Source organism: Zea mays, chromosome 3 (genome assembly GCF_902167145.1).
Source record: "Zea mays cultivar B73 chromosome 3, Zm-B73-REFERENCE-NAM-5.0, whole genome shotgun sequence".
NCBI classification, from domain to species: Eukaryota; Viridiplantae; Streptophyta; class Magnoliopsida; order Poales; family Poaceae; genus Zea; species Zea mays.
In genome coordinates this window covers 82,002,380-82,074,468 of record NC_050098.1, presented here as the reverse complement: position 1 = coordinate 82,074,468, position 72,089 = coordinate 82,002,380, and positions in this window count along the sequence as shown.

Sequence of the window (72,089 nt, the reverse complement as noted above, 5' to 3'; positions counted from 1 at the left end):
ATCCACCGCAATCCCCTTGGCAGATAATACATGTCCCAAAAATTGGATCTCCTCTAGCCAGAACGCGCACTTACTGAACTTAGCATATAACTGGTGTTCCCTTAAGCGCGTTAATACGATCCGCAAATATCGAGCATGCTCCTCTTCATTCTTGGAGTATATTAAGATATCGTCAATGAATATTGTCGGGGACCATAATTAGGGGTACCCTCTAGACGCCTAATTCTCAGTTGGTAACCCCCATCAGCATAAAGCTGCAAAGGCCTTATGGGTGCAATTAAGTCAGGGATCAGTCCATACGAGCGACTCGATCACGCCTCGCCCGAGCCTAGCCTCGGGCAAGGGTAGCCGACCCCGAGGGATTTCCGTCTCGCCCGAGGCCCCCCTTTAACGGTGGACACATCTCCGGCTCGCCCGAGGCCTTGCCTTCGCTAAGAAGCAACCCTGACTAAATCGCCGCGCCGACCGACCGAGTCGCAGGAGCATTTAACGCAAAGGTAGCCTGACACCTTTATCCTGACGCGCGCCCCCCGGCAGAGCCGAAGTGACCGCCGTCACTTCGCCGCTCCACTGACCGGTCTGACAGAAGGACAGCGCCGCCTGCGCCACTCCGACTGCAGTGCCACTTGACAGAGTGAGACTGACAGGCAGTCAGGCCCTGCCAAAGGCGCCATAGGAAACTCCGCTCCGCCCGACCCAGGGCTCGGACTCGGGCTAAGCCCCGGAAGACGGCGAACTCCGCTCCGCCCGACCCAGGGCTCGGACTCGGGCTAGGCCCCGGAAGACGGCGAACTCCGCTCCGCCCGACCCAGGGCTCGGACTCGGGCTAAGCCCCGGAAGACGGCGAACTCCACTCCGCCCGACCCAGGGCTCGGACTCGGGCTAAGCCCCGGAAGACGGCGAACTCCGCTCCGCCCGACCCAGGGCTCGGACTCGGGCTAAGCCCCGGAAGACGGCGAACTCCGCTCCGCCCGACCCAGGGCTCGGACTCGGGCTAAGCCCCGGAAGACGGCGAACTCCGCTCCGCCCGACCTAGGGCTCGGACTCGGGCTCAGCCCCAGAAGACGACGAACTCCACTTCGCCCGACCCCAGGGCTCGGACTCCGCCCTAGCCTCTGCCGAACGACCTCCGCCTCGCCCGACCCAGGGGTTCGGGCTCGGCCTCGACCATGGAAGACAGACTCGACCTCGGCTTCGGAGGAGCCTCCACGTCGCCCGACCTAGGGCACAGGCCCGCCACGTCAACAGGAAGCGCCATCATCACCCTACCCCGAGCCGACTCGGGCCGCAGAGAACAAGACCGGTGTCCCATCTGGCTAGCTCCGCCAGATAGGCAATGATGGCGCCCCGCAAGCCCTATGACGACGGCGGCTCTCAGCTCCCTTACGAAAGCAGGGGGACATCAGCAAGGACTCAACCGCTCCGACAGCTGTCCCTCCGCCAGGCTCCGTTGCTCCTCCGACAGCCACGACATCACACCAGCAGGGTGCCAAGATCTCTCCGGCTGCCACATTGGCATGTACTTAGGGCGCTAGCTCTCCCCCCGCTAGACACGTAGCACTCTGCTACACCCCCATTGTACACCTGGATCCTCTCCTTACGCCTATAAAAGGAAGGACCAGGGCCTTCTTAGAGAAGGTTGGCCGCGCGGGGACGAGGACGGGACAGGCGCTCTCTTGGGGCCGCTCGCTTCCCTCACCCGCGTGGACGCTTGTAACCCCCTACTGCAAGCGCACCCGACCTGGGCGCGGGACGAACACGAAGGCCGCGGGATTTCCACCTCTCTCACGCCCGTCTTCGGCCACCTCGCTTTCCCCCCTTCGCGCTCGCCCACGCGCTCGACCCATCTGGGCTGGGGCACGCGGCACACTCACTCGTCGGCTTAGGGACCCCCGGTCTCGAAACGCCGACAGTTGGCGCGCCAGGTAGGGGCCCGCTGCGTGCTGACGAACAGCTTCCCGTCAAGCTCCAGATGGGCAGTCTCCAGCAACCTCTCCGGCCCGGGACGGTGCTCCGTTTCGGGAGTCTTGAGTTCATGTCCTTGGACGGCAGCTACGACATGATACTCCTTCCACCGCCGCGCGACAACGGCAATGGCGGCCGACAACCCGCCCGCCGGCGGCGGAATCGACGACATCTTCCCCGCGTGGTGGAAGAACAACATTCGAGCTCGCCTCGTCCTCTCCCCCGCCAACGGAGGAGGAGGCGGGGCAACCAAGGCCAAGCGGGAGGCCGCGCTTCGTCGGCTGTCGAGCGAATCGACGTCCCCAGTGCCCCAACGGGGGACGCGTCAGGCGTCGACCTCGCGTTTGAGACGAAGGCGAGCGCCGTCCCCCCGCGACACACCAATCCCGAGCAAGTGGACGACGCCAGCGCGCTCGCGGAGAGCTTGCAGGACGTCGCCCTCGTACCTGGGACGACGGTGCAATCAGTCCCCGATGTGACTATGTCGCTCCTCGTCGACCAAAAGGTACCGACTGATTCCCATCCTACATCATTTCGACTCGGCCTCAACCCGCCTAGCGACCTTGCTTTGGCGGGCGCTCTCGTTGAGGCGAGTGCAACCCCTCTGGGGTTTCGTATGCGGTCGCCTTGGGACCGATTGACGGACGTCTCGACCTACGGGCCCTCTGGGTTCGAGGAAGATGACGATCCCAGCATCTGTTGGGATTTCTCTGGATTTGGCAACCCCAGTGCCATGCGGGACTTTATGACCGCATGTGACTACTGCCTCTCCGACTGTTCCGACGGTAGCCGCAGCCTTGACGACAAGGACTGCGGCCCAAGCCGCGAATGTTTCCACGTCGAGCTAGGGGATCCCTCCGAAGGCAACCATCTTGGCATGCCGGAGGACGATGATCTCCCTAGGCCGGTGCCTCGCGCTGACATCCCGCGGGAGCTAGCTGTGGTCCCCATTCCGGCGGGGGGTCACGACCCACAGCTCGAGCAAGTTCGCGGGGCGCAGGCCAGGCTCGACGAGGGAGCAGGAGCGCTTGAGTCGATCCGCCAGGATGTCGGGCAGGTATGGGCAGGCCAACCCCCAGCCGGAGAAATACGTCACCTGCCCCAGGGTCTCCAGCACCGCGTCGCCAACGACGTCAGGGTCAGGCCGCCACCCGCGTCCAGCTAGGTCGGTCAGAACCTGGCAGCCACAGCGATGCTCCTCCGCGCAATGCTAGAGCCATCAACCACCGAGGGTCGGCGAATCTAGGGAGAGCTCAAGAATCTCCTGGAAGGCGCTGCGGTCCGACGGGCCGAGAGCACTGCCTCCCGAAGGCAGGGATACCCCTCGGAACTTCATGCCGCGACTTCCCGATTCATGCGGGAAGCCTCGGTCTACACCGGGCGCACGCGCAACACCGCGCCTGCGGCCCCGGGCCACCTCGGCAACGAGCACCATCGTCGCGACCGTCGGGCCCACCTCGACGAAAGGGTGCGCCGAGGCTACCACCCCAGGCGTGGGGGACGCTACGACAGCGGGGAGGATCGGAGTCCCTCGCCCGAACCACCCGGTCCGCAGGCCTTCAGTCGGGCCATCCGACGGGCGTCGTTCCCGACCCGGTTCCGACCCCCGACTACTATCACAAAGTACTCGGGGGAAACGAGACCAGAACTGTGGCTCGCAGACTACCGCCTGGCCTGCCAACTAGGTGGAACGGACGACGACAACCTCATCATCCGCAACCTCCCCCTGTTCCTCTCCGACACTGCTCGCGCCTGGTTGGAGCACCTGCCTCCGGGGCAGATCTCCAACTGGGATGACTTGGTCCAAGCCTTCGCCGGCAATTTCCAGGGCACGTACGTGCGCCTCGGGATATCCTGGGACCTCCGAAGCTGCCGGCAACAGCCAGGAGAGTCTCTTCGGGACTACATCCGGCGATTCTCGAAGCAGCGCACCGAGCTGCCCAACATCACCGACTCGGATGTCATCGGCGCGTTCCTTGCCGGCACCACCTGCCGCGACCTGGTGAGTAAGTTGGGTCGCAAGACCCCCACCAGGGCAAGCGAGCTGATGGACATCGCCACCAAGTTCGCCTCTGGCCAGGAGGCGGTCGAGGCTATCTTCCGAAAGGACAAGCAGCCCTAGGGCCGCCCATCGGAAGTGGCTCCCGAGGCGTCTACTCCGCGCGGCGCCAAGAAGAAAGGCAAGAAGAAGTCGCAAGCGAAACGTGACGCCGCCGACGCGGACCTTGTCGCCGCCGCCGAGTACAAGAACCCTCGGAAGCCCCCCGGAGGTGCTAACCTCTTCGACAAGATGCTCAAGGAGCCGTGCCCCTATCATCAGGGGCCCGTCAAGCACACCCTCGAGGAGTGCGTCATGCTTCGGCGCCACTTCCACAGGACCGGGTCACCCGCGAAGGGTGGCAGGGCCCGCGACGACGACAAAAAGGAAGATCACCAAGCAGGAGAGTTCCCCGAGGTCCGCGACTGCTTCATGATCTACGATGGGCATGCGGCGAATGCCTCGGCTCGGCATAGCAAGTAAGAGCGCCGGGAGGTCTACTCGGTGAAGGTGGCGGCGCCAGTCTACCTAGACTGGTCCGACAAGCCCATCACCTTCGACCAAGATGACCACCCCGACCACGTGCCGAGCCCGGGGAAATACCCGCTCGTCGTCGACCCCATCGTCGGCGACGTCAGGCTCACCAAGGTCCTGATGGACGGGGGCAGCTGCCTCAACATCATCTACGCCGAGACCCTCAGGCTCCTGCGCGTCGATCTGTCCTCCGTCCGAGCAGGCGCTGCGCCCTTCCACGGGATCATTCCTGGGAAGCGCGTCCAGCCCCTCGGGCTACAACAAGACTGCGGACGAGCTGGCAAAAATAGCCTCGGGGCGAACGACGGTTCCCCCGGACGTCTTCTCCCAGGATCTGCATCAACCCTCCGTCAAGATCAACGACGCGCCCGAGCCCGAGGCAACCTCGGCCCAGCCCGAGGTACCCTCGGCTCAGCCCGAGGCGTCCTCGGTTCAGCCCGAGGTACCCTCGGCCCCCGAGGGCGAGGCACTGCACGTCGAGGAGGAGCAGAACGGGGCCACGCCTGATCGAAATTGGCAGACCCCGTACCTGCAGTATCTCCGCCAAGGAGAGCTACCCCTCGACCAAGCCGAGGCTCGGCGGGTAGCGCGACGCGCAAAGTCGTTCGTCTTGCTGGGCGATGAGGAGGAGCTCTACCACCGCAGCCCCTCGGGCATCCTCCAGCGATGCATCTCCATCGCCGAAGGTCAGGAACTCCTGCAAGAAATACACTCGGGGGCTTGCGGCCATCATGCAGCGCCTCAAGTCCTTGTCGGGAATGCTTTCCGGCAAGGCTTCTACTGGCCAACGGCGGTGGCTGACGCCACTAGAATTGTCCGCACCTGCGAAGGGTGCCAATTCTATGCAAAGCAGACCCACCTGCCCGCTCAGGCTCTGCAGACGATACCCATCACCTGGCCCTTTGCTGTGTGGGGTCTGGACCTCGTCGGTCCCTTGCAGAAGGCGCCCGGGGGCTACACGCACCTGCTGGTCGCCATCGACAAATTCTCCAAGTGGATCGAGGTCCGACCCCTAAACAGCATCAGGTCCGAGCAGGCGGTGGCGATGTTCACCAACATCATCCATCGCTTCGGGGTCCCAAACTCCATCATCACCGACAACGGTACCCAGTTCACCGGCAAAAAATTCTTGGATTTTTGCGAGGATCACCACATCCGGGTGGACTGGGCCGCCGTGGCTCATCCCATGTCGAATGGGCAAGTAGAGCGTGTCAACGGCATGATTCTACAAGGGCTCAAGCCCCGGATTTACAACGACCTCAACAAGTTCGGCAAGCGATGGATGAAGGAACTCCCCACGGTGGTCTGGAGCCTGAGGACAACGCCGAGCCGAGCCACGGGTTTCACGCCGTTCTTCCTGGTCTACGGGGCCGAGGCCATCTTGCCCACTGACCTGGAATACGGCTCCCCGAGGACGAGGGCCTACAACGATCAAAGCAACCAAGCTAGCCGAGAAGAATCGCTGGACCAGCTGGAAGAGGCTCGGGACAAGGCCTTACTACACTCGGCGCGGTACCAGCAGTCCCTGCGACGCTACCACGCCCGAGGGGTCCGGCCCCGAGACCTCCAGGTGGGCGACCTGGTGCTTCGGCTGCGGCAAGACGCCCGAGGGAGGCACAAGCTCACGCCCCCCTGGGAGGGGCCATTCGTCATCGCCAAAGTTCTGAAGCCCGGAACGTACAAGCTGGCCAACAATCAAGGCGAGATCTACGGCAACGCTTGGAACATCCAACAGCTACGTCGCTTCTACCCTTAAGATGTTTTCAAGTTGTTCATATACCTCGCACCCACGCAAAGTTTAGTCATCAAGGAAGGGTCGGCCTCGCCTCGGCAAAGCCCGACCCTCCCTCGTGGGCTAAAAGAGGGGGAACCCCCTCTGCGTCGAAATTTTCCTCGAAAAAAGATCTCTTCTAGCAGAATATCTTTCGTGCTTTTTGACTACTTCGAAAAGCGGATCCTGAAAACGACGGAGTACACGTAAGCAGCCAAGGCTGACCGAGCCGAGGGACTCCTACGCCTCCGGGATACGGATACCTCACTCATCACCTTCTGCGATAAGTAACTCGCGTTCGGATAAAGTGATTCCGCGGACCGAACAAGTCTTTACGTTCGGAAGCTCTTTTGCCGAAGCGGTCCTTCGAGCCTTCTCGACTGAATCGGTGATAGGGCCTCATGGACGGGTGAAAGTACGCGTAAGCGGCAAGGCCGACCGAGCTGAGGGACTCCCATGCCTCCGGGATACGGATACCTCACTCATCACCTTCCGCGAGAAGCAACTCTCGCTCACACAAACATCCCTGTTACCGACAAAAAAGTCCAGATGCTCGAAATAAGAGGAAAGGAGACACAGCTTTACAACGCAGCGAGGGTGTGTTTTCTGGCCTCAGCGGCCGCAGAAGGCACACGCTACAAGACAATATGATCCTGCAGGCTCGGGTCTTCACGCTGGAAGGGGGCTGTAGCACCCTCGGCATCGACGACACCTTCAGCGAGGTCCGACACAGCCTCGGACGGCGACGCGGTCCAGGGACTTCTCCGGGAATCCGGCCCGAGCAGGCGGCTCGGCCGGTTAGCCCAGGGGCCTCGACCAACCATCTTCCAAGGGCGCCAGCCCGGCCCGAGGCCTCGGTTGATCAACTCCGGCATCGGTCCCGCTGACGGACAACCCGGCTAGGCTCCGGCCAACCAGGTTTTCATTTTCGAGCCAACTCCGCCTCTGTTCGTGCTGATATCGCTACCCCTGGCCTCGGCTCATCGAAGAGCGGCCAAGGGGTCTCTTTAACTAAGCTAGAGGAGCCTCAAACAACAAGGCCGATCGAGCCGAGGGATTCCTACGCCTCCGGGATACGGATACCTCACTCGTCACCTTGACATGGGGCGACTCATGCTCGATGAAGCGGTTCAGATAATCAACAGGCGAGTCTTAGTGCTTGAAAATGAGGAAAAAACACGGCTCCGTGCCAAAATCACATACATGTTCAGGCCTCGACAGCCACAATGAACAAAGACACTGGCATTCAAAGTGCCATTAAAAACGGAACTCCGGTTCCCCCTCCGCAGGTACGAACAACCCCACTCCATGGGGGAAGGCCTGCGGAGCCACAGAAGACCGACGAACGGCGCGCCGTCACCTGCTCCAGCAGCGGCGACGGCGACGACTTCTGCTCCGGGGGGCCGAACAGCGGCAGCACTGACCTCACGGCGGGCGCTGCTGCTAGGAGGCCCCCGCCCATGCCCAAACTTGTGAGGCAAGGACGGGCAGAAGGCCGTAGAGTTGAAGGTCGGTCCGTGGCCGGCCTTGGCTATCTCGCCGGCAGAAGAACCTCTTCAAGCTGCCGTGGCGGACGCCGGCGCCGCGAGTGGCTCCGAAGCCACTCGCGTCCGAGAGCCAGGCACGGTGCAGCTGCCAGCGCCACGGACGACGACCACCCTTCCCTCCGATCACTGAGTGAAGGATCGGGCCGCCGCCCACGCGGGGGCTGACCTCGACTCGGCACACTCCCCTCCCCAGCCCTGGTGATGAAAATCCTTGAGGCTGAGGGAGGGGCAGAGGCCGCAGCCCGGCTCGCTTTCCCCCACCATCAAGCTGGAGGTCACCATCTTGGGTGACCGCCGGTGGAGGGGTGCAGCCGGGCTGCATGATGAAAATCCTTGAAGCCGAACGATGGCTGAAAGGTACCAACTCCCGCGGAGTTGCGTTCCTCCAACGATGAGGCGAAAAGATGGCGGGTTCCCCCCATTCGGGGGCTTGGAAGGTGGAAAGACGCGATGCATAAGGTGGGGAGAAGACATGGTCGCCTTCCGAAAGGGGTCGCCCTCCTTTTAAAGGCAACTCTCCCTACGTGTGCCCCCAAACGTCACGGGCTGAGTCTTCTCCAACACGCTCCAAGGCCCTCCCCTGCGGCACGGGGGCTGGGTCCCGCATGTCATGCAAGCCGGCTCGGAGCAGAAGAAGCCAAACCGCCGCGCGTGGTGCACACAACCGCCCAGTAGTTACAAGCGACCCCCCACTTTTGCCTAGACCAACGGGCGAAAGGGGCGGGCAGCCATGCAGGCGGCATGCAATCGCGCCAGGTGGACGCGCTTCTCCGACTCCCAACACGCCAGCATGGAGGCCCAGGCCCACGCGTCACGCAACCGGCGCGCCAGATGCTGCATGCAAGCAACCGCACCGCCACTTGCGCCACCACCGCGCCTCTTCGGTTGCGGAACCAATACCGCGACTCGAGGCGGCTCAGCGCACGACCCAGCAGCGCCAGCCTGGCGCGACGGTCAATGCAGCCGAAAGTGGGCCGGCAGTAATGATGGTGGCAGGCAGGCGGGAGCAATGGTCACGTCGTCGGCCAGACTCACGTCCCGTCCGGGGGCAGCAAGAGAACCCCCTCTCACGACGTGAAGACAGGGCGCCCGTGATCCGTTCCTCGAATGGCTCGCGCACGCGCAACGGCCGCCCTGCCAACAACTCACCCCGTCGCATTAACTCCGCGGCGGGACAGGCGGCGCTTCTGGCAGGAGAAGCGGGCGACGCTTCGCCTTCGCCGTAATAACCGCGCCAAAAAAGGTACGCCACGTCGTTCGATTTCGTATCCTTTTCCTTTTTTTCCTCTTTCTCTATCTCTTGCAACAGGGACCGGGAAAGGGGGATACCCCGAAAAGGATCCTTCCCTGTGAAGGAACCGGGCTCCGAGCCCCCCCTACTGATCAGAGGTTCGAAGGCTGGCCCTCCGAGGGGTTCAACAGTCGCCTCAGATCGCGTGGGCCCTACACCCACTACTGGTCAGAGGTTCGAAGGCCGGCCCCCCGAAGGGCTCCACGGCCGCCTCAGGCTACTCGGGCTCCGCACCCATTACTGATCAGGGGTTCGAAGGCTGGCCCCCGAAGGGTTCACAGTCGCCTCAGACGCCGAGCGAGGGATGACCAGGGGTACGTTCGATACATAACCAAGGCTCAGGCTGCGCTCCCGAGGTACCCTAGGACATTTCCTAGACCAGCGGGAGCGATCTTGCAACGGAATCCCATCGGAGGGAGGCATCGAGCCCTCGGACCCCGTCGCCAGGGGACCGGGTCCAGCAGATCACCCGCAGGTACTTTTGGGCGTGCCTCTGGGCCCCTAGCCGACCCCCAACGAACGGGGCACGGACGTCCACTCGGATTACCCGCTTGCAGCTCACCGGAGACACCATGTTCGGTGCCCATCGAGGGTAACATGGCGCTCTCCCCCCCTCCTCCTTGCGGAAAGGCGACGTAGGGGCGTATGTAAAAAAGCCGAGTCTGTCCCTGATCGCCCTCTCGCCCTGTGCGGAGGCTCGGGGGCTGCTCTCGCAAACCCGGCTCCGGCCGAACCGTTGACAGCATCAACATACCAGCCCGAGAACTTGGGCCCCGACCGTGCACCCGGGCTACGGCCAGTTCGCATGAGGGAACAACCAGACCAGCCGAAGCATTACGCAAGGCATTAAGACCTCGGGGGAGTGAAACCACTCCTCCGAGGCCTCGGGGGCTACACCCGGCGGGTGCGCTCGCGCACACCCACCGGAACAAAATGCAACCGAGAAAGGCTGGTCCCCTTGCAAAAAAGTGCGACGAAAGCCTCCAAGCGAGTGCTAACACTCCCTTCGAGGCTCGGGGGCTACTATCGGGGACCATAATTAGGGGTACCCTCAAGACGCCTAATTCTCAGCTGGTAACCCCCATCAGCATAAAGCTGCAAAGGCCTGATGGGTGCGATTAAGTCAGGGATCAGTCCATACGAGCGACTCGATCACGCCTCGCCCGAGCCTAGCCTCGGGCAAGGGCAGCCGACCCCGAGGGATTTCCGTCTCGCCCGAGGCCCCCCTTTAACGGTGGACACATCTCCGGCTCGCCCGAGGCCTTGCCTTCGCTAAGAAGCAACCCTGACTAAATCGCCGCGCCGACCGACCGAGTCGCAGGAGCATTTAACGCAAAGGTAGCCTGGCACCTTTATCCTGACGCGCGCCCCCCGGCAGAGCCGAAGTGACCGCCGTCACTTCGCCGCTCCACTAACCGGTCTGACAGAAGGACAGCGCCGCCTGCGCCACTCCGACTGCAGTGCCACTTGACAGAGTGAGACTGACAGGCAGTCAGGCCCTGCCAAAGGCGCCATAGGAAACTTCGCTCCGCCCGACCCAGGGCTCGGACTCAGGCTAAGCCCCGGAAGACGGTGAACTCCGCTCCGCCCGACCCAGGGCTCGGACTCGGGCTAGGCCCCGGAAGACGGCGAACTCCGCTCCGCCCGACCCAGGGCTCAGACTCGGGCTAAGCCCCGGAAGACGGCGAACTCCGCTCCGCCCGACCCAGGGCTCGGACTCGGGCTAAGCCCCGGAAGACGGCAAACTCCGCTCCGCCTGACCCAGGGCTCGGACTTGGGCTAAGCCCCGGAAGACGGCGAACTCCGCTCCGCCCGACCCAGGGCTCGGACTCGGGCTCAGCCCCAGAAGACGACGAACTCCACTTCGCCCGACCCCAGGGCTCGGACTCCGCCCTGGCCTCTGCCGAACGACCTCCGCCTCGCCCGACCCAGGGGTTCGGGCTCAGCCTCGGCCATGGAAGACAGACTCGACCTCGGCTTCGGAGGAGCCTCCACGTCGCCCGACCTAGGGCACAGGCCCGCCACATCAACAGGAAGCGCCATCATCACCCTACCCCGAGCCGACTCGGGCCGCAGAGAACAAGACCGGTGTCCCATCTGGCTAGCTCCGCCAGATAGGCAATGATGGCGCCCCGCAAGCCCTATGACGACGGCGGCTCTCAACTCCCTTATGAAAGCAAGGGGACGTCAGCAAGGACTCAATCGCTCCGACAGCTGTCCCTCCGCCAGGCTCCGTTGCTCCTCCGACAGCCACGACATCACACCAGCAGGGTGCCAAGATCTCTCTGGCTGCCGCATTGGCATGTACTTAGGGCGCTAGCTCTCCCCCCGCTAGACACGTAGCACTCTGCTACACCCCCATTGTACACCTGGATCCTCTCCTTATGCCTATAAAAGGAAGGACCAGGGCCTTCTTAGAGAAGGTTGGCCGCGCTGGGACGAGGACGGGACAGGCGCTCTCTTGGGGCCGCTCGCTTCCCTCACCCGCGTGGACGCTTGTAACCCCCTACTGCAAGCGCACCCGACCTGGGCGCGGGACGAACACGAAGGCCACGGGATTTCCACCTCTCTCACGCCCGTCTCCGGCCACCTCGCTTTCCCCCCTTCGCGCTCGCCCACGCGCTCGACCCATCTGGGCTGGGGCACGCGGCACACTCACTCGTCGGCTTAGGGACCCCCCGGTCTCGAAATGCCGACAAATACCACCACAAATTTGTCCAACTAGGGCATAAATACCGAGTTCATCAGATATGTGAAGTGGGCAAGAGCATTTGTTAGTCCGAAATGCATAACTAGATATTCAAATAATCCATACCGCATAGTCAATGCGGTCTTGGGTATATCTTCGGGTCGGATACAGATCTGATGATAACTCGACCTGAGGTCAATTTTGGAAAATACCCGGGCTCCGGTAAGTTGATCAAATAGGATGTCAATCCGGGGGAGAGGGTACTTGTTCTTGATGGTGACCTCATTAAGGGGTCTATAATCCACACACATCTGAAGCGTTTGATCCTTCTTCACAAAGATGGCTGGACAACCCCAAGGTGATGAGCTTGGTCGGATGAATCCTTTTTCTAGTAGATCTTGTAATTGGGTCTTGAGTTCTGCTAGTTCATTCAGAGGCATTCGGTACGACCTTCTAGAAATAGGAGCCGTACCGGGCTTCAACTCAATCACAAATTCTACATCTCTTTCTGGAGGCAATCTAGGCAGATCTTCCGGAAAGACGTCCGGGAATTCACATACTACCAGAATATCTTGGATCTCCGGTATAACGGCTGCGTATACGCTACCACATGGTTTAGCCGGAATAGTTACGGGGATGGACAAGAGAACCTCTTCTTGGCCATAACTCAACCTGATGGTTCTCAAATCAGTGTTGAGGATTGCTTTATGCTGGGCTAACCAATTCATGCCCAAAATTACATCTATATCTTGGCCTTTTAGAACAATCATGTTTGTAGGAACGTCCCGTTCAGCCAATGTTACGGGCACATGGTAAGCCACTTCTTTAGTAAATATTTGTCCCCCAGGCGAATGAATTATAAACCCTTCCCTTGATTTATTGTATGGAATGCAATGTTGCTCCATAAACTTTTTACTTATGAATGTATGTGAAGCGCCAGAATCAAAAAGAATAACTGCAGGGTGATTGGCCACGAGAAATGTACCCATCATAACAGGTTCGCCTTCCAGTGTCATGGCCACTTGAGTATAATAAATCTGCCCCGTCTTCCTCATATTTTTGCCCGCGGTATTGTTTGCCGCATTTCCCTTGCCTTAAGCGGAACTCCCAGAACTCTGCTGATTATTTGATCGATTTTGCTTTGGGTAGGGACAGTCCTTGATAAAATGTCCGGACTTTCCACAATTAAAGCAGCCTGTTGAAGAGCTCGGGAGAGCGGGGAAACGAGTACCAGGGGCACCTGGCTGACTTGTTGATGTGGGGGCAGCGGCAGGACGGATAAAATCAGTTGTTTGAAAGGGTAGGAGGGTGGGCGCGATGAAGAACGATTCTAATTAAAAGGCCAGATTACCAACCTTTGTCTTTTCTCAGGCACCTGATTGGGCCTGTCGCCTCCATAGCCCTTTGATTTTTCTGGGCCTGCATATTTGGCTTCAACTGCCAGCGCCGTGCTGACAGCCCTGCTATAAGTGAGGTCGAGGCACGTGGCCATTTTCCGCTGCAACCGGTCATTGAGACCTCTCATAAAGCAATTTTTCTTCTTTAAATCAGTGTTGACTTGATCGATGGCATATTGGGACAAGTGGTTGAATTTATTGAGATATTGAGTGACAGTATCCCCACCTTGCTTGAGCTTCATAAATTCCTCATGCTTCATATGGAGCACCCCTTTAGGAATATAATGCTCCCGGAAAGCCAGTTTGAACTCGTCCCATGTAATTTGATGCCGACCGACTGAACGGCTACATAATTTCCCCACCATGTGCTGGCAGGGCCTCGCAACTGTTGTGCCACAAATAAGGGCTTTTGAGTCTCCGTACATCGAAGAAACAAGAACTTCTGTTCGATAACCCGGATCCACTCATCTGCTTCCAGAGGATCTTCCGCCTTGACAAATAATGGGGGACATGTCTCTGAGAAATCCAGATATGAAGTTTCGCGGGGTCCTTGCGGATGCGCTCGCCCGCCTTGCTGTTGCATTTGTTGTCTCGCCATTTCCCGCAGAAAGCGGGTGTTGTCGGTCGTGGCATTAACTAAGGCAACGATGGCCTCAGCTAATGTTGGAGGTACTGGGGGTGGATTACGGGTTGCTTCCCTCCCACGGGAGGTTCCTGCATCATCCTGTCCATTTTACATTATTTAAAAGGGTAATGTTCAGACTCGAATTTACAACAGGATTACATTACCTATTACACATTATCACTACTTCTATACTACACTATTCTAGCTTCCTATCACTTTTGGTAGCCTCGCTGTCGGGTGTAGGAGACCATTCATCAACCAGCTTCATAGAGGGAGGAGGCCTGAAAAGGTCCAGTTCACCACCAAGTGCTTCTCCCGCTACTCCAGAAGGTCCGGCTTCCATCCCGACAGGATCCACAGGTACATTAGGGTACAGTTGTGAATACAATACATGAACTTCCTCATGTAGTGTATTACAATAAACCTGCAAGTTGTCCACGGCTGTGCTAAGCTCCTCCACGCGGGCTCGAGCTTTGGCTTCCTTGGCCCAAGCAAGTGAACGAGAGTTAACAGCCCAATCGAGCGCTAGATCTCGTTCGGCAAGTTGGTCTTGCAGGTGGCGGATGTCAGTTCTCAATTCGTTTATTCTCTCACCATCCGCGACCCATATATCGTTCCTGTGACGGAGCTCTGATCGAAGCTGTTCTACTTGAGCTTCCAGATCCCCGATTGGATCATTGCTACCACTACTACTGTCTTCATGCCTTGGAGCTAATTGATGGCGGGGTACGTCAATCGGTCCGGTAGACTTGCGCGCGGTCTTTCTTGTGCGCGGTGACATATCTCCATGAGGGGGAAAATCTTATTAGCATAGTTTTTAGCATGATGCATGTATAATTACAGAATCAACCTTAGTTGATTCACACCTTGCACTCTATTATCTGGTCTTTAAATAAGTATTTCAGAAGGTAGTTAAGTAAGAAGGAAAGAAATTTTCTAGATAAGTCTTTGAAAATTCTTTTTCAAAATGTCTCATAACATCTGCAGAGATGGGCTTCGCTCCGATACCAGCTGTGACAGAACCTCCCAAGTCATTAGGCCCACCTACAGTTGTCCTTGTCCAATGTACCTCAAACAAACCTGTAGGTGCACCTGATCACTTGACACGTTCGGTATCTCAATTCCTTACCTTTCCCAAGAGCGTTTCACCCGTCACGCAGACATTACAATACATTGGAGGTATGAAAAGGCGGAAGCAGTTACAATAACTTACTTTATTGAAAAGTAAGACAGAGTTATATAGTTACATACCAGAACAAAATATATGTGTGCGGAGTATTATTATTACATAACCTGGGAGGCAAAAACCCCTCCCGAATAAACAGTAAAAGTTTTTCTTAACGGAGGACCTTTCCTCCCGCAGCTTTAGTCTTGATTCTCTTCTTTTGGTACCACCTTGGAACAGAAGCAACAAAAGTTTGCTGCTTCTTCACCTAAAACAACATGGGACAAAGCCCTGAGTACGAAGCGTACTTTCACAAGACTTACCCGTCAAAGTAAAAGACTCTCAACGATATGCTGGCCTTTAGGAGTCAAGGTATGGCTTATCAATTATCAAAGACTCTGTTTGCATAAATGCTTACTAATAGTGGATCCTTAAAAATCCAGTTTTATTTGTCAAGTTAAGTAAAATTACCTGTAGCTAGGGTTCTTTCTACCCTAATTCATTCACTTAACCTATACTAGCCAATTTCTTAACATCCCTTCATATTCACTGGAATGCTATGTGTAAGACAGTCACCAAGTCTTCATGTCCGTAAAGTTACGACGATCCCAATCGATTATACTCAACTGAGGATCTCCAATCACCCAACATATGTAGCACTTAACCCTTGCATATGTCAACTCGCCACCGGGGTTCTTAAGACCAGATCAGGTTCACGGCAACCGAGAGCACAGATACACCACCGTCCAGCCTCTTGCCACGGAGGGCACACGCTACTCTCGCCATCTCTCCACTCCCATTGTGTATTATCTTATTCTGGTATTAGTCTGCCCGAGGCAAAGCTTACCCATGATGAGGCATGTGACCAGTTAAAGGGTCCTCGGTCAGCAGGCCTACATCAACATGGTCCTTAATCGACTTAGATAGAGACACTACACCGAGACTCTCTTCTCGTGCAATCACCCGCCCGGTCTCAGCTTAATCATTTCAAACCCAAAGTTAGGTACCTAGCAGAGGTACATCTTTTCCGATGTTGAACCCATCATGGCCATGATGGATCCACCATCAAGTTTTATTTTCAAAAACATCGCACCCACTTTGAAGCATCATCTTTTGTGAAAGCAAAACATTTTGTTTTTCTAAAGCAAAGCTAAGCATAAGAAAAACCTTTTGTAAAACAGGGATTTAAGGAGAAATAATCAAATCCAAGGAAGGAAATGCAGGAATTGGTTTAGCACACAACTCCTATCACCTAATGCATCAAGAAAGTGAGAAAGATTTTAAAAGGAACAAGGAGGTGACAAATGCACTGGGGCTTGCCTTGTGTTACTAGTGAATCAGGCTGTTCTGCAGATATCAAAATAAATACAGTTGCCTGCCTGATGTTCTTCAGGTGGTGGTGGTGAAGTCCTTGCTTCTTCGACTTCTATTTCCTCTTCGTTCTCTAGATATAACCATATATAATCATGAATGCTCATGAAAATGCTAAGATAATAAAAGTTTATTGTCTAAGGTCTTGAATATAACTTTCCTTCATGGATCTCCGAGAACTTAGGGTTTTCGGAGTCTATAGTGAAGTTCATAGGGCAGGGGGCTAGGGTTTTGGGTTCTAAGTATTAAGCATAGTCCAAATCATACCAAAATTTACCCAAGGTTTCTAAATATTATTTAAAGTTTACCTAAAGAGTTTGGTGAATTTTGGAATTACAAATTATTCTCTAAAATTCCAGAAGTATGGATTTTGGCTATTTTAAATGCCCCAAAATTCCCTATTAGAACTAAAAATCATGAAACTATTTTTATTAAATTCTATGGAAAATTAGGAGCCTAATAAAATTGTTTTGGTATTTTTAGCATTTTCTACAATTTTCTAGGAATTTTCTAAATCTAGAAGAAAAAGAAAAAGAAAAAGGCGCTACAGAATTGGTCTTAAACTGGCCTGAGTCGGCCCATAAGCTGGCGAAAACGCGCCCGCGTGCGCCCGCGTGTAGACATTGCATCGAGGACCATGTCTTTTTGAATAACTCAAAAGAGTCCAAGACACTATTTGCTGCAGTCGCTGATGTTTGCAAATAAACCCCTGTGTTTCTATCCCTTCACACTACGAGGTCAACGACGGTGGACGGCGATGCGTAGTGCTTCCGGCGAGCTTGTGCCGGCCGAGATACACAAGGACCGGACCCTAGGCTCGGCTGGCACCTAATTCTACCCCTGACAATCATTTCTCCTCACCTAATTGCAAGCTTCTAACTCATAATCACTCTGTCCATGGTGACCACGCAGTTCATGGACAAATCAAAGTGTTCCTGTCGATCTACTCTGGTTTAGAGCAATTGGTCGGGCCAATGAGCTTTAAGAACACATAGGAATGCTAGAACAAGAGCGAGGGGAACACGATCGGACCTGTGGAGAGCTGGCCACGGTGAGTTCACTTCTGCGGTGTTCTTGACCGATTTGGGGAAAATCCCAAATTGGAGTTCTCTGGTGACTAATCGGAGGCACGGGTGGGTGCGTTGAGTGCTTGACTACATGGCGTAGCCAAGGGTGCGCTCAATTTATAGGATTTGGGGTCGGTGGCTCTCAATTTGGTCACGGCATGCTGGCGGCCCGAGATAGGGAAGAACACGGGTGGCTGTGACCGTGGCGTTCACCGGTGCAACGGCTCAAGGATTATACTCCTAAGGGTGCCACAATTACGACCGCACAGTAACAAGCTACAGCGTGGCGCAACCGAGGTCACTGGAGCTTCCGCGGCGACGCTGGCGGTCTGGCCACGTCGCAATGGCTACAGGCACGGTGATAAACTTCAATCTGCGATCAAATCCCTTCCCCCGTGAGATCTTTTACCTTCCCGTGTATATCCTCTGTGTGCCAAGCACGAATCACAGCGACCAGCGCAAATCTGGACGTGCGGATCACCGGCGGCGAGCTTACTGAGCTGGCAATCCGATCGGGATACTGTACCATCACATAGTTCCTTCAGAACGACTGACAGAGCAAAATCACGGCCGATTTTCTCCAAATTCTATGTGATAACCTCATAATTCATCTGCATCAAAGTTATAGACATATAATCTATCTTCATTTTTACTATAGCATCTCTAGTCAAATTCCTACTGGATCATGGTCTTATCCCAGTTCAAGGTTTGCTCAATCACACTATCAGTATGAATTCAGACTTAGGACAACCTGACAGCCCAACTTTGAACCCAATTTTCTCAAAAATTTTCATAGTACTAGGACTTGATCTCTATAGAAAAATTGTTCCCCTTTCATAGCTCTACAAACTTGATGTGGTGACCTAGGGAAAAAACTTTATAATTTGGAAGATATAGGGCCCTAAAGTTGAGCCAATCCCACTGAATTTCAGACTTAACCTAATAGAGCTCAAATGTGGCTTTTGCAAATAGGTCCAAATCACAGGGTTTAGGATGCAAATCCACATACTTGTGAACCACATGAGTTAAGATGCCTTAATTTCATGGTTTTTGCACTTTAGTCCAAAAGTGCACTAATTTTGCACTTAGCCCCCTAGGGTTTTAGTCTAGGGTTTTTCCAGGGTTCTATTTAGGGTTTTTAGTACTTCTAGGGTTTGGATGTTACTTAAGTCCATTCCTGGTGACATTTTATGACTATTTCAATTGAGTTTTGAAGTTTTCCCTTATTAAGCCTTGTTTGATCTATTAAGCCCAATCTAGGGTTAAGCACTTTTTCCTAGGGTTTCACTTATAACATGTCACATCAATACAACTTGTTTGAACTTTTTGCCTAGTGAATGCATTCTAAGTGTAACAATCACATGACATGCCAATGCTTATGATGTTATGCTCAAGTTTTAGTGGCAGTAACACCAGGGGTGTTACAGTCACCGCCCAGTTGGCATCGTACGACGCCGATTCCGCGGATCGACTCGCTCACGTGGAGGCGGCGACTACCACTCGTGTGGCGACGTTATAATCATCGACGACGGCATTCGAATCATGGTGCCCTAGCATCGAATCTGCCATCGACGACGTTCTCCTCGACTCCGTCCAGTCCAAGATCTCCATGATGAACATCCATTGGGACCAAGCGATGTGGTCTTCGGCTTCCGCTCAGCCAGGGATTCTCGGATATCATCGGTCAGCATCCCGGCGCCCACCTGCCGGATGCTGGAATGATGGCCAAGAAGGGCAAGGCACTGCAACTCATCGTCGAGAGCCTGGTTTTGGGCATTCGATGCCCGAAACCAACTCCCGCCCAATGGTAAGCCCGAATTCGAGTTCCCAGCTTCACCACATATTATCGGTGCTGCACCTTATCACTTTGGAGGCCACACAGCCAAATCACCAACCACACCTAATCTTGGATCGCTTCCCAAGTAGCACTTTCCCACATTCAATGGGGACAACCCACGACTGTGGATCGGTAGGTCCGAAGATTACTTCGATCTTTACGGAGTTGACCCCAGCATGTGGATTCAGGTGTCTGTGCAGCATTTCTCCAGCCCAGCTGCCCATTGATGGCAGTATGTGGAGAGAAAGCTTAAGGGAGCTAGTTGGAGGGAATTCAGTACTTGGATGTTGGAACGTTTCGGGCGCGACCAACACGAACAGTTTATCCGCCAGTTATTTCACATTCATCAATCTTCGACTGTAGCACTCTATATTGAATAATTTTCTGAACTTATAGATCAGCTATCAGCTTATGAGAACAAAACTGATCCCATGTTTTATACTCTGCATTTTATTGACGTGCTGAAGAACACTATTAAATCCAATGTGCTTTTACATCGCCCTTCCACACTCGATACTACCGGTGCTCTTGCCCAATTGCAGGAAGAGGTGATGGAGCCTACTCGGTCCGATGTTCGCAAGCCAGTGTATGCATGAGGACCTTCGTCTGCTCAGCATCAACTGCCCCTGCCTCGTCCTCCAGCTCTAGCGAAGTTCACTTCTAAAGCTAGCAAGGGGACACGTTCTACTGATGACAAGTTATCCTCCATGAAGGCATACAGGCGTGCACGCGGCCTGTGTGACAAGTGCGCTGAGAAATGGTTCCATGGACATCATTGTGCTCCAACTGTTCAGCTACAAGTTTTGGAAGAGATGTGGGAGCTGATGCATGAACCGGTTGAAGCCCATGATTGTATCGAGCCAGACAACAAATCTGTTTCTCAGGAGCTGCTTTCTGTTTCAGTATCAGAAGTTTCAGGTTTGAGCTCCCCAAACACGGTTTAGCTACAGGGTACTTGTCAAGGCCATCCCATATCAATTTTGGTTGATTTAGGTAGCTCTCTTTCATTTGTCAATACCTCTCTGGCTGCTCAACTTTTGGGAGTTTCCCTCATGCCTTCTCCAATGATAGTTAAAGTGTCTGATGGTGGACATATTCAGTTCTCACATATCTTGAAAGCAGCTGAATGGACAGTCCAAGCATACACATTTTATACAGATTTCCTAGTGTTCCCATTGTCAACTTATGATGTTGTTATTGGCATGGACTGGCTGGAAAAATTTAGTCCTATGAAAATCAATTGGAAAGACAAGTGGATCTCACTACCTTACCAGGGCAACCTTATATGTTTACAAGGCAGGTTTCACCATTCTGATCCATATGACATGCTTCATGTTGTCTACCTCTTGCAAGCTAAAGGCACAACAACCATGCTAACTGATTTGGATCCTCGCATCACTTCAGTCCTGCAGCAACACTTGTCTACCTTTGAGGAACCAAAGGGGTTACCACCATCCAGATCATGTGATCACTCTATACCGCTAGTCCCTGGAGCCCAACCTATTTTCATTCGGCCGTATCGTTATGCTCCAGCGATCAAAGTTGAGATCGAAGCACAAGTCAAGGACATGCTTCAGTCTGGAATTATAAAGCACAGCACCAGCCCTTTCTCTAGTCCAGTGTTGATGGTTCATAAAAAGGACAAATCATGGTGGTTTTGTGTGGATTTTTGGCACCTCACCGCACTCACTATCAAACAGAAATATCCTGTGCCAATCATTGATGAATTCCTCGATGAACTCCAAGGTGCTAGTTGGTTCTCAAGCTTGGATCTACGAGCTGGGTTCCACCAAATTCTTCTTTAGGAAGGGGAAGAATTCAAAACTGCATTTCAAACACATAGTGACCACTATGAGTTCCGCGTGATGGCATTTGGCCTCACAGGAGCTCCTGCCACCTTCCAAAGCGCCATGAATAATACTCTGTTGCATGTTCTCAGGAAATTTGCCTTGGTGTTTTTCGATGACATTCTTGTGTACAGTTCATTCTTAGAGGCTCACATTGAACACCTGAAGGTAGTGCTGGATCTGCTGCAACAAGATAACTGGAAGGTTAAGCTCTCTAAATGCACTTTTGCTACTCGGTCCATTTCCTACCTTGGGCATGTCATCAGCGCTGCTAGAGTGCACATTGATCCCCACAAGGTGTCCACAATTGTCACATGGCCTACTCCAACCAACTCCAAGGAACTACATAGTGGCTACTACCGGAAGTTCATCAGGCATTTCGGTATTATCTCAAAACCATTGACCAATTTACTCAAAAAGAACACCATGTTCTGCTGGACAACTGAACACGACACTGCATTTGAATGCCTTAAGACAGCCCTGAGCGAAGTCCAGCTAGCTCTTCCAGACTTCTCCAAGCAGTTTATATTGGAAACAGATGCCTGTGCAGTGGGAATAGGAGCAGTCCTGATGCAAGCCAGTCATCCCCATGCTTTTGTTAGTAAGGCGTTGGGTCTAAAAACTCGTGGCCTCTCCACTTACGAGAAGGAGTACTTGGCAATCCTCCTAGCAATGGAACATTGGCGATCTTACCTCCAACATGCTGAGTTTGTGATCCATACGGACCAACACAGCTTAGTTCACTTAAATGAGCAACGACTCCAGACACACTGCAGCAAAAAGTCTTTACCAAACTTCTCGGTCTACAGTACTCCATAGTGTACTCACACACGAGTCCACCTGTTCAGCTCTATTCGTTACCACTCCTCTCTGGATATCGTCTGTAGCTCAGTCCTACTCAACTGACTCACACGCCAAGGAGTTGTTGGCCAAGTTGTCTCTGGATGGTTCCTCTATGCCACATTTTCAGCTCCAGAATGGACTTTTGAGGTATAAGCAGCGCATATGGATTGGTGACAACAATACTATCAAATGTCAGTTGGTTGAGGTTTTTCACCAAAGTCCATTGGGAGGCCATTCGGGTATTCCAGTTACTTACTAGAAACTGAAGCAGGTCTTCGCCTGGCGCGGTATGAAATCTTTTGTTCAAAACTGGATTCATTCTTGTCAAGTGTGCCAACAAGCCAAGCCGGACCGAACCCGTGCTCTAGGTCTTCTCCAGCCACTGGCCATACTAACTGTTGCTTGGAATACAATCTCTATGTATTTCATCGATGGACTGCCCAAATCCAAGCGCTTTGATTGCATTCTAGTAATAGTGGACCTCTTCACTAAGTATGCTCATTTTGTGCCGTTGACACATCCCTTCACAGTTGTCACAATTGCAGAAGTATTCTTCCAACATATCTATAAGCTTCATGGGCTTCCTGCTGCCATAGTTTCCGACCGCGACAAAATTTTAACCAGCAACTTCTGGAAGGAACTATTTAAGCAGGCAGGTTTCAACCTTCATATGAGCAGTTCTTATCACCCTCAATCAGACGACCAGATTGAAAGGGTGAATTAGTGCTTGGAAACTTACTTGCGTTGTTTTGTCCACGCTTGTCCATCGAATTGGGCACTCTGGTTAAGTGCAGCTGAGTTCTGGTACAACACCAGCCACCTCTCCTTAATTGGTCGTACTCCATTTGAAGCACTGTATGGGTATCCACCCAGGCACCTAGTTGTCCAATGCCTGGATTCAACCTCAACTGATCTCACCGCCTTTCTTCAAGACAAGGCTGTGATGAACAATCTGCTCCAGCAACATTTAGCTCAGGCCAAGCAGCGAATGAAATCGCAGGCTGATAAACGCCGCTCAAAGCGTGTCTTCCAGGTCGGAGACACGGTTTTCTTGAAGCTTTAGCCTCATGTTCAGACCAAAGTGGCACCCCGCTCTTCGCAGAAACTGTCGTTCCACTACTTTGGCCCTTATCTCATCCTGGCTCGAGTGGGTAGTGTGGCTTACAAACTGGAACTCCATCTACCCAAGTGACTACTGATCTGCCCGACCCTAATGATCATTTGTAGGTTCCCATTGAGATTCTACAGAAGCGTGTGATCCTGCGCGGCGTGCAAGCTGTTTCCCAAGGCTTGATCAAGTGGTCATCGCTGCCATCATCTCTTGCTACCTAGGAAGATCTGGAACCTCTCCATCAGCGCTTTCCTTCAGCACCAGCCTAGGGACATGGTGGTGCTAAAGAGGGGGGAGATGTCAGCACTCCAGCTCAACAGATGAAGCAAACTAACACTGGAGCCATGGAGGAGAAGGAATCTGGACACGGCAAGGAAGCAAGGCCCAAACGTGTGCCGAAGCCCAATACCAGAATCATGGGCCCTGAGTGGGTCAATATGTAATTCAGGGTTGGGTGTGTGTTGCGGGGATATAAGACTTTGTATTAAGGAAAAGCGAGACAAGAAAAGAAATACAATCAACATTCCTGTATCTCCTCCTCCAGTTCCTTGTCCTCAGCGCCTCCTTTCTCTGATCCCCTTCCCCTCATCCGGTTGGTGCCAGTGGGCGCTAACATGAGGAAGTAGGGAGGTGAGCGGCTACTACATGTGCTTGGGGAGGAGGCCGGAGGTGGCTAGTGACCTGCTGTTGTCGTGGGGGAAGGAGACAGGGAGGCCAGCCATGGCGGAGGAGGGGCTTGAGGTAGAAGAGATGAGCGTGGGGAAACAACATAGAAAGGTTGGGCGTGAGGGGATTTAAAGGAAATTGGGGGCTGGTGGCTTACTTACGGTAGAAGGAATGAGGGACCTTTTTTGATGGCTAAGGAAGCTTTATTTTATTTTTTGATAAAAAATCTCACACGTGATTGGTCGAATTTGGATGGCGACATTTTATTGGCTAGAGAGGAGTGGTCATCTGTTGGCCAGTTTTGCGCGGCGCTCTCCTGTTGGCTGAGACCGGCGCGGGGAATGAAGGGAAACTAGCGTCCGGAGAATGAGAAACTAAGAGGAAATAATTAGCCCAAGAATTTTATTCTAGCGTTGCTTGTAAAAGTTACTCGTGCATTATTAGAAAAATAAAATAACTTGAGATTTGCCCATCTTTCGGATTTACGATCGGAATCAAGCAAGTTGGTTTAATAAAAGAAAATTATTATCGACATTTGGTTTCAAATTTGGACTTGATGCGGTATATCGAGTCGGTTAGGATAAGAATTGATTAGAGGCCAACACATTAGAGATTCTTCTTGGGAGTACGGGTTCAGATTAATATTTGGACATAGACCGAATATCAAGAAATCGGATTCAGATACAGATCGAATAACGACTACCGAGATTTCAAATAAATGAGCTTTAGACGAGATTTGCAAGACCAGATTAAAGCTCGAATATGTATTCGTTTCAAGAAAAAGTTTTAACATACTCAAGATTTGGGCATTTCTCGGGATCAAATAACTTCGAATTCAGTGAAACGTTCTTGAACAACTTTGATAAATAGAGATAGATGCGGCCGAGAATTCAAGATTTCCACTGACGACATGATATTAGGACCAACCTCACGGCATAACACGTAATAAACACCTAGGGTGTCACTGTATGGACGGTGGTAACCCTGGTACGCCTTCAGCATCTTTCAAGGTCACATAAATCCGGAAATCCCACCAATTCCCCCATTTTTGTTCTTTGTGCATTGAACAAGTTCCACAACTTCATTCAAAGTCTTCCCAATCCTTGGGGTGAACATGCACGAGCCAAATTGCATAATCTTTCTGCCAGCAACCTTCTTCTACCAATGGAGGCAATAATTCTTAGCGAAGACTTCAACTGAGGGCTCTCCACCATACGTAGTCGCTGCCCACAAACTTTGCCAGCGCCACCATGGAGTTCGGCGTGATCTGGTGAATTTGAACTTTGAAACGCTACAACACTTTGATGACAAATCAATGCATAGGAAAGCGAAGGCCAACAATGAAGAACTCCTCAAAAACAACAACCAGTTCCCCCTTTGACTCTGGGACCTCCTCGGCTCCCGAAGGGCACCCCACACTATCCTCAAAATACCCCAAGCACTGCATCTAAAGCACGCGGCCCGAGTAAATCCTTGACGTCCCAGACTCCACCGTGTGCCCCCTCAACAACTCCACTACCGCCGCTGAATCGCTAACTGTCTTCTCCGACGACAACACGCTCGACGGCACAGCCGCAGCGGACGACGACGAGGAAGAAGATGTCTTTATGTACCGTCTGCAGCGGCGAGCGATCTGCTTCACGAGGGCCAATTCACTGGTGGCGAGAAGTGGAATTCACGCAGCAGTTTTCTCAGATGAAGAAGGCAAGGGTTCTTTGCACCAGTGCGTAAAAGTTTTCCCACCGCGGTCAGGACCAGTCTTTATAGGCCTAAGAAAGCGCCTCGGGAAACCATCGGTCCCACAATAAAACATCACTTCCCAACGGTCATATTTCAACCCCCTCAAGGACCACTTCAACCTAATGAGAGCACCGTTTGACCATCTCCTAGAAAAGACTTCGGGACTAGCTCACCAAGATGAAGTAGCCCCTCGGGGGGCTAGTGTTGGAGTGAAGGCTTATCACCCCCTCGGTTAGACCTTTAACATCAATCGAACAGGTTTTGTCGCAGGTACACAAAGCGATGAGTACTTCCATCGGTACTAGTATTGAGGTCTCCAACCAGAGCTGCTAGAGACGTCGGAGCGAAAGGCCACACTGTTTAAAAGGGGGCTCGTTGCAACCTCGCGAAGGTGCCCCCATAGTCTCGGACATTTCTATACGACGACAGTCCTAGAGAGGTCAAAGGCTCGGCTTCACATAGCGAAGGGCGCTGCATGGGCGAAGGCCATGCCGCTCAATGGTGGGGCCCAGGCTGCGCTTCGTCTCCATTTGGGCCCCGTTTGTATGCCCCTCCTTGGGGTAGGTTCCATAGTATGTCTAATAAGATTGTACTTCTGATCAATGTAATGACCCCGTAAGGAGGAATATTCTAGAGTTGTAGCAGGTAACTTGGGGTATAACAGTACTTAAGGGATCCACCTACCTACCCGGTTACCTATAAATATGCCTGCACTGTACATGGACGGTACACACATAACAATACGCTACAGTTCCCTACCTACTATTTTGTTGTGCACCTGAGCTCCCTCCTTCTCTGGTGATTGGGCCCACCTAACCACATGTCATTGGGTCCCAACAAAGCTAACATAGTATGATTGACCCGATAACCTCCCTATACCAGCAGCTCCTCAAACCGCGGTGCCTCATCCGAAAATTCATCACAAATTGTTAAACCTCAGAAATAAGGAGAAAAATAGGAGAACATTTCCGGTAGAGCTGACAAAATTTGGGTAAATAGTTTTCCAATATTAACACTGTTTAAAAATAATTAACACCCCAGTTGAAGAGTTTTAGTAGAGTTTATCCACTAAAGAATGAATCTGCTCATTGTTTTCGAAAATGAAAATAGAGGGTAAAAATAGGAAACTAATGAGCACTTTATTTTCCTAGATTTCTTAGAGTACCTAAGAAAAATGTATTAGTCCTAAATCCAGTGAAGTAATATAGAGCCATCATTTAAATAAGTAAAATAGAGAAAGCTTCAGAAAATCATAGAAAAAGAGTCTAGAGAAGAATCAACCCCAACTTTGAGAGTGATTGTCCTTGTGCTAAGATGAACCTAAGAAAATTACTAAATCTGTTGTTTGATACTTTTCAAAAGACAAGTTAGTTGTAAGTGCTATTCTATCCCCAAACTTTAGAAAACACTAGATAAAATACCACTAAGTATCACTTTGTGAAATTTGGTATAAGGCTCTAATACTTTACCTAGATACTTGGAGAAATGTCCATTAGGACAATAGCAACTGTTAGATAAGAGGTGTAGCATAATGTGCCCCTTTGCTCTAGAATTTGTTATTTTTTCCAGGGCAGACCCTAATTACTTTTGACCCCAAACTCCTAGGACAACCTCTAGTGACCAGTTGGAAGTCACTCTAATTTTTATAGAATTTTTGGAATTTTCAAAATAGGGTTGTAGTTCGAATCACCCCTTTAAACCTTAGTCGAAAAGGAAAAGGGAGTTAAGAGTAACACTAATGATTAGTTTAGTGACTTAAGCAAGACCCATCTAATACTTAACTAAATATTTAAGAAAGTAATTTGAGCCTTAATCAACCCCTTTCCAAGAACAAACCTCAAACTAAGAACACTAGAATGCCAACTCCTAGGAGGACTTGTTTAATAGCACATTTCCCACATTTTTGCTAAGAAACCTAGTATTACTAAACCATGCATCACCAATAAGCTTTTTAGCATATCATGACATATCTCTCATGCATTTTCATTTGTTATATTGCAACCCCGCTGACGGAGAGTACATGCTGATCCTAGAGCAAGAAGTTGATCAAGAGGAGAGCCAGGAGCCTACTCCCAAACCTGCTGCCAAGGACATCCCAGCAACACCAACACCTGAAGGAAAGCCTCGATTTTATGCATAACTGTTATATATGCTACATTACTGCAATTCGATTTTAGGCCTGTACTGTGCACTTACGTATAGGAGTTGTTTGAAACCCTAGATGCATGAACTCAAGTTCCTTTATGAAATGGATACTAGTATGCTAGGTCGAGTAGCTAATATGCTAATTAGGAATCTCATTAGAAGTCTAGTGATGTTGGTCACTTGTTCTCAAATGCAGTGAATCAAGAACAAGGCAACACAATTGTTATAGATTAAGGACCTTCGTCCTTCGAAGCATTACCTCCTTTCGGATATAATGATCTTCGAACGAAGGTCATGAATGACACACCTTCATCATTCATGAGAATAAGAGTTCATAGAGACAATATATGTTATTCATTCATTCATATATTTATTTCATGATATACATATCAACATTAACAGAATTTATATTACATTGATACCTTCGGCTTGTTTGAAGGTGTTGACGCGAGAGCAATTACAATTCAGCGTGAACAGTATGGGTGTACTATTCACCTATTTATAGGCACGGGACGTAGCTCGAGTAAAAGTACATTTATGACCTTAACATGTACACATAATCGTAACATAAATCATCAGGGATTAACTAGTCTTTTCCTCTCTGACTCGGCTGCATATTTGACCTTTGTCGCCACCTTAAGCTGAAGTTGTCGTCCTTCGGCTGTAGCTTCGACATTCGATGTTGTCTCTTTCAGACAATGTTTTCGTCTTGAGGACCTTCGGCGGAGAAAAAGACCCCCAACAGTAGCCCCTTCGCGGTGCTAGGTCGATTTTTCATAACGAGCTCTGTCCGTGAAAATAGAAGGCTTCTGCATACCTAAGGTCCAAAAAACACCTTTCCTGAGCTTGTTATTAAAAAACAAATATAAAATTTACGGCGCTTACCGGTCCACCGATCAGCTAGTACGCGCGTCTCGGCGGTTCGCCTTCTTCACCTGTGGGGCTATATAAAGAGACGAGCTGGTGAGAAGTTACCACAACATTCATTGCTACTGTGCCATTGTGCTATTGAAAATTTTTACCAAAGCCAAAGCTTCTTGCTTTCCGTGAACTTGTTGTATAATCTTCAAACAAACGTCCAATTAGTTGATTGTAGCTTCGTCTCGTAAAATCTAAAATAGCTAGAGTGAGGTCTACTGCCAGAGTAGCACGCGAAGGAGAAGAGGCTGGAGATTCTGAGACGGCCCCCATCTCAGAAATGATGAAACGTTCTGGGTTAGTTGTACAAGAAGAAAAAGAGCCAGTTCCAATAGAAGTTGTTGTTGTTGCCGAAGCTGATCCAACTATTGTCGAAGTTGACAAAGATAACAAAGATGATGATGGCATTTTAAGTCCGAGCAAACCTAGCCATATTGAGTTTGGAAAATCCACAGTTAAAGTGGAAGATCTGTTTTTAATGAAGAAATAAGGATATTTTGGAAAGCATGATGACGAACTAGTTCGGTTTGCTGGGGAAGAAGTGAAACCGGAACCAAGGAACAACGAAGTCGTAGTTTTTAAGAGCTTCTTTAGAGCAGGTCTTCGATTCCCTCTATACAACATGATTGGTGAAATTTTAAAGAAGTTTGAGATCTACCTTCATCAACTCACCCCAAATGCCATAGTTAGACTTAGTGTCTATATATGGGCTCTCCGAAGCCAAGGGAAGAGTGCCAACGCTGAAGGATTTTGTCGGGTGCATGAACTCCACTACCAGACGAAGGCTAGAGCTGGAGGACTTCATAAGATCTTTGGATGTTACAATTTTGTGTACCGTAAAGATACCAAAGCTCCTATGGTTGGTTATCGCACCAAGTGGCCGACTGGCTGGACAAATAAATGGTTTTACGTGAAAGCTGACGAGAAGAAGAGGGAGAAACTTATGACTATGGTGATGAGTCCCTTGGGACTGAGCTTCGGCATGACACGACCATTATGCAATATGTAGCTCGGCTCCCCCTGCCAGTTAGCCGAAGTGGAAGTCAAGGTTGTTGTGGAGCATATTACTACTCAGGATTTGGTGCAAGAATACCTGGCCAATAAAACTTTTCCAACATCTGGTGGGTGGGGAATGCTGAAGAAAATAGAAGGGAATGAATATGAACTTGTACGACTTCCCTGCCGCTTCACATTTTAGAAAAGCTTCGGCAAGTCGTGTATCGAATGGTTGGAACTAATAAAAACAATGTGCAATGAGATCCTTGGGAATTATAGTAAGAAGGAGGACTAGCTAATGAATGCTGCCTTCGTCACGCGAGAGGAACAGAGACTAAATCGGGTGATGGATGCCCTGGGCTTCGAGTACCCTGACTATGAAAGACTTGATGAAGAAGCTGTGGGGTTGAAAAGAAAAAGGGTAGTATGTGTGTTGAAAAGGTAAGCATAGAGGTCTATTGAAAAGGATAAGAAGAAAAGGTTGACAAAGAACCCGAAGTTGACACTAGAGCCTTCGGTACCAAAGAAAAGAAAGGCTATGTCATCTGACCGCGGAGAAGAAGAGAGACCTTCTCCGCCAAAGCATTCAGAAGAGACCCCTTTAGCCGCTTCCACTGGCATTGCAGAAATTCTAGAGGTAATGATTGCTGTTGGTACTCGCTCTCAGTCGCAAGGAGGCCAACAAGGATGAACGGTGATGTCAACAGGGTTACGTGCTAGAAGGCAATAGCTCTGTTAATCTGGCCTCTCACGGGCACTGTGCGGGGGTATTTATAGGTACCTAAGCGCCCAACGCCTTGTGCTAAGGACGCATGTGCCCTCAGCTACCTAGGTTATCCCCAGAATATTCCCATAAAGCGGGGTTACAGACTGTAATTACAGGGATGCCTTTACAAATCAGGCCCGTAACGCGCGGCGGCCACGCAGGGCCCGTTACGATGGGCCGGATCGCACGTGGGCCTCTGAACTGGACGAGGCCGCACTGTGGGATGACGCTGTCGCCGGTCTTCGTCTGGTGCCGATCAAGCGAAGGGTGTCCCTGCCTGTTTTGTCTCTGTCAGACCAGCGGCTGCAGCGAAGGCTTCGAGCGAAGGGTGGCGTCTTTGCCTTCGCCCCAACATTTGCCCTCCGAGGGACCAGTTCGGCAAAGCCACCTGGTGCCGAAGACGTCGCTAGATGGCGGAGACGCTGCCCTCGCTCGAATTGGTTCCGCAGGGGTTTTTGATATGACCGTTGATTGACGGCGTACTGTTGGATTGCGGGTTTCTCGAAGCGCTGCGCCCTGCCTATAAAAGGGGGCGGGGGACGGTGCTTTTTGAACTTCACTTTCCGCACTCCGTGAAAACCCTAGCCGCCCGCCGTCTTGCTGCTTGACTGCCCGCCGTGCTCTTGTTCGCCGGAGATCTGGCTCGAGTGAAGCAGACCGCCCGTCGCCGCCGACGGTACGTAGCGATGCCGACCTCCTCTTCTTCCGCTGCCGCTACGCCGCCGGCCGATCCCTCGCCGCCGGCCGCCTCCTCCTCTGAGGAGACGATGAGTAGTTTGATGGCGGAGGAATTGCGCGCCGGCGATTCTGTTGATTTTGGCGTGTCGCGGATGTCGTCGGCCCTCGTGCAAGATATGCAGCGGTTGGGTTACTTCGGCGGCGGAGTTGCTCGAGTCCCGGGGACGGAGGAAGTCCCCGAGCCGGAGGGCGAGTTGGTTGTTTTCGAGGCGTTCTTCGCCGCCGGTCTCCGCTTGCCTGCGCACCGATTTGTTGGCGAAGTCCTGCGCAGGTTCAACGTTCAGATACATCAGCTGACACCGAATGCCGTGGTGGCTCTGTCGAAGTATGTCTGGGCGACGACTTCGTACGGTGGACAGCCATCGGTTGAAGTTTTTGCGAAGTATTATTGTTTGCACTGGCAGAAGAGGATGATTGGAGACGAAGTCGCTCAGTTTGGGTCCTGCACATTCACGCCGAAGACCGGCAAGACCACGATGCAGGTAGTCGAGTTGGTTCCTTGCGCCCGCAATAAGTGGGGCAACTGGAATGAATTTTGGTTTTACGTTGCTGAGGGTACCGTCGAAGGCCATGAGGGACTCCCCATGTCCGAGATGTGTTCTCATTTTTACTCAGTGTACCCGCCCTTTGAAGTGACGGAGGAGGATGTGGACGAAGGGGCCCTTCGGTGCGCCGCCGGCCTGAGCAGTGGGCGCGATTTGGTTGAAGAATTTGTGGCGTACGGGGTATGGCCCTTGGCGCATGGCTGGGCGTTGGGCGAAGTGTGCCCTCGCCAGATGCCTTTTCATGGTGGAAGGGTGGTGCGAAGTCCTGCCTTCGCGCTGAATCTGCAAAACCGCGACCCGGCCGCCTTTGTGCGTGAGGCGGAGGATGGGGCGGTGCGGCTCGTTGGACGTTACTTGCCGAGGACAGAGGGCCAGCGCACTTTGATATCCGCGGGTCGAATGACCGTTTGAACAGGGTTTTTGAATTAAATCAATTGCCATATGACGGCTATCCTGGTCAAGACGAAGTGGACCGCCGTGGGAAGAAGCCGGTGGTGGAGACTGGAGACGACCCTGCGCCGACGGCCGCCCCATCCTCTAAAAAGAGAAAATTAGGTACTGCTATGGGAGGTCTTGGGGTTTCTGATGGTTTTGCTAGAGAGTTGATGAGGACGTGCGCGGCCCCCGGGGGAAGGATGTCTTCGCCCGAGCTCCGGGAGTCTTCGGCTCGGATGCTGAGGGTTACCGGGGGTTGTTGGCCTAGGAATGTTCCTATCCCCCGCGCGGCTGGCGAGGACTTTTTTACATCTCGCATGGTTCGTGAATGGAGAGTTTTTCCTTACGGGCGGAATATTGCTGCTGTTGTGTCGGCAGTGATGGACAAGGATCGCCAGGGAGCTGCACAAAAGCGACAGGCGGTTGTCAGGCTCGTTGAAGCCAGGCCGAAGAGGCATCGGGGGGCTGCGAAGGCTGCGGCCCCCGGCGGAGGCAAGCCGCCGCTGGCGGCGAAGTCGGGCGCCCCTGTATCTAGCAAGGCGCCGGAGGCAACGGCAGGCGCCGAAGGCTCCAAATCGACGAAGGTGGTGCCGCCGTCCAGCGGAGTGGCGGAGGTCGCGAAGGCGGCCCGAGCGTTGTGGTTGTCAGGCAAACGTGTCGCCGACTTCGGCACCGATATTAATGTGGACGACTATCTTGGTGGTAAGTCGTTGGCTCGTTTTTTTTATTCGTTGATACGTCGCAGGGTCGGACGAAGGCCAACTTGCTATAGTTGCGCCTGCCGCGGCGACCACGACGGCTGCCGTAGTGCCGAAGGCGAAGGGCGAGGCTCTTAGCACCGGAGGCGAGGTGTCGGCCCTCGCGGCCGTCAGGGATGAGGCGGGCGCTGCGTCCCGCCGGCTGAAGGAGGTGACAGAGGCGCTGAGTCAGGTCCGCTGAGCTAGACTCTCTCTCTTTTTTTTTGTTTTTTTTTTGCTGGGGCCGCGGCCTTACGTGTGTTCTGCAGGTGGCTGACTTCGCCAACCGTACAGCGTCGGGGGCCCTCACGGCAGCTGTGTCTGCCGAAGTCGAGAGACTTCGGACACAACATGCTGACGCCGTCCGTGAAAAATCGGCCGCCGACAGCAAGTGCCGTAAGCTGACGGACAAGGTGGCCGCACTGGAGAGGGAGAAGGCTGACCTCCGGCGCCAACTGGCGGGGGAGAGGAGGGAGACCAACGAGGCCCTCGCCAAGGAGCAGGCTGCGCAGGCGGAGGCCAAACTGGCGCGGACGGAGGGCAATCTTGCCAGGGAGCGCGCCGAGCAGCTGCAGGAGCGGCTCACCGCCCTGGAGAGCCGCGTGGAGAGGGCCGAGGCCGTGTCGCGCGAGGAGGCAGAGCGGACGCGCAAGCAGCTTATGGATACATACCGTGAGCTGGGCGCGCGGACCGGTGATTTCGAAGTGCCGGACCGAGAGCCCGGACTTCGCTGCCTGGAGTGGGTGCAGGAGGAGTTGCAGGCACTCCCCACTGTCGTGGAGGGGCTTATGTCGTATGCCTCCCTGGTCACCTGCGAGGGGGCGATGAACGCGCTCTCCCGCGAAGGGTGCCGGCACTTCGAGGTCTTCGACCAAGCCGATGAAGATTTTGAGCGAGATATCTATAAGGTTGAGGACCCCGTAGTGAAGGACTCCGCCAGAGCCATCTACGACCGGATGTGGGGGTCCGCATGGTCGCGAGGTGGTCAGGGAGCGGGCCGAGACGACGAGGGCTCAGGTAACGTTTTCGTTTGTTTGGCGTTTGTTGGATGTGGGCTATGTGTGTGTTTGCTGAGTTTTGTGTGTTTTGTCTTAGGCGGCGTGTGGCGAGAGGGTGGACGATTTCGGGGCGTTGAACAGCGCGCTGCCTGACCCGGAGCCGACCCCGGCGGAGGCCGTGTCTGGGGTCGCCCTGGAGCCGACCCCGGAGACCGCGGAAGACGCACCGGATGCCCCCGTATCCGCTGCGGCCGGCGAAGACCTGCCCCCAGAGGTCGCCGAAGGCGCGCCTGACGCCCCCGCAGCTGCTGCGCCGAGCGCTGAAGATCCCACGGCGGTGGCGGCGGAAACAACAGCGGAAGCAACGGCGGAGCCAACGGCGGAGGCTCCCGCAACGTCAGGGCCTTCGCAGGTGGCATAGTGGGTGTAGAGGGTTGGGGAATTTTGGATATGTTGCTGAATTTTGGTTGCTGCACAGGTTCAAGATTTTGGGCCTGCGCACGCAACCGCCACTGCTAAATTTTTGGCGGCTTCGACCGCGGAAGGTGGTAATGAATGTGGTGGATCTGCATCTGAGTTTTTTGATTTTGCTGACTCTGGAAGCTCGGTTGAGTGGACTGAGGAGTCGTCGGAGGAGGACTTGGACTACTTTGCGGCCTTGGATGTGGTTGCGGCGGAGGCTTCGCCGCACGCCGCGGACGCAGAAGATGTGCCAGGTTCTAGCACCGGGCGCCGACGACGAAGGGTGGTTGCGAAGCGTAGGGTTAGTGGGGCGGAGGGGGCTCGGCTTCGTGTGAGTAGGGCTGGCCGGCAGGAACTGTTGTCTTTGCTGGCCGTCGTGAGTACAGGTGAAGGGGAACTGCGAAGTCTTTTTGCGGGTGAGGAGCTTAGGATAATGTTATTTAATTATCGGGAGATGGGAATTATTCCTAAGGTTGAGCCGATGTAGAGTGTGGTGCCCTCGCTTGTATATGTGTAAAGGCTTGTATGATGAAGTTGTGTGCCCTCGCTTGTCTATGCCTGCGAAGGCGTTGTGTTTTGTTATGTTGTGCTCGTGCGATTATAGTCGGTCTTGGCGCGGACGGTTTGATGTTGTCGTTTCTGTTTTTGTTTTGCTAGTCCGGTTGCACCCTTAGGTGTCTTCTGCACGGACAGTCTTCGCGGTAGCCTTCGGTTTTTTCGCACTTGTTGTGCTAGTCCGGCTGCACCCTTAGGCGGCTTCTGCGCGGATAGTCTTCGCGGTAGACTTCAGTTTTTTCGCACTTGTGTGCTAGTCCGGCTGCACCCTTAGGCGACTTCTGCGCGGATAGTCTTCGCGGTAGACTTCGGTTTTTTCGCACTTGTTGTGCTAGTCCGGCTGTACCCTTAGGCGACTTCTGCGCGGATAGTCTTCGCGGTAGACTTCGGTTTTTTCGCACTTGTTGTGCTAGTCCGGCTGCACCCTTAGGCGACTTCTGCGCGGATAGTCTTCGTGGTAGACTTCGGTTTTTTCGCACTTGTTGTGCTAGTCCGGCTGCACCCTTAGGCGACTTCTGCGCGGATTTGTCGCACGCGAGGGTGGCTAGCGCTTAGCCTCGCGGTGACCTCGTATTGGTCGAATGTCGAAGACCGTCGTCGCGGTCTTTTTTCGACGCATGTTTTTGCGGGGGATTTTTCACACATATATTACATGGCTCCGCCTCGTTAAAAACCTCACCCCCCGGGAGGAAAAGAGTGCGGGCCGGTACAAGATTGTTTTTGCGAATTACAAGGGCGAGATCAGCCCTGATGAGTCAAACAAAAAATTTGCGGAGGTTGTCGATGTTCCAGGAGTGCTCCAGGTCCTCGCCGTTTGGCGTTGTGAGCCTGTAAGCGCTGGGGGAAGCTTTTGTCTTGACTATAAAGGGGCCCTCCCACTTGGGCTCCAGCTTGCCCTTAGACTCCGTCCGAGCTGTTCGGACGAGTACGAGGTCCCCTTCGCTGAACTCCCTCGGGATGACTGTGTGGTCGCGCCATGCTTTGGTCTGGGCTTGGTATTTGTTTAGGGCCTGTAGGGCGAAGACTCGGTCTCCGTCAATTTGATCCTTTGAAGTTGGCTCGTCCACGTCGGGGACGGATGACAGAACTGTTCGCGGGGACCCATGCTTTATTTCTTGCGGGGTCATGGCCTCCGATCCGTATAGAAGGCGGAAGGGAGTAAACCCAGTCGCCCTGCACTCAGTCGTGTTTAGTGCCCAGACTGCCTCAGGTAACAAATCGGTCCATCTGCCCTTTTTTCATCAAGTAGCATCTTCTTGACAGCTGTGAAGATTTTCCCATTGGCGCGTTCCACAACCCCGTTGGACTGCGGATGATAGACTGAGGCGAAGGCAAGCTTGGTGCCAATGGAGAAACAAAAATCCTTGAAGTCTTGGCTGTCAAACTGCTTGCCGTTGTCAACTGTTAGTTCGGATGGTACCCCGAAGCGGCAAACAATGTTTTGCCAGAAGAATTTTTAGGCAGTCTTTGATGTTATTGTAGAAACAGCCCTCGCCTTGATCCATTTGGTGAAGTACTCGACGGCGACGAAGGCGAACTTAAGGTTCCCCTGAGCGGTGGGCAGGGGCCCGACAATGTCCAGGCCCCAGCGCTGGAGAGGCCATGTATGGGCGATCAGCTTTGTATACTGCGAGGGACTGCCTGACCGAGGAGAAAACTTCTGGCAGGCTTCGCAGGACCTTGTGACCCGATTTGCGGCGCAGATCATTGCGGGCCAGTAAAAGCCCTGGCGGATCACCTTAGCAGCTAGGGCCCTTGGCCCTGCATGTGAGCCACACGTGCCACTGTGGACTTCACGTAGGATCTGCATGCCTTCGGTTTCGGTGACGCACTTAAGCATTGGCTGACTGACCCCTTTCTTGTAGAGTTGGCCTTCAATCAGTGCGAAGTCCCGGCTTCGATGTCTGAGGCGCTTGGCCTCGCTGACGTCGGTTGGATGATAGTACCCCTGTAGGAACAGGGTTATTGGTGCCCGCCAGTCTTCGGTCATGATTAGGTTGACTATGCGGTGGCCCTCGCTGTCATTAGTTATTTGGAGCCCTTCGGGGCTCCGGACGGCTGGCGTGCCGATGATATGAAAGAACACGTCGGAGGGCAAGGACTCGCCCCTAGCGGTGGCCTTGGCCAATGCGTCGGCCTCCTCATTCTTGGCCCTATCCACATGCTGCAAGGTGAATCCCTTGAATTGTCTCTCGAGACTTCGGATGGCCGCGAGGTATTGCATAAGTGCGGGGTCCTTTGCTGCGTAGTCTTTCTCGACCTGGCCTGCGACTATCTTGGAGTCTGTTTTGATGATACAGGTGGTGACTCCGAGGGCCCTTAGCTTGCGGAGGCCGAGGATGACTGCTTCATATTCTGCTATATTATTTGTGCATCTGTCGGATTCCAGGGCGAAGCTGAGGCGTGCTGCATATCTGTGCTTGACCCCGGCTGGTGAGGTGATGACTGCAGTGGCGCCTGCCCCCACATGGCACCATGCGCCGTCGCAATGGATCGTCCAAACCTTCTCTGTGGACGGGTCTGGTTGTGTTATTGGCCCAGTCCAGTCGACGACGAAGTCTACCAGGACTTGTGACTTGATGGTTGTCCTGGGCTCGAAGCTGATGTGGTAGCCGGATAGTTCGGCTGCCCACTTGGCAATCCTCACTGATGCCTCCGGGTTTCTGAATAATTCGCCTAGTCCCCTGTCTGAGGTGACACGGACCTTGAAGGCTTCAAAGTAATGGCGCAGTTTGCGCGAAGACATAACGACTGCGTAGGCAATCTTCTCCAGCTCTGTCATGTTGCACTTGGACGGTGTCAGTACCTCAGAGACATAGTAAACAGGGCACTGCCTGACCACGCCCTCAACTGTCTGCTCCTGCACTAGTGCCGCGCTGACAGCATGCGGCGAAGCCGCGACGTAGAGCAATAGGGGGAGCGAGGAGTCAGGGCTTGTGAGGATGGCCAGCTCCGATAGGTACTGTTTTAGTGAGGCGAAGGCCGCTGCCTGCTCCGGTCCCCAGGCGAAGTCCTTTGCACCGCGGAGTGTTTTGAGGAAGGGGAGACTTCGCTCGGTGGACCTGGAGATGAATCTGTTGAGGGCGGCCAATCTGCCTGTCAGACGCTGGACGTCCCTGGCGGACTGCGGAGGCGACATGTCTACGATGGCCTGGATCTTGGTTGGGTTGGCCTCGATGCCGCGGTGTGATACCAGGTAGCCCAATATTTTGCCCTGGCGAACTCCGAAGACGCACTTTTCCGGGTTTAGGCGGAGTCGTGCGTCTCGCATGTTCGCGAATGTCTCGGCGAGGTCGGCGAGATGGTCCTCCTTGTTCTTGCTGGCGACGACGATGTCGTCCACATATGTAAATATATTTCTGCCAACCTGCCCTTCGAGTACTGTTTTGGTGAGTCTGGAGAAGGTGGACCCGGCGTTCTTGAGTCCCTCCGGCATTCTGATAAAGCAATATGTGCCGAAGGGTGTTATAAAGCTGGTGCTAGCCTTGTCTTCCTCCTTCATGTATATCTGGTGGTAACCGGAGAAGCAGTCGAGGAGTGACATGACCTTGCATCCGGCCGCGCTATCGACTATTTTGTCGATCTGCGGCAACGGGAAATTGTCCTTTGGGCAGGCCTTGTTGAGACTGGTGAAGTCTATGCACATTCGCCATTTCCCGCTTTTTTTCTGCACCATTACAACATTGGAGAGCCACGTGGGGTAGGCCAACGGCTCGATGAATTTAGCCTCTAGGAGGCGGTGCACCTCCGCCTTGGCAGCCTCTGTCTTTTCGTCGGACATTTTGCGAAGCCTCTGCTTTTTTGGTCGCACCGAAGGGTCAATTCCCAAGCTGTGCTCAATTATGGATCGGCTGACACCGACCAGGTCGAGGGCGGACCAGGCGAAGACATCATTGTTCTTGGACAGGCAGCAGAGGAGTTTCTCTTCTTCATGCGAGGTGAGGTCTTCGCTGATAGTGACTGTCTGCTTGGGCGTGGCCTGATCGAGGGGACGGTCTTGGTCCCGTCTTGGCTCTGCAGCTGTGCCTTGTCGTGCTGTTTATCGATTGGGCTGGCGGGCGCAGGGACCTCGTGCTGGGCCGTGAGGCAGTGCACGTTTCTCTGACCGGGCACGAAGTCCCGCTCTATGTTGTGCGCCGTCTGTTGGTTGCCGTAGACCGTAATGGCGCCTAGCGGTCCTGGTATCTTCATACATAGGTACAGTCCGTGAATGGCGGCTTCGAACTTATTGATGGAGCCCCGGCCCATGATGGCATTGTATGGATATACCATATCCACGATATCGAAAGTCACTTGCTCACTTCGGGCATTGGGTGCTACACCGAAGGAGAGGGGCAACTCTATTTTGCCGACGGGAAAGGTGCCCTTGCCGCCGAAGCCATACAACGGGTTGTCCGAAGGCTTGAGCAGGCTGTGGCTTATACCCATGCGGTCGAAGGCGTGGAGGAAGATGATGTCCGCCTGACTGCCGTTGTCGACTAGGACTTTGTGTAGGTCCCAGCCTGCCACGCTGCAATTGATAACCATAGCGTCGATGTGGGGGGCGCTGCGCAGGTCGACGTCTCGTGCGTCGAAGGTTAGCGGTATGTGGGACCACTTTGTCTGCACGACTGGGCCAGTGACGGCGACATGGTTGATGCTACGGTGGTGGTCCCGCTTCTGCCGCTTGGTGTCGAAGTCAGTGCTGGACCCCCCGGTTATCATGTGAATGACTCCGCGATATGGTTGATCGGCAAAGTCTTCCTGCTTTGGGGCATGGGGGATGTTTTGATGTTGCTGGTGTGGTGGTGGGGGTGGAGGAGGTACGATTTGTACTTCCTGATGGTGTTGGTAAGCGTGGTGCGGTGGATGCGGGGCGGGAGCGTGGATATATGGTGGAGGGGGTTGCTGGTAATTGTGCGCGACAATTCTGGGGTTGTCGGCTGGCTGCGCCCGTGCCATTCTGTCTCTGGTGGCCTTCGTTTCGGGGCAGTCTTTGGTTTGGTGGGCACAGTCTTCGCCATGGAAGAGGCAGTAGAATCGGCGCGGCGGCTGCGCACGCCCTCGGCCTCTACCACGAGTTCCATTTCTGCGGCCCTGGGGGGGATATTCCTGGTGACGAGGGGGGTCAGCAGCGGGATGCTGGTTGGCGATGTTGTGCACTTGCTGCTGATTGCGGCCGTCTCGACCGGAGTCGGGCTGCGGAGTCCTCGTCCACGTGCGGCTGGACTGTGGGGCATCTTTGGGTTTCCGCTGTGACTCAACCTTGCGCTGGTGGAGCTCTTCGGATTTGGCATATTTTTCAAAGAGCTGATATAGCTCCTGGAGGTTCTTGGGCGGATCTCTGATATAGTGGCTGTAGAGGACGCCGGCACGAAGGCCACTGATGGCATAGTGGATAGCGATCTGATCATCAACGGAGGGCAGCTGTGACTTGAGGGTTAAAAATTTGCGGTAATACTCCCGCAGAGTCTCCTTTTCCAGCTGCTTGCAAAGCGAGAGCTCGGCCAAGGCGTCAGTGTCAGGGCGGTACCCTTGGAAGTTGAGCAGGAACTTGTACCTGAGACTTCTCCAGGAATCAATGGACAGCGGAGGCAATCTGGTGAACCAGGTGAGAGCTGGGCCCTCTAGGGCGATGATGAAAGACTTCGCCATTGTGGCGTCGTCCCCTCCGGCGGATGCAACGGCGACCTGATAACTCATTATGTATTGCGCCGGGTCGGTGCTGCCGTTGTACTTGGGATAGGTCCCTGCTCGGAAGTTAGCTGGCCAAGGCGTCACTTGCAGGTTTGGCGCCAGGGGACTTCGCTCGTCGAGATAGTTGTCCCCTTGGAATGGCGCGGCGTGTTGGAAGGTGTGGTCGCGCTAGGGGAAACGCGGGTCTTCCGGTTGTGCTCGGTGTTGCAGGGGTGGCCCATGCTGCAGGCCGAGGTGGCCTTCATGCGTGTCTTCCAGTTGTGCGCGCTGCTGGAGGGGTGGCCCTTGCTGCAGGCCAAGGTGGCCTTCACGCTGCATCAGCGTGATCTCCCGCTCGAGGTCTTGGGCCTTCTGCTCTTCGTCGCGTATCATTTGCCGCACCTTGGCTAGTGCGGACACACGCTGGCGCTTGGCCTCCAGTATCTCTTTCTGCCTCTAGAGATTGCGGTTCTTGAGGCGCAGGGCACGCAGCTGTAGCTGTTCTTCCTCTGAGACGCCGAGGACTTCACCGTCCTCGGTGAGGTCCGCGCCTTCCAGTGGGGCGAAGCCTGGGGGCGGCTGCGATTGTCCTTCAGGGCCGCAGGTGCGGAAGGTGTCGTCTTCGCAGGTGCGGGGAACATTGTCTTCAGTGGCCTCTTGGTGGGTGGATTGGGTGAGGGCGAGGGCCTTGCCCTTTCTTGTGGCGAGCAGTGCTGCCTTCGCAGCCTCGTCAGCCTTCGGGTTAGCTCTCTTGGATGCCATCGCGGGTGGTTTTCTCGTAGCACGAATGGTGGGCGCCAAATGTTGGTACTCGCTCTCAGTCGCAAGGAGGCCAACAAGGATGAACGGTGATGTCAACAGGGTTACGTGCTAGAAGGCAATAGCTCTGTTAATCTGGCCTCTCACGGGCACTGTGCGGGGGTATTTATAGGTACCTGAGCGCCCAGCGCCTTGTGCTAAGGACGCATGTGCCCTCAGCTACCTAGGTTATCCCCAGAATATTCCCATAAAGCGGGGTTACAGACTGTAATTACAGGGATGCCTTTACAAATTAGGCCCGTAACGCGCGGCGGCCACGCAGGGCCCGTTACGATGGGCCGGATCGCACGTGGGCCTCTGAACTGGACGAGGCCGCACTGTGGGATGACGCTGTCGCCGGTCTTCGTCTGGTGCCGATCAAGCGAAGGGTGTCCCTGCCTGTTTTGTCTCTGTCAGACCAGCGGCTGCAGCGAAGGCTTCGAGCGAAGGGTGGCGTCTTTGCCTTCGCCCCAACAATTGCACCCTTACCTTTCCCAATTCTAAGTCCTCTAGGATTAGATCTAACAAGCTTATTATAGCCACAGAAGAAAAATGTTGAGAGAACTGCTGAAGTAGAGGTAAATAAGGACCCTTCGGCACCCGGTGGAGGGAACACTCAGAAGAAGTGTCGTATGATGAATGTGATGAGGGCTATCCTTGACACCCCTCCTTCAATGATTTGAAAGGAGATTACTCCCGCTATAGCTGACGAAGGTCCTCAACAAGCTGAAAACAGTGGTGGTCCCCTCGGTACAACCATATCAGAAATCGATAGACTTATAACGTTGCACCTGGGAAAATACTGAGGGGCCGATTGCTGTGGAGACTTCAGTGTCGAAGGAAAAGAGAACTGAAGAAGCCTCTTCGGAAGACAGAAGCTTCGATCTTCGGCACCTGGGCGACCAACAGCTTTCTGAAGAGGATATATCAGAATTGAAGGAATTTGCTATATCTGGCGACTACTAGCCTGGCTCCGTTCTCTTTGGTGGCGTGGATGAAGAGATTTTAGGATGTATCCGTGATCGCACAGGAGCAAAAATTGTGAGCACACTATCAAACAGTATCGGATTTCCGAAGCTAGAAAAAGACATTAGCTATTATAGAAGGTATAATTCCTCTACTATTTTTCCTTCATCAGGATGATTTTAGCATTTCATTAATGAAGATCTAATTCAATTCATCCTTTAACTCAGAGCTTACTGCTGAGCAAAGCTCTGAAGATGCAGCAAGATGACAAAAACAGGAAGAATGAGTTTGTTATCAGCGGTTTGGAAAAAATTGAAGAACTTGAAAATTCGTTGAAGGAAAAGGACATCTTGCTCAACTCAACCGAAGGCTCTCTTGCCGAAGCCTGGGCTCAGAATGAATGATTCAGTAAAGAGCTGAAGGGAGCACAAACACTTTTGAAAGAGAACTCAAGTCGATTCAGGCATGAGTTCGAAACTTTAAACATGACAATCAAGGCTGAGGCTGAAAAGAATCTTAAGCTCAGTGAAACACTTAAAGCTCTTCGGGATAAATGCTCAGCTTTGCAACCCAATGTACTGCTCGGTTAAAAAATATCTTCAATTCTGTCAGAGCTATGTCTGAAGAAGCCAACCTCTCTGCTGAAGAAATCCCGGAGCACTTGGATGTATTGAGAAGGAAATCGATGTTCTTGACGAAGTTATAATTGGTCATGGTGATTTTTGCGTGCTAGTGGCTTCTCGTGTGGCAGCTGCTGCTTTTGCCAAGGCTGGGTGCAATCACGTAAGGATTCTTAACAAACCAACCTTCAGCCTCTCGTCGTCAGACTTAGTTAATATCCCAGCTGAAGCCAGAAGTGTGGGTACATATTTATTACTCAAATCTGGGCTAAGGGCGACTAAGAGATTGCTGGAGATGAAGCTCGAGCTTTGCTTGGCAAAGTATGGCAATTTTCTTTACTTTCATATTTTTATTTCTGGTTTTCCTTATTACGTTACCCAATACCTTTGCCTTGTTGTTTTTTAGGACGATGTTGACGAAGACTGATGAGCCTAAGCTTATTCTGAAGCTCCGAAAAAAGCTTCGGAAGCTTTTCTTTCTTCTGCTAGTGACTAAAAGACGCTCTTGAAGCTTCTTCGTAAAAAACCATACTATTCAGCAAAATGTTGTCATTGAAGTAAAATCTTTGTAAATATTTGTGGATACCTTGTAATGTTGCTTTACCTTTATTCCACTGTTGCTTGCTTTGTTGTGGATGAAACCAATGCTCCTAGCTTTTTGAGCCCAAGGCGAAAAACATCATGCCTTCTTTTCGTTCACATCAAAGCACCTTCAGACCAAAATCAAAGAATGGCCTTTTCATACATAACTAAGCAACCTTGTGCTGAGGGCAAAAACCTTCCTTTACTTTCCTGTTAAGCGTCTTCGTTTATAACAAAGCATCTTCGTTCATAACGAAGCATTTTTACGCTAAAGGCAGAAACCTTCCCTTCTTTTTCGTTAGTGCCTTATGTGATATGTCATATGATGCCATGAAGCTACAGATGTCTAATGTATGTTTGTATGAATGTAGAAGATGGTGTGATGAAGTATGCAAATGTATGCCAAAGATAAAAAACTCATGCAAATACACACCCAGACTCTGCATCCCCTAAGGAATGACTTTGGAGCTAAGCTCTGCATTCCCTTAGGAACGACTTTGGAGCGACTTTGGAGTCTCTTCACCTCTTACTTAGGTGGTATTTCAGCTCTGCATTCCCTTAGGAACGACTTTGGAGCTAAGCTCTGCATCCCCTTAGGAACGACTTTGGAGCTTCTTCACCTTTGACTTAGGTGGCATTTTAGCTCTGCATCCCCTTAGGATCGATTTTGGAGCTAAGCTCTGCATCCCCTTAGGAACGACTTTGGAGCTTCTTCACCTTTGACTTAGGTGGCATTCTAGCTCTGCATCCCCTTAGGGACGACTTTGGAGCTTTTTCATGTCTTTTACACTAGATGGTGTAATCTCAGATCTTTACATTTTACATGTGGGGGAAAATGGCCCTTGTATTGTGCAGGGCTATGTAAAGAAAAATGAAAATTACAACTTATGGCCCCATTAAAAACCTTTCTACCTCTTGAAAGGAAAAGGGTGCCATAGAGAAAAGAAAGAAAATTACATGGTTCACACATAGTATCTCTGAAGCTCGTCTACGTTCCAAGATCTTGGAATGTCATTCCCGTCCATGTCTTTTAACCTGTATGATCCAGGTCTTGACGAAGATACTACCAACAAAGGGCCTTCTCACTTGAGTTGTAGCTTCCCCACTGTGTTTAGGTTGGCTATTCTTCGAAGCACCAAATGTCCTGGCTTAATATTTTTTAGTCTTACTTTCCTATCTCACCATTTGACTGTTTTAGCCTGATATTTATTGATGTGGTCTATTGCTTGAAGTCTAACCCCTTCTATAGTTTCTTTTGTTATTTTTCAAGCAAATTCATCCTCTGTCGAAGCTAGTGTCCTTATCGATCATGTTCTTGCTTCTTCCGGTGTTATTGCTTCGTCTCCGAATAAAAGCTTAAATGGAGTGAATCCTGTTGACCTTGAGACAACAGTGTTATGATTCCACACTACTTTTACCAACTCGTCTGGCCACTTTCCTTTTGGCACATTAAAAACTGATTTCATTATTTCTGTGATGGTAATTCCGTTGGCTCGCTCTACCAAACCATTGGACTTTGGATGTCTCACAGATGCAAAGTGTATCTTAGTGCCAATTTGATCACAGAAAGTTCTAAATGTTTCATCATCAAATTGTTTTCCATTATCAACTGTAATGGCCTTCAGCACACTCAAATGGCAAATGATGTTCTGCCAGAAGAACTTTTGAACTGTGGCCGAAGTGATCGTGGCTAGAGGTTTAGCTTCGATCCATTTTGAAAAATATTCCACTGCTACCACAACATATCTCAGATTCCATTGTGCTGGTGAGAGTGGGCCTAGTAAGTCTAAGCCCCACCTTTGTAGTGACCGAGTGGGCTGAATCAGTTGAGTTAGAGATGAAGGTTGCTTTTGATCTCTGGCGCACTTCTGACAGTTTTCACATTTTTGAACTAGATCCGCTGTGTCCGAAGCTGCCTTCGGCCAATAAAATCAATGTCTAAAAACTTTTCCAAGGAGTGGCCTTGATCCGATGTGAGCTCTGCATATCCCTGAATGTATCTCTTTCATTAGCTCTTGACCTTCGGCTCTAGACAGGCATTTCAATAGTGGGGCACAAACTCCTTGTTTGAAAAATTTCCCTTCTATGATCACACATGGCCTTGTGCTCGCATGCATCCTTTTTATGTATACTTCATCATCCGAAGGATAATTGCCTTGAAGGAAATATACAATTTCAGTTATCTAATTCTCGCTGTGCACATTTGAAATTGTAAGCACTGCTCGCTCCATGAGCTCGACCGAAGGTGCTTTGAGAGTTTGTGCCCCAGTGTAAGCCCCAAAAGGATGGCTTCGTATTCTGCAATGTTGTTTGTGCAATTGAAATCCAATCTGGCTGTATAGCAAGTTTTGATTTTTGTATGGTGAGATTAAAATAGCCCCACGATCCATCACAGAGCACTGTCCAAGCTTCGGTATCTGTTAGGTGTCCTACTTCATGAGCCCCTAGCGTCCAATTAGCTGTGACACCCTAGGTGTCTATTTCATGTTACGTTGGGAGATTTATCCTAATCTCGGATGCTCAGTAAAAATTTCTATTTCTCGCTCGTGTATGTCTCTGATTATCCAGACTATTCATTCACATTTCACCGATTTCTGAATTATTTCAATCTCGAGAAAGGCCGAATTTGGAGCCTGTAAAAAACTTTTATTCTCGGCGCGAATGCAAACTCAAAAATCATCTCGATTTTTAAGTCTCGTCTAAAGCTCATTGAATCAACTCTTGGCGGTTGCTAGTTGAGCCGTGTCCGAGTCCAATTCCTCGGACTTTGATCGATGTCCGACTATTTTGTCCGGATCCGTAGTCTCAAACAGGAATACCCAGTGTGTTCGCATCTATATAATTCTAACCAAATCAACTTAATATCTTTGTGTCCGATCCGAATTCGAAAATCAACATCGGCAATGATTTTTATTAATCCGACTCATTTTATTTCGATGCTGAATCCGAAGCCGATCGATCTCTATTCATTTTATTTCTACTTGTGCGTGAGAATTTAATTTCCTAGCGACACCCAAATAAAATGTTTTGGTTCATTTTATTCTGAGGTCTCTCGTTTATCCGTACGTCAGTTCGCTCCATTCCATGCGTTAGTCTCAGCCTACGAGTGAACGCTGCGCAAATCGGCCGATAGATGACCACTCCTCTCCAACCAATAATTGTCACCGTCCTGATAAACCACTCATACGAGAGCTCTTGTTTCAGAGAAATAAAATAAAGTTTACTTAGCTCCTGAGCAATCATCCTTTTTTTTGTTCTCCTTAAAAATTTCATTAGCATCTGTTTTCTTTCCTGTGCCCGCACACCACATCCGACAGCGCCACCGCGTGGCGCAGGCAGTCTGCCATCACCGCCCATGCTGGCCAGTAGCTTGTCGCCGCACTCTTGGCCAATGGCTGCCACTGCCAGCCCCTAGCTAATAGATGGCTGCCTCCCACGGTGCCCAATGGGTTGCCAGCAGCGTCCCGTTAAATCAATCAGCCAGCCAGTTCCTTCTTCCATTTCCTAGCTGCCACGCTTCTCATGCACACAGCCTGCTCGTCTTCCACCTCCGGCCATCTTCCTCCCTCTGCTCCTGCTCGCCCATGGAGCCCTAGTGACCGCGCCCCTCGCCATGGAATCCCCCTCTCTGCTCCTTCCCCAAACTCGCCCTCATCACCAAGGTTGCCGCTCTCCTCTCCCTACCACACCTCGCCGGTTTCTGCTCGCCTGCGCGCTCGGCTCCAGTTGTAGGCTCCCCTTCCCCTAGCTGATTCATGATGCTAGGAGGATCTCCTCCTCGGCCGGCGCTCCAACCTAGCGTCCATGGCGCCGGTGCCCTCCCTCAGCAGGCTGGTCGGTGAGCTCTGCCCCTCCCTCAGCAGCGTGCCGCGACCCTTTCTGCTCGTGCGCGGGATTGCTGGCAGGATCCTGCCATGGCCGAACCTGCCCCCTCTAGCTCGGCGCCTCTCCCTACTACCTTCCAGGGTGCGCCCCCACTCACTGCTACATCTCCTCTCGGCTTCCTCTCTGCATTAGAGAGCGCAGGTACATGCTCGGCGCTTTAGCGCCTAGCCATGGTGGATGTACGGCGGGCTATCCCTTCCTGCTGGGCAGAACCAAAGTCTGGGTCTTCCGCTCGCCCAGGCAACGAATCCCGCCCCGGCACCTGCTCCTTGGCACTCGGCGCCCAGCCTTCTGTATGAGCAGTGCACTCCCCTTCTGAAGCACCTCGCTGGCACCCTCATCGTCCATCAACAGCATCCCATGGCGCTGCTGCCCCCATGGTCTACCTGCTGCGAGTTTTGCCTCGTCGCACTCGTCGTCGGGCTCAAACCGGGTGTGCGCAGCCCATCCGCGACAGCGTCGACCCTCGCGGCGGCCTTGTACCCGCTTTGCTCCCCGAGCCGAGACCTTGCACGCAGCAGCAAGTCTCGGATCCCCTCCGCATCGTGTGCTTCACTCGATCTGCGCAGCGCCTGCGCGTCGTCGTCGAAACCCGTGGTGGGACCCCCGCTGTCCCGTGCTTTTCGTGTTCGATTAAATGGCCGCACCAATGAATCGTATAATAAACTGTGCCGTGCTCGCAGCCCTTGTCGACGTCATGCCTCGCGCATCGCTCGTTGGCAAAGAGCCCAAACTGATGGCATGCATGCGCAACTCCAATCGGATTTCGGCCAGGTTGTTCGCTTTAGAAAAATTTTGATTTTGTTCTATTTACGATTCAGTCGATGGCATGAATATGTGCGTGAAAGTATAATTGTATGAATGGAAGCGTGTAGAGAAGAAAATGAAGTAGAAAAGAACTCAAATGTTTTTATATTTTGATAGGAAAAATATGCGATGCGTTGTTTGATGCGAAGACTAAGTTACAAAATGCGGATTATGTTTTGGGAAATGCATCGATATGTGTTTATGTGAAAAGTGTAATTGTTTTATGCAATGTGATGGGATTCATGATTATATATGGGGTATATTTATTGATGTGGCGAGTAGTTTAGAAAATGCTAGTTTGCATGGAGGATGTATTGTTAAGACATGAGTGTCGGAGTTCATATATTAGTAGTTACGCTACGATGATCGAAGTGTCTCGAGTGCATGCCACCATATGGTTGTATGCGAGACAGGGTTATGCGCATGATGAGTTTAGTAAAAATCCATTGGTGTCACTGGTGTTAAGTTGAGGTTTATTTGCGCGTGGAAAGTAATAATGTGTTTAATACTTAGAACTCTTAGTCGATAGTAGAAATTGTTTTGGCTTATATAGAGAGGTGGTGACATGCCAAAGTAGTCATCGCTTTTTCTATATTTATAAGTCGAGTCGTGACGATGCGTATTATGCGTTCGTTAAATTATGCTGTGCATATAGTGTATGATTGTGCTCACGATTTCGAGTAGACACTTCAAGTAAGTCAAGTAGGTTTGTGATACAAGTGTGTAATGGAGTTAGTTGTTTTTGGATAATTATTGAAATACTCGGTTCATATGATAAACATGTATGCGTTCATGATTGGGGAAGTAAATGCATGGTGATTGCGAGTTGGAGACTGGTGGTTTACGATTCATATAAATTGGTCGATGTGCGAATATACGTGTGAATATGTATGTTTATAAAAATGTTGTAGTGTATGTTGTGTCTCAGTTTGCAATAATAAAAGGTAAGCCGACGTGTATGTTGTATAGCAGGCTATGTCGTTGCTCTAGTTAGCCGACTTGTTAGGTGGCCTTGGTTAAGCTCGTAATCACAATGAATTGCTTGATGTGGTCTAAATGTGTATAGTTATGGTCGCGGATGAAAAGTAGTAATGTTCATGTGCTGTCCAAGTTAAAATGCAAATTACTATGTGAAGAGCGCACCGATATATATGTATGTCGGGTTTGATTATTGTGGTGACTACGTTGTTAATTGTGTATCGTAATTCTAGCGCACGAAATACCTTGTATAAAATTAGTAAGTCTATTTTTTGGTCCTTATTTGATTGTTTTAACTCTAACAAATGGTAAAGTGTTAGAATAATTCAAGTCTTTAGAACATGGCAATTCTTGAAGTATATATGAGCTAAAAATTTATTAATTGTTGTTTTGGACTACACGCGTTGTTTTTGCCGTGCTATTTGTTTAATGAACTAAATCATGTTTTCTGTAGAAAGGCCATATAGAAAAGTGGTAGATAACTTTACTATCTTACTCGTGTTAAAATTTGACAGCCATAAGTCTGATCGTTTAGAAATTATGCTTTTCACAAGTTCAGTAACTGAATCTGTCCAATTTCTGTACAGATTTCAAAAACTGCATTGTTTGCTTAAGTTAATGTTACAATCAGTTCATGGTCGTTATAATAAAGTTGTATATGCTTTTCATATCTTGCTTGTGTTAAAATTTCATAATCATAGGCCTGAGAGTTTAAGAGTTATAAATTTTACAAACTGGTTGCTATGTTCTGTCCATAACAGATTTCGAAAACTGTGTTGTTTGATTTAGTTAAACATTGAATATCTTCTTGGTGATTATAAACACAGTGTAGTACGTTTTCTGAGCTTTCCAAAAAGTCTTGGATCACTCTTTTTGGTGATCTGAAGATTAAGTTATGGATGTTTAAAGTAGGAAGACTGAATCTGTCCAAATCTGGGCAGCAAAGTTTTCTAGTGTCTTTTATCCTTAATTGCATATTGAATCACCTTGCGATATTTATAAATGATATGTAGAAAATTTCATTATCTTTCCAGAAAGTCGAGTACCACCAGTTTTGGATGCATGAGTCTCTAGTTATGAATTTTTAAAACAAAGGGCCTGAATCTGTCCAACCTGGATAGAGCTGTTATTTTTGCACAATTCAACCTTGCTAAGAGTCTAATCATATTGAGATGATAATACCAAAGTTGTAGAGAGTTTCCTAAGCTTTCTAAAAAGTATTTGTTTACTACTTTTAGATAAATATTTTGTGAGTTATGACTGAAACAAGCAACTGTTGTGCTGCTTTCATAATTTTGCTATGTTTGGTGGATTGCTCTACTCTGTTGTGTTTGGCTCGAGTCGACTGTTTCCTCGTTTTGATGTTGGTTGAACACGCAGTAATGATAATATAACTAATATAATTAAGCCTACGTATATAGGTAACTAGTGCACGTCTCGCTAAATTAGTGAACTAAATTGGTTAAGGTCTAATAAGTGTTTGTCTAGTGAATAATTGTAAAGCCCAATTAAGTGACTAATTTCTTTTCAACTAAGTTTGTCTATATATAAGTTGTAGCGAACTTAGGTACTTAACTAATTTAATGTTAAGTAACTAATGGATGATTAAACTGAACTTGGTTAATGCTTGTACTCGTGATGTCGTGGTTGTGATGGTTATGTATGTGATAGTGTTTGTCGGTTTCTTAGTAGTGTTAAATTCATAGGTCAATAATGTATGGCTAATTAGCACCTACGTATGATCGTTGGCGGTACCGTGTCTTGCGTCTTATATCTAGCTCGCTACCGTGTGTCTTTGTATATCTTGTGATATTTTTCATTATATTCATACATATGCATCTTGTATCTCATTTAGGACCGAGAGATGATGATCGTGCAAGTGATGTAGTGTCAACCACAAGATGCAGTTGGTGGATGACCCAAACAAGGATGGACATGACCCTTGGATGCTCGCCAAGGGAGTACCCTCTAGCAGACACTATCTAGTGTTGAATTCCAGGCAAGCCCCGATTTTATGCATAACCGTTATATATGCTATTTTACTGCACTTAATATTTGTAGGCTTGTACCGTGCACTTAAGTGTAGGAGTTGCCTAAAACCCTAGTTGCATGAACTTAGGTTTCCTTTTGAGATGGATACTAGTATGCTAGGTCGAGTAGCTGTTATGCTAAATCAGGATGTCGGTAGAAGTCGAGTGATTTTTCTAGCACTCGCGCGAGGTCAGGAATTGGTTGTATCCATTTTGATAACAGAATGATGATGGTCTGTGGACACGGATCCATGGGGATGCGCTGTCTATGAGACGAAATTGGAATAAGGATTAACATGCGGATACCTGTGTCAAGCGTTTGAACGTACTAAACACATGTCGGGAAATATGGTAACCGGTAAGCCTAGTACCTGAGTGAAGCCGGGCGCGGACTTTCCCCCTCACTTGTCCTGAAACGTGGTCTCCCATTCCGGATATGGTGGGTACAAGTGCGGTAACTGCACGACGGCAGCCGGGGTCAGTGGAGCATTGTATGCCAAGGCGGTGAGCCCTGGCCGCGAACGGGGGATCGATGGGGATAGTTGATATGTGTGGGGACGGAGTGCCCCTACATGTCGTGTGTTTAGGTTTACCTTGCAAGGTTAAAACTCGATTCGAATCGTCTGCTTCTCGCAGCTAATGAGACTGCTTGATCCATTGTACTGCATTGAGTAATACGTGGAAATGAGGTTACTTACAAAAGATGTTGATTGACTAAATTGCTTGATACCATGTATGGATAGCTAGGTACTCATCTAGTCTAAAATTATTATTCCAGAACTTGAAAAGCTAAAACTTGATTTTAGACTCAGCTAGTGCTTTTTGCAAGCCAACCCCCTCAGCCAAACAGCTTCATGGTCTCGAGGTAGAGGAGTAGACTCCTCACACCAGGTAAGTCTAGCTGAGTATTAGTATACTCAGCCTTGCTTGTGACATAATTTTTGTAGGTACCTCCTTGATTTGGTTGATGGTGTGACTTGGCCTTCATCCCTGCCACCGGGATAGATGGTCGCGAGGGTTACTGGTTCCGCTGGAGAGGACCAGGAGGAGTAGCGTGGCCGGGCTTCACCATGTTACTCGGTTTTCTCCATTAGTTATTTCTGCTGCACTAAAAACTATTGTTACTGCTTTTGAAACTCCGATAATGTAATCACTATTAATACTTCTTAAATTTGTGTATTATGCTTTATTGTATTTCTCTGTGCCTCACCTTCGTGTGAGCTAGTGGTATTCGATCCTTGGTAAGTGGCTTTATCGGACTAGATCCGAGGGACTGACGGGTTATTCCGATTTTAGTGTGTTGCTACCATCAAGGTGCGACTTGGGCACTTAAGCTGGAATAATCTGGGTGGTTCCGCCACATTAAAAACAAAGTCTGCTAGTGCTTGGGATTGGATCGAGGATCTGTGGACAAAATCAATGGTGAATTCGTTCAGCTCTACAACCCATTTGCCAAATCTTCTTGTAGCTTTTCTATTTCTTATTATGTCCTTTAGAGGTTGGGACGAAGGTACTATCATGTGGTATGACTGGAAATAATGTCGATGCTTTCTGGAGGCCATTAGTATAGCAGATAGTACCTTCTCCAACTCTGTGTAATTTCTTTTCAATGGACTTAGTACTTCAGAGACGAAGTATATTGGAACTTGATTATTTGTTTGTTCGTCTTGTTTCTCTTGCACCAGCGCTACACTGACTACATCGTGGGAGGCAACTACGTACAATAGCAATGGAGCTCCTAATGAAGGTGGAGTCAAGGTTGTTAGATGTACAATATATTGTTTCAGGTCTTCGAAGGCATTTTGTTGATTCACTCCCCATTGAAAGACTTCGGTTGACTTTAGTACTTCGAAGAATGGTAAATTCCTTTCTGCTGATCTTGAGATGAATCTATTCAATGATGCCAGCCTTCCTGTTAATCTCTGAGCACATTTTCTTGACTTTGGTGGCTCCATCCGAAGTATAGCTTCTATTTTGCTTAGGTTGGCTTCAATCCCTTTTGATGATACTAGGCACCCAAGAAATTTTCCATTCTTCACCCCGAAAACACATTTTTTGGATTTAGCTTGAGGCCAGCCTTCCTGAAATTAGCAAATGTTTCTTGCAAATCAGCAATGTGGTTTTCTTGCTTCGTGCTCTTGACTATGATATCATCAACATATGTCAAAACATTCTTGCCGATCTAAATGCTGAGAACTTTGGAAGTCATTCTGTTGAAGCTTCCTCCAGCATTCTTGAGCACCTCGGGCATTCGAAGATAGCAATAAGTTCCACTAGGAGTTATTAAGCTTGTTTTGGGCTCATCTTCCTTCTTCATCCAGATTCGATGATAGCTTGAGTAGCAGTCGAGCAGGCTCATGAGTTCCGAAATGGTTATCGCATCTACGATGGAGTCTATTCTTGGCAAAGGGAATTCATCCTTCGGGCACACCTTGTTGAGATCTGTGAAATCAATACACATTCTCCACTTTCCATTGGCCTTCTTTACCATAACCGTGTTGGCTAGCTATTCTGGGAATGTTACTTCTCTGATCACTCCGACACTAAGAAGCCTTTTAACTTCATTTCTTGCCCTTTGGCTTTATCATCTGACATCTTCTGAAGCTTTTGCTTCCTCGGTCTGACATTTGGGTCTACATTGAGAGAGTGTTCGATGACATCTCTGTTGACACCATAAAGATCATTGGTTGACCAAGAAAAAACATCCTTGTTATTGAACAAGAATTTTAACAGAGCTTTTTCTTGTTCATCAGACAGTTGGGACCTAAACAACACCTTCTGCTTGGCTATGTCTTCGCATAGAAGCATAGACTTTGGTTGATCCGCTGAAGCAGCTTTATCTCTTATATACTTATGCTGCTGGTGAACTTCGGCTTCATCTATGTTGTGAATGGCCCTTGAATCTGTCCAATTCCCTTCGGCTCTTCTAGCAGCCTCTTGGCTTCCATGCACAGTAATAGGACCCTGGTCAGATGGTATCTTCTATGACACCCCCGTGTCACCTAGGGTTTCTCCTTAGAGCTTACTCAAACCCATTATCACATGTGAACCAAACTAAGGAAAGGACATCATAAATTGATAACAAAGGTTTAAGTAAGTCTATTTCATATTAAGAAATTCTCCTTAATCATGCCATGCACCTCAAGGCAAGAAGAACTTTCAAACCCTAAATAATCCTAAGTGAGCCATTTAAGCACATAAAGGGAAGATGAGAAAAGTCTTGGGGAAAAATACAAAATTTTGATATGGACCAAATAACAAAGTTTTAGTGCACTAAATAACCAACAAAATATAGTAAGAAAGTTTAGCCATTTGAATTTTCCAAAATCCCCAAACCAGCCCTTGAACTAAGGCCCTATGGGAAAATTCAGAAATCAGAATTCTGAATTTCAGAACCCTTTCCCAAGTTCAGATGTGTTCCCTGTTTTCCAAAACTCGAATCCATAAAGTCCAAATATCAATGTGGCACCAAATTTCCTTGAACATGCTCTGGTGAAGTTTGAACTCAAACAAAAACCGTTTGACATGATTTGGGCGCAGTTTGACCTCGGGACTCGGCTGTCTGACACTGGCAACTTGCCGACGTTACAACTCTGTGTCAATAGCCTAAAACCGTGCAACATCCACACACAAACGACAAAGCACAGTTAGGGGAACAAATCCTTCACGGCGATCTTGCCCAAATTCGCGAAGATTTGCGCCCAATCGGCGTTAGAACGCGGGCAGAAACAACGGCTCCACGTGTTCGACCGTGGCTGACACGCCCGGTTCACGCCAGTTCGCGCACCCGCGCCCAGCCGTGCACGCCCGCACGCACTCGCCGGTACACGGCCGCCCGTGCACCACGCCGTGCCTATAAAGCATCCCAAGGCCTCGGCCGTACCTCCCCGCGCACTTTTAGTCCTGCCCGAGCCAAAGTTCATCAGACTTCGCCTCGAGCACGCCGCGCCACCGCTCGCTAAGCCACCTTAGCCTCGGCCACCGTAGCCAGCCCCCTCCAGCCACTTCCAAGCCACACCAGTCGCTCGGTTTGCTTCACCAGTGGCCCGTGAAGCTTTCCAAGTCCTCGGACCCGGTAGAGCCTCACCGGAGACCTAGGATCGCCATCGCCGGACTTCGGTCACCCGCAGCCACGCGTAGACCCAACAATCCGGTGCGCCATTCTCAAATTCCTCGTGCACATGTCTTACTTGACCTCTGGTGAAGCTCCCTGACCCGTTCAATTGAACTCTACCACCCTGGTTAGGCCGGATTCCTCACCACCGACGGGCTCCCCCGCCTGAGCACGTGGACTGACCTACTCTGACCACCACTGCCGATGAACCGCACCTCGACGTGATCGCCAGAGACCCCCGGACCTCACCCGACCCATCGCCGGAGCAACCTCGCCGCCGGTAAGGCCCTCCGCCCTTTTCTTCCGCCGTGGTCACTGTTCCATTAGGGGAAGGATCGCGGGTTCGATTTCACAAAACCCTAAGGGGTTTTCTGTAGATTCATAGACTCAGATGAATAGTGAACCAAGGTCCTGTTTGTAATACATTTAAAACCTTTCACTAGGGACCTAGATGCAAAACCATTTTCCTTTAAACCATTTCTATTTATTCTTTTTCAATTCAGTAGAGAACTTAGGACATTTGTATTTTGAGAAATATTCAACCAAATTTAGTCAAACCAATTTTACTGGATTCAAAATATTATGAACTATCACATAAAAATACTGAACCATGTGCTTTATATTTTAAATTTTAGAGTTTGGAATTAGTTAAGGAAACTGACCAAACCTTATTAAAATGAAGAAAATTTGTTATGCTTCTGTGATGAACTTAAGAAAATTTGTAGAAGTTCAAACCCCACTTAGACACTGTTTAAAAATATTAAGCACTGTCACACCCGGTTTTAGAAGGCAAACCGAATGCGAACCATGTACGTGCCAGGATCAGTTATTCACGTACACAGCAGTTACATAACATGGACATCATCACACAGTGCTCAAAATAGTATTAGAAGGGAATAATAGTTGATTACATCATACGTCTGAGACGTCCATATAGTTCTTACAATAAATCAAAGTGCGGAAAAGAAACATAGATAAACGCGGCCTTCACAGGCAGCCGACTGGGGGTTGCCGCTAACCCACTCCTAGAACTCGTCGTAGTCTTGGAACTCCTGGAAGTCTCCTTCCAAAGCTTCATCTTCGCCTGAGCAGTGGTTGCAATGCTGACAACCTGGGGGGGGTTTGGTGTGTAGAGCAAGGGTGAGTACACATCAACATACTCAGCAAGTATCCTGTTTGGCTGTAGTGGACTAGCTTTATGTGGGGATAAGTCAAGCAGTTGCTTTTAGTTGGTCAGATTATTATTTACTAATAGAAAGCCAAGTTTTAGCATTAACCCAAGTTATTAACCCGATGTATCCTTTCCAAACGGAAAGAATACCACTTACCAGCACCATAGTCATAACCAGAACCATCGATCTCATAACCACCTGTACCATAATGTCTCTGATCAAGTACCACTAATCACTGGAGCTCCCTTGGCCGCTCATAACCGTGAGCACGGCTGATATATCAGTTTCATAACACTCTGCAGAGGTTGTGCACTTTACCCACAAGCCGTGATTCCCTCTTGCCTCGGGCCGATCAAACCCTTAAACACTACCAAGGTGAATAGGCAGGGTTTCACTACGTAGCCTTTACAAAGATTCCTCGGGGCTGTAGCCGCCCGTTAGGTTTCCTAAATGTACCGCACTCCTCCCCAAGGGACAAATCAACCTTGGCAGAGCGAGCCGCATACACCGAGCCCCATTGACGGCACGACGGCGAAGCGAACTACACCCCGGATCCTCTAATTATTCAGCTAAGGGCACCCCATTCCACCCTCATGGTTGCACTATTTTCCCGGGCGGTCATCCATAGAACAGGTCCTTACGGAGAGGCACTCGAGAAACCGCTCGAGCCCCCTTAAAGCCACAAGTACAACATCGTAATAAGAGAAGGGAAAACAGCGTATCATAGATAATCTCATCATGTTCATTGATTAGAGTTGAGCAATAGCATAAAGCTAAACAATAATAATCCAACCCAAATAGGTAAACAAGGACATGGATAACAAAAGCTAGTCAATCCTTAGGTATAAAGGTGTAATGCGGGAGGTGAATTAAAGAATGAATAGGACAGAGATAGGTCAAAGGACACTTGCCTCCACCAACCGACTGCTGCTCAGGGGCTTCTCCTGCGAGTTCCTCGGGCTCTTCAACCGGATCGTTCTCTATGCGAGCGCAAACATACATACATCCACATATTTAATACAAAAGAACAGTACACCATACAATAGAATGCAATAAGTAAACAGACGTTCCACGCGGGCTCGCGAGTACGGTTAAGAGAGAAAGAGGAAAAGACAGTCGAGAAACGATCACGTTACATGATTACAGATTAACCACTCGCTTAATGGAAGGAAATTTAATGTAGACACTATGTTCAGCGTAAAGTAAAGTCATGTTTCATGTCTAATTATTATAAGCAGGTGGAGATAAGTAAAAAAGAATGGTCGCGCGGCGAGACGCGCGACAAAGCACTCTAAAACAAATTTAAAAGCTAGCGACTCGTCGCGCGACCGAGCACGCAACGAGGCACTTCGCCTTAGTTATGAGGAGACGTTAAACGTCGCGCGACGAAGCGCACGACGGCATACGTCGACTAAACTAAGTCCAAAGTGGAACGTCGCGTGAATGCACACGCGGCGTTACACCTTAAACAACCTGAGACAAAAATGGATCGTCGCGCGACGAAGCGCACGACGCAACACACAGATAGAATCTGAAATTAGACAAACCGTCGCGCGGCGAAGCGCGCGACGCATCACGTTAACTATCGAATAATCACCGCGAGCGCGGGCGAACGGGGACACGGTCGGGCGAGGCCGGGACGGGAACGGGCGGCCGAACGGGGGGAGGGCGGTTGAACCGGCCCAGGGGCGGTTGAACCGGCCAGGAGTGGCCGAGTCGGCCGGGGCCGCGCCGGGAACGCGCCGGGGCCGAAGGCCGCGCCGGGGGCCGCGCCGGGGCCGGGGGCCGCGCGGGGGGCGGGCGAGGTCGCCGGGGTCGGGGGAGGGGCGGGCGAGGCCGCCGGGGCCGGGGAGGGGAGGAGGAGCGCCGCCGCGGGCCGGGGAACGGGTGGGCGAGGCCGCCGGGGTCGGGGGAGGGGCGGGCGAGGCCGCCGGGGGCCGGGGAGGGGCGGGCGCCGCCGCCGCGGGCGGGGAAGGGGCGGGCGAGGCCGCCGCGGGCCGGGGGAGGGCGGGCGCCGCCGCCGCGGGCGGGGAAGGGGCGGGCGAGGCCGCTGGGGGCCGGGGGAGGGCGAGCGCCGCCGCCGCGGGCGGGGAAGGTGCGGGCGAGGCCGGCCGCGGGCCGGGGGAGGGCAGGCGCCGCCGCCGCGGGCGGGGAAGGGGCGGGCGAGGCCGGCCGCGGGCCGGGGGAGCGCGGGCGCCGCCGCCACGGGCGGGGAAGGGGCGGGCGAGGCTGCCGCGGCCGGGCAGGGGCGGGCATGGGGCGCGCGCGAGCAGGGGAAGAAGGGGGCGCGCGTGGGGAGAAGAAGGGGGAGGGAGAGGGAGAGAGAGAGGAGAAGGGGAGGGGAGGGGAGCTCACCTCGGGGTCCAAAATCCGGTGATCGCCGTCTCCAAACCCTAGGGCACCACGGGGGGGAGAGAGGTGGGAGAGGGAGAGGGAAGTTGTTGCGCGGGAGATCCAAATGAGAGAGAGAGGAGAGGTGGGGGCGCATGGGGGGGGGGTTGGGCGCCAGGGGCGCGCAGGCCGGGGCGGGCCAGGCCGGCTGAGCTGGGCTGGACTAAGCTGGGCTGGGTCACTTCGCGGATCAAAAACCCACGACGAGCGCGGACCACTAAACGGAATTAAATCGCGAACCGAAATCCGGAACGGAACGAGACGAACACTCAACATCAGACAAAGAAATGTGCTCGGCATGATGCAACACCCATGACACTTAGGTTTTGGTTTATACATGACACGAACACTTGTCACTATACTGGTTTGAAATTGGGGAAGAGGGAGCAAACGGGGAAAGAGAAAAGAGAGTAACGCCCGAATTTGGTGAGAGAAAAGAAGAAAAAATTCTACCCCCAAATTCAGGGCGTTACAAACCTATCCCCCTTAAAAGAATCTCGCCCTCGAGATTCAGGGTTGGCTAGCAAAGAGCTCAGGGTATTTAGCCATCAGATCATCTTCACGCTCCCAGGTTGCTTCTTCCTCAGAGTGGTGATTCCATTTGACTTTGCACATTCTAATGGTCTTCCTTCAGGTGACTCTGTCTGCAACCTCAAGGATTTGCACTGGCTTCTCAACGTAGGTCAAGTCCTCCTGGACTTCAAGACCTTCCACTGGCAACTGCTCTTCTGGCACACGCAAGCACTTCTTCAACTGAGACACATGAAAGACATCATACACAGCAGACAAATTCTTTGGCAAACTGAGCTGATAGGCCACTTCTCCACGTCTTGCAAGAATCTGATACGGACCAATGTAGCGGGGTGCTAGATTGCCTTTCACTCCAAATCTTCTGACTCCTCTGATCGGTGACACTTTCAGATAGACAAAGTCTCCGACTTCGAAACTCAGCTCTCTTCTTCTTGTGTCTGCATAGCTTCGCTGCCTCGATTGCGCTATCTTCAGATTTTCTCGGACCATCTTGATGTTCTCTTCGGCTTCAAGCAAAATGTCTGGCCCAAACACTTGCTTCTCTCCAGGCTGATCCCATTGCAACGGAGTTCTACAACTCCTTCCATAGAGCGCCTGAAATGGTGACATCTTCAAACTGGCCTGGTAACTGTTGTTATAGGAAAACTCTGCATAAGGCAATCTCTTGTCCCATCCGGACTGATCTTGCAACGCACAGGCTCTCAACATGTCTTCAAGAACTTGGTTGGTCCTTTCGGTCTGGCCATCTGTCTGCGGGTGATAAGCTGAACTGAAATTCAGATGCGTGCCCAAGGCTTCATGCAACTGCTGCCAGAAATGAGAGGTGAACTGTGTTCCTCTGTCTGACACTATCTTCTTTGGCACAACATGAAGACAAACGATCCGAGACATATACAACTCTGCCAATACTGCACTGCTGTAATTGGTCTTGACAGGTATGAAGTGGGCTGACTTGGTCAAGCGGTCCACTACTACCCAAATGGAATCGTAGCCGGCTCGAGTGCGAGGCAATTCGACTATGAAATCCATACCGATTTCGTCCCATTTCCACTGAGGGATCTGCAACGGTTGCAACAATCCAGCAGGTCTCTGGTGCTCTGCCTTAATTCTTTGACAACTATCGCACATAGCCACATGCTCTGCGATTTCCCTTTTCATTCCGTACCACCAGAATTTCTTCTTCAGATCCTGATACATCTTCTCGCTGCCAGGGTGAATCGAATAAGCTGTCTCATGAGCTTCCTTAAGGATCAACTCCCGAATGGACTGGACACTGGGAACACACAAGCGGTCTTTGAACCATATCACGCCTTCTGCATCTTCTCGAAAATCTTTGCCTCTGCCATCTAGAATCAGTCGCCGAACCTCACTGATCTTTTCATCATTCTTCTGTGCTTCTTTGATTTCGCACTCCAAGGTAGGTTCCAACTCGACTGTGACTCCTCGCGAATTGTTCAGAAATCCGAGACTCAATCTGTCAAACTCTTTGGCCAACTCATAAGGCATCGGACGAGCGACCATCAGATTGACTTGACTCTTCCTGCTTAAAGCATCTGCCACTACGTTTGCTTTGCCTGGATGGTAATGAATCTCCAACTCATAATCTTTGATCAACTCTAACCATCTTCGTTGCCTCATGTTCAACTCTGACTGAGTGAATATGTACTTCAGACTCTTGTGATCTGTGTAAACATCGCATTTCTGTCCATACAGATAGTGCCTCCATGTCTTTAGTGCGTGAACCACTGCTGCCAACTCTAGATCATGGATTGGGTAGTTCTTCTCATGAACCTTCAGCTGTCGGGACGAGTAAGCCACAACTCTTCCCTCTTGCATCAACACACATCCCAAACCTGTGTAACAAGCATCGCAATACACCGAGAAGGGCTTGTGCACATCAGACAAGACTAGGACAGGCGCTGTAGTCAACTTCTCTTTCAGCGCTTCAAAGGCCTCTTGGCATTTCTGGGTCCACTTGAACTCAACTTTGTTGCCTAGCAACGCTGTCATCGGTTTTGCAATCTTCGAAAACCCTTCAATAAATCGCCTATAATATCCGGCCATTCCAATGAAACTCTTGATTCCTCGAGCATCTGTTGGCGCTTTCCAGTTCAGAATGTCTGCCACTTTCTTCGGATCCACAGCCAATCCTTCTTTGTTGATTATATGACCCAAGAACAGGACTTCACTGATCCAGAACTCACACTTACTCAACTTTGCATACAACTGGTGCTCTCGCAATCTCTGCAATACCATCTTCAAATGTTCTGCGTGCTCTTCTTCGCTTTGAGAGTAAACCAGAATATCATCAATGAATACCACCACAAACTTATCGAGATAATCCATGAATACACTATTCATCAAGTTCATGAAAAAGGCTGGTGCATTGGTTAAACCAAAAGAGATCACTGTGAACTCATACAAACCATACTTGGAAATGAATGCCGTCTTCGGAATGTCCGAAGGTCGGATCCTGAGCTGATGATAACCTGACCTCAGATCAATCTTGGAGAACACACTGGCTCCTCTCAACTGGTCGAACAGATCTTCTATTCTGGGCAAGGGATACTTGTTCTTGATCGTGACCTCATTCAAAGCTCGATAATCGATACACATCCTTTTGGTGCCATCTTTCTTTTCCACGAACAAGACAGGGGCGGTCCAAGGCGAGGTGCTTGGCCGAATGTAACCTTTCTCTAACAGCTCATCAATTTGCTTCTTAAGTTCAACCAACTCTGGTCCAGATATTCTGTAAGCTCTCTTAAAGATAGGGGCGGTTCCAGGAAGAAGCTCTATGGCAAACTCAACTTTCCGCTCTGGTGGCATACCCGGTGAGTCCTTTGGAAACACATCCGGGAACTCAGACACTACATTGATACTCTCAATTGGGTCTGCTTCACTGCTATCAACAGCTATCTGATAACAACTTCCTTTCTTTGGCTCAGGCGGGACTAACTCGGTCACCACTTCCTCTCCTAGTGGAGACACCAACTTGATTGTCCTTTTATCACAGCTGATAACTGCCTGATACTTATCTAGCCAATTCATCCCTAGGATGACATCTATTCCCTGAGTACCCATTACTATAAGGTTGGCGGGAAACGCTATCCCCCTTATTTCCACACTTACATTCAAACAAATGCTATCGGCTCGAATTCTACCACCGGCTGAGTCAATTTGAATGGGGTTTGACATGGTAGTAATTGGAAGATTATGTGCTTCTACCCATGATGCAGTAATGAAAGAATGCGTTGCTCCAGTATCAAATAACACTTCTGCAATATGGGAGTCGACTGGGAACATACCTAATATCATGCCGGGGGTCTCCTGAACTGCTTCAGCCTCCAAGTGGTTCAGCCTTCCATGATTGTAACGCGGCTGAGAGCGATTGCCTGCTCCAGGCTGAGGCACATTCTGCTTTGCTGGGGCACTGGGGCCTGACTGCTGCTGGGCTGCCTTCTTCGGACATTGCATCACCCAGTGGCCTTGCTCTCCACAGTGGAAACATGCCCTGTTTCCAACCTGAGCTGGTGCTGCCTGACAGTTCTGCTGGGCTGCTGGGGCAGGAAGACGAGGTGCTTGCTGATTCTGCTTCTGAAACTGACCTCCTGACTGATTGCTCTGACGGTTCTGGTACTGATGCTGGGGATACTGCCTTTGGAACTGCTGATGCTGCTGAGGTGGACGCTGGTTCTGCCTGAACTGCTGAGGTTGATTGCCTGAGAAACGAGGACGGCTGCTGCTTCCAGGCTGGGGTCCACTGATCTTGCGCTTACGATCCTCCATCTCCTTACGCTTTCTCTCTGTCATGATTGCTCTGTCAATCAGGTGCTGGAATGTCGGGAAGGTGTGATTCATCAGTTGGTACTGCAGAGGGTCAACCAAGCCTCTCAGGAAACGGTACTGTCGCTTGGCGTCGGTGTTGACATCTTCAGGAGCATAGCGAGACAATTGCAGAAACCTGTCTCGATACTCACTGACAGACAACGGCCCTTGCTTGAGAGCCAGGAACTCCTCCTTCTTCACTGTCATCAGACCTGCAGGAACATGGTACTGACGAAAACTTCCTCTGAACTCTTCCCAGGTGATGGCGTCAGGGTGGGCATGGGTGGCGAGGTAAGACTCCCACCATGACTGAGCTGCTCCTCTCAACAGACGGGGACCATACAAGACTTTCTCCCTGTCATCGCACTGAGCGGTATGCAACTCGCGCTCCACAGTGCGCAGCCAGTCTTCAGCATCCATGGGGTCAGAAGAATGAGCGAACGTTGGTGGATGACCTCTCATGAATTCAGCACGCTTGTCTCTAGGCATCTGAGGCATCTGAGGCTGAGGTGGGGCCTGCTGCTGTTGTTGCTGCTGCTGCTGAATGGCGGCCAAAGTCTGACCGATAGCTTGAACTGCTTGAGTCTGCATCAGAAACATCTGCTCGATCGACATCGGGGGTGGGGGCGGCAGGTGCTGCTGCTGGGGCACCTCCTCCTGCGGAGCGGCTCACTCCTGCTGAGCACGCCTTCCTCCTCTGCGCCTGTTCTCTGACATCTGCAGAATGCAACTACACATCAGAACTGATCTGGCAAGTCTTGCAGCATAAGAAAAGAGTAGAGGATTCTTCAACAGCACTGAACAGATGAGCATCTTCACTGATCTCCAACACAGACCACACAGCTTCTCAAATAAAGAGGAAAGTGGAATAAAAGGTTTCCCAACTATATAACTAACTTTATTAACATAATAGGTGAACCAAAATGCAGGGGATACCCACACTCTGGTGACAATCATTACAAAGATCCAAACCAAGCATAGTTCATCATGACAAACATAAATGCACAGGATATAGCAAACTACCCTGTCTAACTAAGACTAACTAAAACTGAGACTAACGCTAAGGCTGAAGCTTCTATGTATATATATTTCGTATTAATTACAAGATCCAACTCTAACGATCTATGGTTCTAGAGTTATCTTGGTCTTACAGTCGGGATTGCAATAAGACTGGGATCCACGCCGAGGTGAGCGGTACAGGTGCTGAGTCCCGACGGGAGCGAGGGAACCATCCTCCAGTTGACGACGTTCCGCGCGCTCAGCCCGCAGCTGGGCGATCTCAGCACGAGCCCTACTCAGCTCGTCCAATGCATGGTCCAGCTCCGTGTTTAGCACAGCGACTAGGTTGACTGTGCTGCTCAACCTAGGATTGCCCTCACCGACAGGTGAGACAATCACGCCTCCTGTGCTGCCAGATGGACGGCGGGGGTAATACTTCAGGTCAAGACCGTCAGCTACCCCACCGAAAACCGAGCAGTAGTGCGAAAGCGCACGCCGTGCAGCATCTTGCATGGCTGCCTCAGCTGAGTCCCGTTCAGAGATAGAATAGTGCTCTGAGCAGGCCTCCGCACCCTGGAGACTGTTCTCCGGGCGGCGCACCAAGCAAGTTGCCTCCCAGCGGTCCGGGTAGACCCCGCGACAGTGCTGGTAGACCACACAACGATACTCGATGGACCAAGTATGCCGGTTAAGTGCCCGACGTAGCAGGGTATCGAGCGCATCGTGGAAGTGACACCCGCGAGCAGCGTCGCGAGTGATGGATCGAGCGAACCATCCTTCCAGCTCATGGTTAGCAGAGAAGTCGGTGTCGTGGCTCGAGCTGTCGTCGCCATCTCCGTCGTCTGGATCTTCTCCAACAGCTACTCCAGGGGCTGGGGCGCCCTGTGGTGGTGCAGGGGCGCCTCCAGAGGAAGCACGGGGGAGCAGCTCCTCACAGACTCTATCTCCTGCTGGAGCGAGAAAGAAGAGCCCTGCTGCTCCTGCTCCTGTCGTCGACGTTCCTGCTCCGCATGCAGGCGGTGGTGCAGTCTCTCCAAGTGGCTGGACTGTCCGGCCACGGGACGGCGAAGCGGACGCTCAGCAAGGCGGGAAGGTAAGAAAGGGATGACGGACTTTCGTGCAGTGTGTCTAAGACGAGCCATCTACAAAAGACATCGCAAGCAAAAGGGTGAGAACAGAATCAATATGACCAGCAAGTAATGAACCATAAATAAATGAAGGATTAGGATAAACATGATTTTCAGCAAGGTATAGTATATAGTAGAACATAGGTTTGGTCGGTATGACCAACTTTTGAAGGGATATCAAAGTCAAGGCAAGGACAGAGGTCTATAGTCCTTAGAACGGCCATTCTACTCTAGGTTAGCGGTCCTACAGTCAGCACGGCTTTGATACCACTTATGTCACACCCGGTTTTAGAAGGCAAACCGAATGCGAACCATGTACGTGCCAGGATCAGTTATTCACGTACACAGCAGTTACATAACATGGACATCATCACACAGTGCTCAAAATAGTATTAGAAGGGAATAATAGTTGATTACATCATACGTCTGAGACGTCCATATAGTTCTTACAATAAATCAAAGTGCGGAAAAGAAACGTAGATAAACGCGGCCTTCACAGGCAGCCGACTGGGGGTTGCCGCTAACCCACTCCTAGAACTCGTCGTAGTCTTGGAACTCCTGGAAGTCTCCTTCCAAAGCTTCATCTTCGCCTGAGTAGTGGTTGCAATGCTGACAACCTGGGGGTGGTTTGGTGTGTAGAGCAAGGGTGAGTACACATCAACATACTCAGCAAGTATCCTGTTTGGCTGTAGTGGACTAGCTTTATGTGGGGATAAGTCAAGCAGTTGCTTTTAGTTGGTCAGATTATTATTTACTAATAGAAAGCCAAGTTTTAGCATTAACCCAAGTTATTAACCCGATGTATCCTTTCCAAACGGAAAGAATACCACTTACCAGCACCATAGTCATAACCAGAACCATCGATCTCATAACCACCTGTACCATAATGTCTCTGATCAAGTACCACTAATCACTGGAGCTCCCTTGGCCGCTCATAACCGTGAGCACGGCTGATATATCAGTTTCATAACACTCTGCAGAGGTTGTGCACTTTACCCACAAGCCGTGATTCCCTCTTGCCTCGGGCCGATCAAACCCTTAAACACTACCAAGGTGAATAGGCAGGGTTTCACTACGTAGCCTTTACAAAGATTCCCCGGGGCTGTAGCCACCCGTTAGGTTTCCTAAATGTACCGCACTCCTCCCCAAGGGACAAATCAACCTTGGCAGAGCGAGCCGCATACACCGAGCCCCATTGACGGCACGACGGCGAAGCGAACTACACCCCGGATCCTCTAATTATTCAGCTAAGGGCACCCCATTCCACCCTCATGGTTGCACTGTTTTCCCGGGCGGTCATCCATAGAACAGGTCCTTACGGAGAGGCACTCGAGAAATCGCTCGAGCCCCCTTAAAGCCACAAGTACAACATCGTAATAAGAGAAGGGAAAACAGCGTATCATAGATAATCTCATCATGTTCATTGATTAGAGTTGAGCAATAGCATAAAGCTAAACAATAATAATCCAACCCAAATAGGTAAACAAGGACATGGATAACAAAAGCTAGTCAATCCTTAGGTATAAAGGTGTAATGCGGGAGGTGAATTAAAGAATGAATAGGACAGAGATAGGTCAAAGGACACTTGCCTCCACCAACCGACTGCTGCTCAGGGGCTTCTCCTGTGAGTTCCTCGGGCTCTTCAACCGGATCGTTCTCTATGCGAGCGCAAACATACATACATCCACATATTTAATACAAAAGAACAGTACACCATACAATAGAATGCAATAAGTAAACAGACGTTCCACGCGGGCTCGCGAGTACGGTTAAGAGAGAAAGAGGAAAAGACAGTCGAGAAACGATCACGTTACATGATTACAGATTAACCACTCGCTTAATGGAAGGAAATTTAATGTAGACACTATGTTCAGCGTAAAGTAAAGTCATGTTTCATGTCTAATTATTATAAGCAGGTGGAGATAAGTAAAAAGAATGGTCGCGCGGCGAGACGCGCGACAAAGCACTCTAAAACAAATTTAAAAGCTAGCGACTCGTCGCGCGACCGAGCACGCAACGAGGCACTTCGCCTTAGTTATGAGGAGACGTTAAACGTCGCGCGACGAAGCGCACGACGGCATACGTCGACTAAACTAAGTCCAAAGTGGAACGTCGCGTGAATGCACACGCGGCGTTACACCTTAAACAACCTGAGACAAAAATGGATCGTCGCGCGACGAAGCGCACGACGCAACACACAGATAGAATCTGAAATTAGACAAACCGTCGCGCGGCGAAGCGCGCGACGCAGCACGTTAACTATCGAATAATCACCGCGAGCGCGGGCGAACGGGGACACGGTCGGGCGAGGCCGGGACGGGAACGGGCGGCCGAACGGGGGGAGGGCGGTTGAACCGGCCCAGGGGGCGGTTGAACCGGCCAGGAGCGGCCGAGTCGGCCGGGGCCGCGCCGGGGACGCGCCGGGGCCGAAGGCCGCGCCGGGGGCGGGCGAGGTCGCCGGGGTCGGGGGAGGGGCGGGCGAGGCCGCCGGGGGCCGGGGAGGGGCGGAGGAGCGCCGCCGCGGGTCGGGGAACGGGCGGGCGAGGCCGCCGGGGTCGGGGGAGGGGCGGGCGCCGCCGCCGCGGGCGGGGAAGGGGCGGACGAGGCCGGCCGCGGGCCGGGGGAGGGCGGGAGCCGCCGCGGGTGGGGAAGGGGCGGGCGAGGCCGCCGGGGGCCGGGGGTGGGCGGGCGCCGCCGCCGCGGGCGGGGAAGGGGCGGGCGAGGCCGGCCGCGGGCCGGGGGAGGGCGGGCGCCGCCGCCGTGGGCGGGGAAGGGGCGGGCGAGGCTGGCAGCGGGCCGAGGGAGGGCAGGCGCCGCCGCCGCGAGCGGGGAAGGGGCGGGCGAGGCCGCCGCGGCCGGGCAGGGGCGGGCATGGGGCGCGCGCGAGCAGGGGAAGAAGGGGGCGCGCGTGGGGAGAAGAAGGGGGAGGGAGAGGGAGAGAGAGAGGAGAAGGGGAGGGGAGCTCACCTCGGGGTCCAAAATCCGGTGATCGCCGTCTCCAAACCCTAGGGCACCACTGGGGGGAGAGAGGTGGGAGAGGGAGAGGGAAGTTGTTGCGCGGGAGATCCAAATGAGAGAGAGAGGAGAGGTGGGGGCGCATGGGGGGGGGGGTTGGGCACCAGGGGCGCGCAGGCCGGGGCGGGCCAGGCCGGCTGAGCTGGGCTGGACTAAGCTGGGCTAGGTCACTTCGCGGATCAAAAACCCACGACGAGCGCGGACCACTAAACAGAATTAAATCGCGAACCAAAATCTGGAACGGAACGAGACGAACACTCAACATCAGACAAAGAAATATGCTCGGCATCATGCAATACCCATGACACTTAGGTTTTGGTTTATACATGACACGAACACTTGTCACTATACTGGTTTGAAATTGGGGAAGAGGGAGCAAACGGGGAAAGAGAAAAGAGAGTAACGCCCGAATTTGGTGAGAGAAAAGAAGAAAAAAATTCTACCCCCAAATTCAGGGCGTTACAAGCACCCTAGTATTGACAATTTAAACAGGGTAATCTATTAAAGACCATAATTGCCCAAAACTTAGGAAAATAAGAAAGGTACTAGAAAATAATGAACAGTGGATGCAAATATTTTTCCTAGTCCACTTAAGTGATAAAGAGCCTAGGAAAAAAAGGAACCCTAGTCCAGAACAAATCCAAGGTGAAATGTTTTATTAGGCACTAATAAAACTAGAAAGGCCATTATTAAAAATATAAGAGCAATTTCAAAATTAGTAAGAAAAATTCAGTAGACTCCTAACTGCTAGGACACCACTTCAAAAATGATAAACACCCCAGCCCATTATTTTAAGTGGGTTGAACAAATAAAACATGATATTGAGCCATATTCCAATTAAATCATGATCAAGCCAAAAAGTGTGCAACAGTGGGCAAATAAATTTTTACCAGATTATTAATGAAGTAGGCCACCAGAGAAAAATGCAAAACCTATTCAAAAACTACAAAGTAATACGCATTGCCCAAACTTCATGAAAAAGGCCATTTAATTCAAGAAAATCCTACCACCCTTCCCTTAAGCAAAAAGTTACCAAATTCTAAAATGATTGCTCTTGCGCAAAGAAGGAGATAGGAAAAATTGGAAATTTGTTGTTTGATATTTTTCAAGTATAGTGGTAGTAGAAAGCACCCCTTTGGCTAGAAACTTTAGAAAATCATAATAAAATAAATAGTAAGTATTAGTGGCTGAAAATTTGTATAAAGTCATGTTATAACATCTAAATGCCAGCAAAAATAAGTCTTAGAGGGTAACCCTCTGTTTAAAGAGAGTTGTAGTTTAAAACACCCCCTTTGCCCTAACACTTGATACTTTTGTACAGAGAGAACCCCTCACTTTTTAAGTCCCAAATTTTGAGACGGAGAATTATACACCAATAAGAAGCCACTGTAAGTTTTGTAGAATTTTTGGAAATTTATTAAGCTATCTTGTAGTTCCAACCCACCTTAACAGCATAAAAGAAATAGAAAAGAAAAGAGGGATTAGAAAGATTAATAAGTATTACCCCAATATTACAGCTAAGAATATTGTTAAAAATATCCATAAGATATAAAGAAGAAAATCAGTGGAACACTAAAATCAACTTACCAATTAACTTAACCAAACTGACCCTAAGTTGCCAAGTATACCACAAAATTCTCAAGTAGTAAGAATAAGCTCTACCTTATTAATTTGATCATCCCCCATCAAATCCTAATTAAATATCATGCCATGCATATATCTTACTCATTGCATTCATTAGATTGCAATTTCGTTGATGGAGAGTACGTGCTCATCCCTGAGCAAGGAGCTGTCCACGAGGAAGACCAGGAGCAAGATCCCGAGACTGCCATCGAGGATCTCCCCACAGCCCCAGCATTTGAAGGCATGCCCCGATTTTATGCATAACCACTTATATATGCTACTTTACTACACTTAATGTTTGTAGGCTTGAAATGTGCACTTAAGTGTAGGAGTTGCTTGAATCCTTTAGTTGCATGAGCTTAGGATTCCTTTTTGAGATGGATACTAGTATGCTAGGTCGAGTAGCCGCTTTGCTAATTAGGACCTCGATAGAAGTCGAGTGATTTTTCTAGCACTCGCGCGACGTCAGGAATTGATTGTATTCATCTTGACAACGGGATCTATGATGTCTATGGACTTGGATCTAGGGAGGATGCCTTGTCCATGAGATGGGAAAAAGAATTAAGGATTAATGTGTGGGTACCTGAGTCAAGCGTTTAAACGTACTAAACACATATCGGAAAATATGGTAACCGGTAAACTTAGTACCTGAGTGAAGCCGGGCGCGGACTTTACCCCTCACGCGACCTGAGATAGGGTCTCCCATGCTAGCTATGGTGGGTACAAGTGTGGTCACTACACGGCGGCAACCAGGGTCAGTGGAGCATTGTATGGCAAGGCGGTGAGGCCTGGTCGCGAACGGGGAATCGATGGGGACGGTTGATATGTGTGGGGACGGAGTGCCCCTACATGTCGTGTGTTTAGGTTTACCTTGCAAGGTCTAAACTCGATTCGAATCGTCTGCTTCTCGCAGCTAATGAGACTGATTGACCCCTTGTACTACATTGAGTAAGAAGTGAAATGAGGTTCTACATGAGATAAGATGTTGATTGTATTAAATGCTTGTTACCATGTATGCTTAGAAAGAGCAAACTTATCTAAAATAATGATGCTAGAAGTTGAAAAGCTAAAAATTGATTTTAGACTCAGCTAGTGCTTTTGGCTAACCAAACCCCCAGCAGCCAAACAGCTGCATGGTCTAGAGGTAGAGGAGTAGATTCCTCACATCGGGTAAGTCTAGCTGAGTATTAGTATACTCAGCCTTGCTTGTGGCATATATTTTGCAGGTACGCTTCAGCATATGGTTGATGGTGTAACTTGGCCTACCACCTTCCACCGGGTAGGATGGTCGAGTGGGATGCTACTCTGGCAGGAGAGGAGCAGGAGGAGTAGTGGGCTAGGCCTTGCCCTATTCCTCGCTTTTAACGATATCGATTATCCGCTGTAGTTTATTTTGTGAACTTATATCAGCTACTTGAAAAACTCCGATTTATGTAATAACTCCAGTATTTTAATTTGAGGTTTCCTGTTTTATTGTATTTCTTCTGTGACTCACCATCGAGTGAGTTAGTGGTATTTGATCCTGGATAAGTGGCTTTATCAGACTCGATCTGAGGGACTGACGACTTATTCCGATTTAAGTGTGTTGCAGCCCTTGAGGCTTGACTTAGGCACTTAAGCTGGAATAATTCGGGCGGTTCTGCCACATCTGATATCGGAGCAAATACCACCACAGAGAAGAACAATAAACCATGAATACCAATTTTCAAAAATCTAAAACTTGCTTAGAAACTAGTATGAATCGTCAGGACTAGACTGCTAGACCTAGAACGAAAGGCCTTAGAAATAGTGGGAGAAATAGGTGGCAAAGTAAATAGGCCCAGTGGTCTAGTCCTTAGCTTTTTAAAGGATGCCTAAGAGCACCCTTTTATTCGGAGAGGAGAAGTTATTTCCAGCATGCATGCATTATAAAAACTAAAGGGATTAGAAACTAAAGAAGTAAAAATTTAAGCTAACCCGCTTCCTTTTAAACCACCCAGGTTCTTTTTATTTTCTTCTTCCACCATAATCTTTACATCTGATACCCTTCCGTCGATGACCTCACCTACCCTCGCCAGTGGAGGAGACACTCGTTTCAGCTCTGACTTCCTTTCTCACGATGGCTTTCCTTCCATCTTGTGGGAAGTGCTTAACTCCGCCGGTTACCCTACGCCCCCTTTGTACACGGTGCAG